At 41.6% G+C, this 72,089-nt stretch overlaps 1 long non-coding RNA gene across 1 annotated transcript; it reads left to right on the forward strand.

Moving 5' to 3' along the window:
- The first annotated feature begins 3,366 nt into the window (after positions 1-3,366).
- Positions 3,367-39,267, forward strand: LOC117355645. Its single transcript, XR_004538420.1, has 3 exons — positions 3,367-3,435; positions 30,486-30,608; positions 38,358-39,267. It is a non-coding gene; the product is annotated as an uncharacterized LOC117355645 (long non-coding RNA).
- The last annotated feature ends 32,822 nt before the right edge of the window (positions 39,268-72,089 follow it).

The following is a 72,089-nucleotide window of genomic DNA, read 5'->3' on the forward strand; positions in this document are numbered from 1 at the left end:
AGCATACTATGCAATATTTTCTTTTGTAATTTGAATATCTTTGCTGTTGTAATTGTCTATTGCTTATGTTTGACTTATTCAAGCTGTACACCACCTTAAGTGAATTCCTTCAAAGAGGTGGTAAATCTAACTTAAAAAAATAAAATAAAATTCTGAATCTATCCCTCTTTCACTTTCATTTTTTTTTTTCAAGTTTTATTAGGTTTTTATATACTGCCTATCAAGGTTATCTAAGTGGTTTTACAATCAGGTACTCAAGCATTTTTCCTATCTGTCCCGGTGGGCTCACAATCTATCTAATGTACCTGGGGCTATGGAGGACTGAGTGACTTGTCCAGGGTCACAAGGAGCAGCGCAGGGTTTGAACCCACAACCCCAGGGTGCTGAGGCTGTAGCTCCAATCACTGTGCCACACACTCCTCCACATCCTGTTAAACTATTTTTCTTTATAGAATAATCTACAATTAGGCATTTACTGCACCTAAGAATTACTCTTCAAATAGGGTTTTTTGCTTATCATGATAGTAATGAACCTCACTGCTAAGCCAGAGTACAAGCTGCTGGGGTGGATGTTCGGTTGCTCCCCAGTAGGTTGAGTTGCATCGGTCATCGCAGAGCTTATAGTGCCGTAGGCAGGGAGCACCTTTAGCTGTCTTCTTCAGGTCATCAGCAGCACATTTCAGTCAGCGAAACCCACCTGAGTGTTATGCAACCAAGCGGTGCTAGAACTGGGGGACTCTCCTTGACCTGCCTCTTTTTCCAAGACCTATTGCCATTGGCTCTTGGCTCTTTGATCTCACTTCAGGCTTTGGCTCTCTCCTGCCTCTGCTTCTTTCTAGTTTGCTTCCTCCTACTTCGGCCCTCTGGGGAAGGTGCCTCTCTTCAACTGCCTCAAGTCTCAGCTAACAACTCCTTTTCTTCAGGACAGTCTGGACCGGATTAATGACAGGCTACTCCAGAGACCTGCTTACTTTTCTAACAAGACTTCTAGAACATCTGCAGACTGGAATTTATTAAAAATGTTTAACTTATATTTTTCAACTTTAACTTATTTCATTATTTTGCTGGGATTATTTACTCTCTCTTCTATTTTTATCTATTTTATTTTTGTTTCTTTATTTTCTGCTTGATATCAATACATATCTGATCTACTATTCAATGTAGCCATTATTTCACTCCTTGGGTTGGTAATATCCTATTGGGTTTTTTTTTTTCTGGGGTTTCTTCTTCTTTCGTTCCTCTTTGCAATTTATCTTTATATAACTGTTATTTTATTTCCTAGGCACTTGTGAGCGCACTCAGGACAGAGAGGGTAGTTCTATGTGCGTAATGAATTAGTTTGGTAAACCGCTTGATACTCATGTCTAAGACTTACTGTTAATGCTCTATGTAGAACTTGCATTGTGCCAAATAGATCTCTGAAATTCATCAGATGTAACATAAGAAGATAAGAAAAGTCTTACTGGGTCAGACCAATGGTTCATCTAGCCTAGTAGGCCATCCACAAGGGTGGCCAATCCAGGTCAAAAACATATGGCAGAAGCACAAAGAGTAGTAACATTCCATACTACCGATCCAGGGCAAGCAGTGGCTTCCCCCATGTCTGTCTCAATGACAGACTATGGACTTTTCCTCCAGGAAATTATCCAAACCTTTCTTAAAAACAACTGCACCTGGAAGTTTTTCTGATCAAGCCTGTGGCACTCAAAATGATGGGAAATATTTTGGTATCATTTCTGCCACATTTTCTTAGTCTTGGACAACATTTCTTGGTACTTGAGAATCTTCTCTCTCTCCATACAATTCATAGAGTAATTACCTGTTTCTCTCCTGTACGTGTATGGCATTTACGTATTCTGGCTGCTACCAAAAATTCTATTTAAATATAGGATAAAGATTGCTTTTATGGGTATGCATTTAGCATTATAACATAAAATATTCTGTATATACTGCATCTCTCCATATGCTATGTGTCACCCTGCTGAAGATGAAAGCTCATAAGTAATACCTGTACTGTAGTTTTCAAATTTGTGTATCCACTTGCCATGGCCTGATTCACTCATGCTTCAATGTTCTTGCAATTTCATCTGAGGATGTATGCTTTTACCATGCAAAAAAAAAAAAAGAAAATCTAAAATACAATGATTTGTGGCTCAGATTTTTTTTCTCCTCCATGCCCCTTGCTGTTCTGATTTACATTGTCATAATGATTAATGTTTCCTCTAGGACGGGATTGATTGCTTCTTTTGTAAATAAATACACTCTGCCCATGGAATGCAAATATGTAGAATTTATATCTCTCATAGTATGCCTATACAGATACATGAATTTTATGCCTAAGCCCTATTGCTTTTTACTAGTAAATTTTAGTGATCGTGAAAGACACCAGATTGACTGACCTGGAAGTGAAGTTCTCTATATAGCCAACGAATACAGGAGTGCAAATTTCCCCTCATTCCTCTGATATTGCCTCAGCTCTGTTGAGGAGCAAACCACTTTATAGAATTTTTTAAAAATATATATATATTTTTTCTCTATTGAGGTTGATTCATTTCTGCTGGGTTTTTTTTTTAACTTCTGCTTAGTGAACTGAATAGATCAAAGATTGCCGAATAGAATCTGTTGAAAAAAAGTTGTATTTAGTGGATTGGCCCAGTTGCTGATTGATTCTGCTGTACTGGAATAGGGATGCTGAGGTAATAGGGTTCGTAGCCCTGGGGACAGGAGTCATATTGTAATGGTGATGTATTGTGAACAGACTCAAGGCTAGATTAGGAAGAAGGTATGGTCTTTGTGACTGTTACTATAGTAACTGAGTAAATGGAGGATGATTATAAAGGGGCAGATTCTGTATGGCACTGAAAGTTAAGCACCAGAAAGATCCATGTGAAGGCCGTATTCTATAAAGGGGACAGATAGGCATTATCCTATAACATAGCACCTTAACTTTTGGAAATGTCCATAACCCACCCAGACCTTTCCCACACACACATGTTATAGAACACAAGTGGGCAATTAATTTTTTCAAAGGGCCACATGAGAAACTGGGACTGTTTTGGAGGGCCGAACCAATAGGCTGAACTCAATTCAGCTCCAAGTTAATTTTATCTCTTTACAAAAACATTTTGATTAGCTGCTACTGGTAGATGTTACGCTTAGGCTACGAAAATGTGAAACAGACATGGTAAAAGTACCATTACATCACTATTTAATCAACATTCACATCAACAACTTTGAAAGTGTGAATGTTTTTGCAGTCTTTCAAAGAGCAGCGTTAAATTAACTTTATACAAAAATGTAATAAGTGCTATTGCAATTTTTTATAGTCTAATTACCTCATTTGCTGTTTTCCGGTTTTTGTTTTCTAGTCAGTGAGAGAAAACTAAGCTGTCTAGGGCTTGAACAAGTGCACTGAAGTCAAGTTGAATATCTGAGGTGGGTATGCAAAGAACAACTGACAGGTGATTGTCAGTTAGAATGGACCTGTATCTGGATTTATTAAAGTTCATCACTGAGAATGTTTGTTCACATATGTAGGTAGATCCAGAACGAACCAACATCTTTTGAACATGCCTTCTCGTGTGTGGAAAGTTTTCATCTGTTTAGAGAAGAATAAAAATTCAGCAGTGATACTGGCTTAAAATGCTCTTTAAAGTGCACTGCCAGTAGTGTATCAGACTGCAGGTTAATGAGTTTGAGCTGAACATCACTGGGCACATTATCCGCAATGCAAGTGAAGGGAGAAGAAATCATGTGCATTTCACTCTTGGAATGCACCTTCACTATTGTGCATTTTCACGATTGTGTTCAGTCTTGGAGGCCGTATCTGGTGAAGGATATAAAAAGACTTGAAGCAGTGCAAGGTGACAAAAATGATAAGGGGTTTGAACAAAAAGAAGTATGAGAAGAGACTGGAATACCTAAATATGTATACTCGGGAGGCGAGGAGGGACAGGGGAGATATAATACAGACGTTTAAATATTTGAAAGGTATTAATATAGAACCAAATATTTTCCAGAGAAGAGAAAATGGTAAAACTAGAGGGCATAATTTGAGGTTGTGGGGAGGAAGACTCAAGAACAATGTTAGGAAATTATTTTTCATGGAGAGGGTGGTAGATGCCTGAAATGCCCTCCCAAGGGAAGTGGTGGAAAGGAAAACAGTGATGGAATTAAAAAAAAAAAGCGTGGGATAAACATAGAGGATCTCTAATTAGAAAACAAAGATTGTAAATTAAAAAGTTAAGACTGGTACTGGACAGACTTGCATGGTCTGTGTCCAATATGTGGTGATTTGGTGTAGGATGGACTGGGGAGGGCATTAATGGGAACTCCACTAAATTGGAACATGAGGATGTTACTGGCCAGACTTTATGGCAGATATCCTGCAAACAGGATGGTTGGATAGGCTGGAGTGAGCTTGGATGGCAACTTCAGCATTTGGAACCTAGGACAATATTAGGTGGACTTTATAGTCTCTGACCCAGAAATATCAAAGAAGAGACAAGTTAATTTAATCATGAATTTTTAATGGATATATCATGAATGAATGGGTATATCATGAATTTTTAATGGCTATATTAGGTCTTTATCTGCCATCATTTACTAAGTTACTATGACTGTTATGAAGTCTTCAAATCACCTTGTAAACTCACCAGACAGATCGTCTCTCACAGATGATCACCTGTCAGCTGTCGAGCAGAATTGAGTTCAGCCTATTGGTCCGGCTCTCCAAAACAGCCTCAGTTTCTCATGCGGCCCTTTGGGAAAATTAATTGCCCACTCCTGATCTATTCCACAATTCATGATCACATCATCCCTCAACTTCAAGTAGAACACTGACTTCCTGTCTCTTCATACATCAAATTAAAAATTATGACTATTGTTTTTAAAGTCAGTAGAACATTTGCTGTCCGCAGTAAGTACATCTTGGTGTTAATGTGTTTACAACTTCTAGTACTTTAGTGCAACAGGGTTTTACCTTGTGAGATTTTTAATCTTATTTTTGTTTGTTCGGTGAAATGGGTCCCCATTGGGCTAATAAAGATGCTATTGTGAATGCGCAACCAGTCACTTGAAAGATAAGTGCGAGTGTTGTTTGATTTTTTCACATTTATTTTGCACAAAAGAACACTAGTTAAATTCTGACAGAGAGGTTTGAGTTTGATAAAAGAAAAGCTTGACCTGCTTAAAACTGATGGTCTTCATTGACGCAAATCAGTGCAGGTATACTGAGATCTCTTCCTCTCATTAGTAGTGTAGCTATTGAAGTTGCATTTCAAAACCTTCTTTGTTGTTTTTCATATGAAAATTTTTGAGGTTTTCATCCATTGTTGGTGATTTATTGTTTTTAAAGGCCATCTTTGTACCGCATCAGATTACATCAGCCACCTGCTCACACTTTAATCCCCTCTTAGGACCCTCCATTTCACAAACACAACTCTTCTTTCTGTCCCACCTCCCTCGTTAATTTGCCTTGATATCACTCATGCAACCAATCATAGTTACACAGGTCCAAAACTGTGGAACTCCCATCCAGTACAACTACATCTGTAGTCTTCTTACACTCAGTTTGAAGCTGCCCTGAAAACCTATCTTGTTACCTAGACCTTTGCTAATATTCAACCTTCTCTCCCCACCATTCCCCAATCCTTCCTTCAGTGGCGTACCTAGCATATGTGACACCCGGGGCCCATCATTTTTTGACACCCCCCAATCTGTATGAAAAACATGATTTTTAGTAACAATTCACACGTCACACAAGAGTTTACCTAGGAAAAGGCAACATCTTACATACTACAATGAACAGTACATCAGTATACCCATTGTAAAACTAAACAAACCAGACTAGTAGAGACCAATCCTACACAGTCAATCCTAACAGAAAACCATGTCTTTTCAAACACACAGAACACTGAAAACACCTTTGCCTAGTATGGAATATGAAATCACAAACTAACCCATCCCCCTTTTACAAAACTGTAGTGTTGTTTTTAGCCACGGTGATAACAGCTCAAATACCAACGCTAGAAAACTCTCTACAGTTTTGTAAATGGGGAGATAGAATAAAAATACATAGATAAAGGTTAAACTGAAGCACCAAGAAGCTGAACTCTGCATACAATGCAACACCCCTAAAGCAAAAATAAATAAATAAATATAATTTTTTCTACCTCATCTTCTTGTCACTCTCTTCCTTTTATCCACTGTCTACCTTCTTTCTGCCCCTTCTATATGGCATCTTCTCTCCTTCTATTCCCCTTCCAGAAACTTAAATGCCTCCCCCTTCCATCTCTCTCTTCATCACCATTGGTCTGGCATCCATCTTCTTCCCTTCCCTCCTCCAATGGTCTGGCATTTCACTCTCTCCTCTCCCTTCCCCCCATTTCCATCAGCATCTGCCCCCTTTCTCTCCCTCCACCATGCTTCCATACTACCCTGACCCCCTTTCTCACCTCCAAACCCTTCCATACCACCCTGACCCCCTTTCTCTCCCTTCACCACCCTTCCATACCACCCTGACCCCCTTTTTCTCCTTCCACCCCCTGCTATGCTCCTTTCTCTCTCCATCCAAATAGCAAGGTACCGCGATGACTACTTCTGCTGCCTCTCCTCTGGAAGAGGTAAGTGACATCGGAAGGGGTTGGGCTGGCAGACTCAGGGAGTTGCGTCAAGGTCCCACGATGACTGTGGCTGCTGGTCCAACCCTCTCTGATGTCACTTACCTCTTCCAGAGCAGAGGCGGTTGACGCAGTCATCGCGGGACCTTCCTGCACCTCAGTGCGGCTACCGACTCTGCTCTGGAATAAGTATGGCAGCCGCGCTGAGGTGCCATTTAGAGCAGCATGGGAGGTTCTGGACCCGGCCGGCTGTGTACTCTCTTGGAGCGTGCACCCGGGGCGGATCACCCCCCCCTTCCTCCGCCTTTCTCCCCCTTGGGATACCACTGCCTTCCTTTCCTTCTCACTATTTATTCTGAAGTTTTATTCTTTTCATTACTTCTGACCTTTAGTCACTAGTGATGCAATGTTTGATTGTAAACTGCAGAGAAACCAAACTTGGCTCTTGCGGTATGTTACACTCTATGTACAAATTATTTAATTAGAAAAGCAGGCTTTGCATGTGGAAAAAGTATAAAATTATTCCCTTCCCCCCACAGACTGTCTTGGCAGTGCATGAATATAGATGGACATCTGAGGGAACTAGATCAAGATCACCAGTTAATTTCACATTGGCCATTTAATGATTTTTGGAGACATCTAAGCTGAGATAAATTTGAACCAGTGACTTAGAGATGAAAAGCTTCTGGACCTCTAGGTGTCAGAAGTATATCAGAGTTGGAATACAGGTAAATGTAGGTTAGAAGGACATTTCCTGGTAGACTTTTGCTTTTATGATTGGTACAAACCCCACAGACAAAAATGCCTACAATATTTACATCAGTATTTCAGTTTTTCTGTATAGATCACATTATTTTCTTTGCTTTTACATTACACACCACACTTCCTTCACTGCTCTAATACACTGCTTATGGTGATAAAATCTGCTTAGCCTAGAATGCTCAAGATTAAATGTTTATAATGTCCTGCATAATAGCTGACTGAATGAATTCTGGAAAAAAAGCAAATCCTGAAGATAGACATTTTTTGAATCATGCCTAGCTGTGCATTGTATTGTATGTGAAATAGGCCAATGCCAAGTAAATGGTTTTTTTTTCTCACTATTTAAACCAGTCAACTTTCAGAATATTAAAAGGAATGCAAAAGACTTTGCTTTGCAGAGGGAGAGCAGTAGACATCTGGAACAAAGTAAAGTGGAGGTGACAGAAAGTAAACAAGCCTGTGAGAGACCTTAGTGGGAGGGGGAGGAATGAAGAAAGGAGACAAGAGATCAAATAGGATCAATGGCAATATAGTGAAAGGGTGCAAATAGGCAAATTCGGTAGATCATGTGCTCTTTATCTGCTGACAATTTTTTTATTGTTCTCTGTTTTTATGACATCACTAAAATAAGAACTTAATTTGAAAGAATAATTTATAAAAAAAAACAACAAAAAAAAGCATAGGTACTTGGAATTATAGTGTGCTTGTGATATAACACTGATCAATATGTACTTGGTGTCCATTTAGCTAAGTAAATGAAGCCTATCTATATCAGTGTAATGGAAAGTACAAAGAGTGAATGCATGAATGACTTTCTTAATCCTGCTCACCTGAAAATCAATAAAGTAAATGGAGAACAGGAAGAGCTGATCTCAAGCTCAAGTCTGAGAATTTTAGGATAAATTCTATTCCCATCAATTATTATGAACACCATTAAACCAACCTACAGAGAATATAGTGTGTCCAGATAACCTAAACAAGATAAAGAGGATCTAAAGATGTGTGGAGCAATGACGACATGTCCATCTCCATGGCCTCAGCCACTTCTTCTTCTGCTGCTTGATACATTTTGTTCATACGAGTAGGAAAGTTCTCTGAAGCAGAGGAAAGGGTTTCCTATGGCAAGAAGTCCTGGATATATCAAAGGCCCAGAAGGTGGTAGGGAGAATACAGGATCTCCAGAAATGTAATAAAGCAAGCCAGTGGAGTTTCATTCTTTTTTTTATGCTTATGTCATGAAAAGGAGCATGTATCAAACAGAAGGAAGAGCTTTGAAACTCACTGTCATTATATACAAATTAGGGTTTGGGACAATGATTGCTTTATTGGCTCACTTTGTACATGCCAGTTTATTTTTTAATACGTGGTCAAGTAGATCAGTGGTTCCCAACCCTGTTCTGGAGGACAACCAGGCCAGTCGGGTTTTGGGGATAGTCCTAATGAATATGCATGGAGCAGATTTGCATGCCTGTCACCTCCATTATATGCAAATCTCTCTCATACATATTCATTAGGGCTATCCCCAAATCCCGACTGGCCTGGTGGTCCTCCAGGGCAGGGTTGGGAGTCACTGAAGTAGATAACATAGTAATACAGTCGATGATGGCAGATAACGACCTATATGGTACACCCAATCTGCCCAAAAAGATAGTCATAGCATAAGTATATGATACTAAGTAAGCATATATGATCTTGATTTGTCCTTGTCCTGTAGAAGCCTGCCTGATTCTAACCTTGTTTTCCAACTACTGAACCTGTCATCGGGATGGGGATGGGGACTTGCAGGGATGGGGCGGAGACAGGGATGGAGCTCGTGGGGATGGAGACAATATTTTCCCCCACATCATTCTCTAGTATTTATGTTACTAATTGCCCTTGCCTTTTTTGTAGAATTTGATGTTATAAGTCACCCAGAAGGACGCAGGATAGTATAATTTTAATAATCCTGCCCTTGGTGCAGGATAGTATAATTTTAATAAACTTGATAATTTGGATAGCACAAAACTGCAAGGGGGCATTCATAGGGGAGGTTTATGGGTGGGGCAATGGTGAGTCCCACAATTCTGCATGTAACATAGAATATTATAAGCTATGTGCTAAAATGCCACATTTAAATATTGACATTTACACCTTTGCCTTTTTCCATGGCTTAAGTGATAGCGCCTAAATGTTGGCATGAAAATGCCAAGGTACACTCTATTCTATAATGGAATCTGTGTGCCCAGGTAGTGTTATAAAATTAATACTCAGTGCTCAGCATTTTGGCATCCAAATCTGGGTGACCTTTATAAAATTGTCCCCCATCTGTATAGCTCCACAGAAAAGTCTTAGATAGGGCACTTTAGAGGCCAGCCAAAACCAAATCTGTGGCTGAAATTTGTCACTCATTTTTGGATGAAGCTGAAACCAGAACTGATAGGCCGGCCAGCCCCCCTGCATGGAACAAGCCTTCATTCCCTACCACTCCCCCCATGCACATAACGAGCTCCCTCATTCCCCCATCTACACACAGAGCCAGCCTTCCTCACCTACCCCGGGCCTACTGTCCATCCCTGGTGGTCTTAGTAAGTGGTTGGGCAGCAGCAATGTTCATCCACTCCCGCCCATGTCCTCTCAAATGCTGGAATTGTGGCAACCATTTTAAGACTGAAGCCAGCATGGAAATCAAAACCAAAATTGATTTGGGTGACCTCTAAGAGCATTCACTCATATAAGGGCTGGTGTTCATAATAATTGAATATTGGATCAATTGTGTTATTCATTAAAATGTTGCCTGTTAAATATAATTTAATGCATAAAGCTCTGAATGGCATTTAAGGCTTTGTACTCAGGAAAACCCAACTACAGTAGACTCTCAGCTATCTGGTACTAATGAGGATTGGTGGATGCCGGATAACTTGTGTTTTTTTTTTCTGCTTGCTTGAGAGTTAGTGTAAAAAAATTCTGTAGCAGCAGGCAGCCATTCCTGACAATACCCCTCCCTCCCTCCTTCTAGCCTCCGAAGCAGCAGAGCCAGTCCTGACAACTCCCCTCCCTTCCTCCAGGCCTGAGGAAGCAGCAGTAGCTGATCCTGCCAAACACCCTTCCCCTCCCTCGGCCCCGAAGCAGCAGCATCAGCCAATCCTGACAACCCCATCCCTCCTTTACCGAGGCAGTAGCAGAAGCCAGTGAACAGAAGATGCACCATAAACAGAATGCTTCCAGCCAGCTCTAGCAGGGCCTTTCTTCAGCCATGTCAGAAGTAACATGACAGAGGAAAGGCCCTGCTGGGGTTGGCCAGAAGCAGCCTATTTATAGTGCTTCTTCTGTTCACCAGCTGCTGCTGCTGCCTCGGTAAGGGAGGGTTGTCAAGAACAGCTGACGCTGCTGCATTGGGGACGAGGGAGGGAGGGGGTTTGTCAGGATTGGTTGCGACTGCTGCTTCAGGAGCGGGAGGGAGGGAGACTTGTGGCTGCCTGCTGCTTCGGGGGCTGGAGGGAGGAGATTGTTTTGAGAAGCGTGGAAGACATTTATTTTTATGACCAGCAATTTTTTTGCCGGTTGGTTGAGAGTGTTGATTAATTGAATGCCAGTTAGCAGAGATTCTACTGCACTTAGTTAATCTTTTGGTTCCTTACAGACCTACCACATCATTACATTCATCAACAGATCATCAAATAGCGTTACCTTTGGTTGACATGTCAAAATCCGTATGCACCAGACATTCCGCTTTTGTCCCAACTCTTCTGAAGACCTATCTTTTTGACCAAGCTTTCCCAATGGATACTTAATTTTGTGGGGTTCCCCATCGATTTCATGGCAGCAGGATTGAATGATTGCATGTTTCATATGGGTGTGTCTCGTATGTGGATATACATTTCTCAAGTGAGGTGTGTCTTTGCCACTATGCTTGTCAATTGTGTTGTCTTTTGTCTTCTTTTCCTGCTTTTACTCTTATAAAATTGTTGTTCCTTTCCATATTTTTATTGTGTAAACCACTTGCGGTTTATAAATTCGAATAAACATAAACATATCATTTAGGAAATTCAGATTTATATGTAAACTATTCAAAAGAGAGGGAAGTGCTGCTTGTGAAAGACCATTGCATAGAGACAGATTCTTGGAGCAGTCGTCATACCAGAAAAGTTTCAAGAACAGAGCAGATTGCATTAAGCAGCATTAATATTGCTAAATCATGAATCAATCAAAACTGGGACTGGATAGAGTTTGTTTTCTAATAAATATGCCATTGGTTTACATTTTTCTAAATTACAAAACAAACTTGGAAGTTTAAAAGTGAATGGAGAAGCTTCCCTCGTAGAAAAAAATATTGATACAGCTTGCCATTTATTTATTTAAATGTACCTGCCTCATATATTGTTGTTACACTTAACAGGCACAATTAAAACAGATACTCCATTTATAAAAATCTTCAGGCATAATGCAATTTACACTAATTACCGTATAGCATTGTTATCTTCTATTAGCTGCTTCTGTTCCCCTCTTACTTTGCTGAACCGTTGGGCCATAGCTTGTAAGCATGTTATAAATCTTTGTTAAATCATGACAATGATATACAGTAAGAAGATTACCTCTAAGGAAATGAGACTGCCATACAGCTTCTGCTGATGCTTCTACCCTAGCTACTGGAGCACATCTTAATGTTTTTATCAATGTGAAGACACTGATTCAAGATCTTTTATGTGACTGCAAATGGGATGATATCCACATGGATCAGGATCAGAATTTTCCAGCAAACACTCTAAATACAGAACTGCTAAGAGCTGGAATCAGTTCCTGTGTGTCTATGAGGGGCTGCTGAAAAGTTCTCAGCCCAACCAAGAAGAGAATGATATGGAGTTATGAATCGTACATGTTATACCACACTTTTCATTTCATTTATATCATATCATTGAAACGAAAAGTGTCAAGAAAAGGGTGGAATAACCTGTAAATTTCATGGCTTCACATCATTCTCATCCTGGCTGGGCTGAGAACTTTTTAGTGGCCCCTCATAATATTAGAGAGAACTTCATCTTGCAGTATTAAGGAGTGTCAGTATTGGAGATGTCATCATTTTAAAAAGCCCAAGTGAAAAATATGGTATAATTTCAAGTGGAAAATCAACAACTAGCTTTAAATTTTTTATGTTATTTACCCATCTTGAATTTCTAGGAAATTATGCAAAAATATACAAATTACTGAAATATGTTTATATGCTCTGTTAGTTTTTATATGTTTTTATTGCATATTTTGTGTCTCAATTTAAAAGGGATGGGGCTACTTCCCTATGAGGAAAGGCTACAGTGGCTAGAGCTCCAGCTTGGAGAAGAGATGGCTCAGGAGAGATATGATAGAGGTCTATAAAATATTGAGTGGAGTGGGTAGATGTGAATTGCTTGTTTACTGTTTCCAAATATACTAGGAATAGGGGGCATTCAATAAAGCTACTACCGTATTTTCTCGCATATAACGCGCGCGTTATACGTGGTTTTTACGTACCGCGCATAACCTTGCGCGTTATACGCGTGAGCGCGTTGTACAAAATATTTTTTACATAGTTCCCCCCCGACGTCCGATTCACCCCCCCCAGGACCGCTCGCACCCCCACCCCGAAGGACCGCTCGCACGCACCCACACCCCCATCCCCACCCCGAAGGACCGCTCGCACGCACTCCCACTCGCACCCGCACCCCCACCCTGAAGGACCGCTCGCACCCCCACAGCCTCCCGACCCCCCCCATCATGTAGAAGCTCCTACCGGTGTCCTGCTGCTTCCTCTTAGCGGTCCCGACACCCGACATGATTGGGGCAAGAGGGATCTCAAGCCCTCTTGCCCCGCCGACTCCCCAACTCCCCGACAATATCGGGCCAGGAGGGAGCCCAAATCCTCCTGGCCCTGGCAACCCCCCCCCCCCGCTAGTTGTTCGGGCCAGTTGTTCGGAGCCCAAACCCTCCTGGCCACGGTGACCCCCTACCCCCACCCCGCACTACATTACGGGCAGGAGGGAACCCAGGCCCTCCTGCCCTCGACGCAAACCCCCCTCCCCCCAACGACCGCCACCCCAAGAACCTCCGACCGCCCCCCCAGCCGACCCGTGCCGACCCCCACGACACCCCCCACCCCCCTTCCCCGTACCTTTGTGTAGTTTGCCGGACAGACGGGAGTCAAACTTGCCTGTCCGGCAGGCAGCCAACAACGGAATGAGGCTGGATTGGCCCATCCGTCCCAAAGCTCTGCCTACTGGTGGGGCCTAAAACGCCTGGGCCAATCAGAATAGGCCCGGGAGTCTTAGGTCCCAACTGGGGGCGGGGCCTGAGGCACATGGGCCCAACCCAACCATGTGCCCAAGGCCTCGCCCCCAGGAGGGACCTAAGGCTCCCGGGCCTATTCTGATTGGCCCAGGCGCCTTAGGCCCCACCAGTAGGCGGAACTTTGGGACGGATGGGCCAATCCTGCCTCATTCCGTTGTTGGCTGCCTGCCGGACAGGCGGGTTTGGCTCCCGTCTGTCCTGCCAACTACACAAAGGTATGGGGAAGGGGGGTGGGGTTTCGTGGGGGTCGGCCAGGGGGGTCGCGGGTCAGCTGGGGGGGCTGTCGGAGGTTCTTGGGGGGGCGGTCATTGGGGGGAGGGGGGTTTGCGTCGAGGGCAGGAGGGCCTGGGATCCCTCCTGCCCGTAATGTAGTGCGGAGTGGGGGTAGGGGGTCACCGTGGCCAGGAGGGTTTGGGCTCGCTCCTGGCCCGAACAACTAGTGGGGGGGGGTCGCCAGGGCCAGGAGGACTTGGGCTCTCTCCTGGCCCGATATTGTCGGGGAGTTGGGGAGTCGGCGGGGCAAGAGGGCTTGAGCTCCCTCTTGCCCCAATCGTGTCGGGGGTGCCGCGGTTGGCTGGGGCAAGAGGGCTTGAGCTCCCTCTTGCCCCGATCATGTCGGGGAGTCGGGACCGCCAAGAGGAAGCAGCAGGACACTGGTAGGAGCTTCTACATGGTGGGGGGGGGTCGAGAGGCTGTGGGGGTGCGAGCGGTCCTTCAGGGTGTGGTGCGGGTGCGGGTGGGAGTGCATGCGAGCGGTCCTTCGGGGTGGGGGTGCGCATGTGTGCGAGCGGTCTTTCGGGGTGGGGGTGCGAGCGGTCCTGCGGGGGGGGGTGAATCGGACGTCGGGGGGGCATCAGGCTTTCAGGGTGGGGACAGGACTTCAAGGGGGAGAGGAGAGTCGGGGCGGGTGAAAGGAGAGTCGGGGTGGCCAGAGGAGAGTTGGGGCGGGCGAAAGGAGAGTCGGGCGGTGACGGGAGAGTTGGGCAGCATGCGCGGTATACGGGTGTGCGCGGTATATAAAAATTTCTGTACATAAATTTGTGTTTTTTGCACGCTATACCCGTGTGCGCGTTTTACACGGGTGCGCATTATCTACGTGAAAATACGGTAAGTGGTAGATTTAAAATAAGCCAGCTTTACTCATTGCTGGAATTCATTGCTGGAGAAAATGGTGAAATCATTTAGCTTAGCAGGGTTTTAAAAATATTTGGATAATTTCCTAAAAGAGAAGTCCATATGCCATTATTGAGATAGATTGGGGTAATCCACTGCTTAATCCTAGGATAAACAGAATAAAATCTGTTTTACTACTTGGGATTTAACTAGGTACTTGGGACCTGGGTTGGTTACTGGAGTAGAGTGTGGAGAATGGAGCAGTGGTTAGAGCTACAGCCTCAGCACTCTGAGGTTGTGGGTTCAAACCCCACACTGTTTCTTGTGACCCTGGGCAAGTCATTTAATCCTCCACTGCCCCAGGTACATTAGACAGATTGTGAGCTCACCAGGACAGATAGAAAATATGCATGAAGTATCTGTATGTAAGCCACTTTGAGTATGGTTGTAATACTACAAAAAGGCAGTATACAAGTCCCAATCCCTTTCCCTTCTGTTGGAAACAGGATACTGGACTTGATGGACTTTCTAATCTAAGACTTAGGGCTCCTTTTACTAAGCTGCGTGAGGGCATTAATGCGCAGAATAGCACACACTACAATGCCACATGTGCTAGATGCATTGAGCTGGTGTTAGTTCTAGCCACGTAGCACGGGGTTAGCACGCGCTAATCTGCAGTGTGCGCTAAAAATGCTAGCACATCTTAGTAAAAGGAACCCTTAGATTTATATACCACATCATCTCCTAAAAAGGAGCTCAATTTGGTTAACAAAATAAACATCAGAAAAGACAGATTTTTAAAATTTGAATAAACTAAAATTATTAGTCAAAGATTTCCTGTTATCTACTAGATAAGATTCCCTACTGACTGATGAACAAAATTATTTGTTTTCCTTGAGACAGTTGTCTAAATACTGTTGAAATAATAATGCTTTCATAGATTTACAAAAGGACTGAAGGGAAACAAGAGTTCTAATAGTAGATAGAATTTCATTCCAGATCTCTGTGAATATATATATAAGATTGAACGATCTTACCAGTTGACTTTATTCCCTTAATCGATGGAAAAGAAAGTTTGTATTTGTGAATGTTTCTTGAGTCAACAGATCGTTGTACATTCAGATTTAGAGGTAATAGGGATGTAAATATACCATGCAGTTCTTATATCGGCCCTTTATAAATCCTGTTTGATAATGTCATGGGTACAATTTTCAATAGGAACATATGATAGTTTTGTGAAAATCTTATAATTAGAATGTAATAAGGAGATTGGTCTATAATTTGCACATACTTAGGGATCTTTCCCTTCTTTGGGTATGACAATAATCAAAACTTCATAGGAGAAATCAGGAAGTTTCCCCATTTCACGTTAGGAATCTATATTGGTACTGAAATAATACAAATATTGATATTTTTAAGGCATATATAAGTGCCAACTGTAAGGGAAAGCTGTAAATGCTGATGTTTGAGTAAGAGAATGGCACGGGGACAAATTTGTCCTGGTCCCCGAGGGAAATCATTTTCCTGTCCTGTCCCCACAAGTTCTTTTCCTGTCCCTGCCCCATTCCTGCCTCATCTGCACAAGCCTCAAACACTTTAAAATCATAAGTGTTTGAGGCTTCTGCAGTTAAGGCAGAACTTACAAGAATGGGGCAGGGACAGGGACAGCGACAAAACTCACAGGGGCGGGACGGGGAAATTGAGCTTCTGCGGGGACGGGGACAAATTTGTCCCTTTGTAATTTTCTAGTTTGAGTCCCCTCAATCATCTCTATGTTCACCTCCCCCATCATCCCCTGCATCAGGAGTATAAAATCAACTTTGCACACGGAAAGGAGCTAACATCCTAGGTGAATAAGCTTAAAAGTAAACAATCAACAGTGTAGTCAGCAGTTACACAGAATGCCATGTCAGGTCTGTTTTGGGCCAATAAATGCTGTTGTGGTATATTAGCTTTCCACTGTTTTGTGGGGCCCATGTGCCTAAGGCCCCACCCACAGGAAGAGCCTAAGGCTCCCGGGCCTATTCTGGTTGGCCCAGGCACCTCAAGCCCCACCTGTGGGTGGGGTTTAAGCCACCTGGGCCAATCTGGCCCCATTCCGGAGCAGGCTGGCCTGGCGGACGGGTGGGCTTGGCACCCGTCTGTCCGGCCAACATTGACAAGGTATGGAGGGTGGGATTGTGGGTAGGGGGGTCGTGGGGTCGGCAGGGGGGTCGTGGGTCAGCGGGGGGGGGGGCGATTGGGGGTTCGGAGGGGTGCGGTCGTGGGGGGGCGATTCGAGGGCAGGAGGGCCTGGGATCCTTCCTGCCCGTATTTTAGTGGGGGTGGGGGGTCCACCTTGGCAGGAGGGGTTGGGCTCCCTCCTGCCTGATCTTGTAGGGGGTGGGGGTCGCGTGGCCAGGAGGGCTTGGGCTCCCTCCTGGCCCCATCGGACTTGGGGGCGGGGATTAGAGATCGCGGGGCAGGAGGGCTTGGGCTCCCTCCTGTCCTGATAGTGTATGTGTATGGGGGGGGGGTGATGTATCGCGGCAGGAGAGATTGGCCATCTCCCCTGTCGCAATGCGATCACTCCTCTACCTGAACTGCCACAACCCGCGGCAGGAGAGATTGGGCATCTCTCCTGCCATGGGTTGCGGCAGTTCGGGTAAAGGGGTGATCGCATTGCGGTATGTGAGATGAGGCATCTCTTCTACCGCAATGGTTGCGGTGTGTGTGTGTGTGGGGGGGGGTAGGTTGCCGGGACACTGAACTGATCGCACCAGCCACGATCAGCTCAGCGGCTCCTTTTCGGCACTTATACCTGTTTTGACTTATCATGCTACTGGGTTACATGATAAGCATGATAAGCTAAGTATATAACTTATTTGGAGAAACATGAAGAACATGAGCATGTAACCCAGTAGCATGATAAGCTAAGTATATAACTTATTTTGAACATTTTTAAATAGAATAATCTCAAGGAAACTTCTAAAAAGAGCACGGTGGATAAAAAAGTTTAAAAGTTTACTTAAATAATTGCAAAAAAAGATTGTGAGCCTATGAGGAATGAAAACACCGGTATTCCTACCGATATTGAACACTACTAAGGGTGGAGGAGGTGTACCTGAGGCCACATTTTGTTACATTTCAAATATATGAGAGTATGTTTAACAATTTGTAATTCTACGGAGGGGAACGCTGGATATTTTGGAGGTTGGGTAAAGTATTGGAGAGTTGTGTTATATGATTCCCAACCATAAATGAAACAGATTTAAATAGTGCCATCTTTAATGTGAGTGTATAAAAAAATTTAAAGCATGATTTTTATTTGCATTCATGATCTACATATCAGTTGGTGGGGGTGGGGGATAATTTTGAATCTTTTCTTTCTTTGTTCTTTATTTAAATGCACTTTAGGCTATTCAACTTTTACCACACCTCTCTCTACTGGGATGTTCTAAAGTTGGCATTTTGCCAGTATCTTTCACTCTGAGCCATGTGTTCCTGGCTGAATGTCATCTTTCTTCCAAGATCTAGCTTTCTTTCCTTTTTAAACCCTACTGGCAGAGGCCCAGTTCTAATTTGATTAAAGTTAACCCTTTCTTTTGGAATAGGCTCACCCTATCCAAAATGTTATCTAGCTTCTAACAAGTTTAAAACCCCCTACACCAATGTCTCATCTAGAGAATGAGAAGTTGAAGCATATCCTATTTCTGGAGTCTTGTGCCTTGAATATTAAATGTTCCTGAGAATGAAAATGAAAATGTAATAATATAAATGCCATAGATCACATAGAGCAGGACTTGCCCAAAAAATGAGCTAAAGGGGTGTGACGCTGGACCATATGTTTTGCTTCTGTCTGGGAGTGCTGATTTTCTGGCAAGATCTAATTGACTTTGTTGTTCGTCTGTGGAAGGAGACCTTTATAGTGTACTCTGGAACTTTTTATGTAGCAAGTATGATATAACCAAACTGATTCCTAAAGGTGTGAGACTTTTTGGAATGTGCTATTGTATTGGCCCATAAAGCAATGCTTTGATTTGGCTTTCAACTGCTCCACCTAAGGTGCAGCTGTGGAGGCAGATGACGATGCTTTTACTAATGCAGCGTCTAGATGTCCCCGACTTCAACTTGCCAATGGGCATACCATTTCAGAGCATGTGGGACCAATACTAGCATACTCTTTCTCCAAGAGCACGTGCTAGAGTCCTGAATTTAGCCGTACAGCGAAAGATTAGAGAAACTGGGCCTCTTCTCCCTTGAACAGAGGAGATTGAGAGGGGATCAAAACATTCAAGGTACTGAAGGGGATAGACTTAGTAGATAAGGACAGGTTGTTCACCCTCTCCAAGGTGGGGAGAACGAGAGGGCACTCTTTAAAGTTGAAAGGGGATAGATTCCGTACAAACGTAAGGAAGTTCTTCTTCACCCAGAGAGTGGTGGAAAACTGGAATGCTCTCCCAGAGGCTGTCATAGGGGAAAACACCCTCCAGGGATTCAAGACAAAGTTAGACAAGTTCCTGCTGAACAAGAGCATGCACTGGTAGGGCTAGTCTCAGTTAGGGCGCTGGTCTTTGACCAAAAAGGTCGCCGTGTGAGCAGACTGCTGGGCATGATGGACCACTGGTCTGACCCAGCAGCAGCATTTCTTATGTTCTTATTATGATGAGTGTCTATGATGCCTCATATATGGTATGGGGTGGGGGTTATTTTACTATTAAACAAACTAAATGGACAGCTTTGGGTTACATGTTCCCTGGAACTGGTTGGTCCTGTTTATTCATTTATAGTATGTTCCTGGAGTGCTAATGCATTGTTTGTCCTTTAAGAATTTAGAATAATTAATTTACCCCCTCTTTTACTAAGGCTAGCCAATTTAATGTGTGTTAAATGCTAATGCGTCCATAGAATATAATGGACGCATTAGCATTTAGCGTGCGCTAAATCAGCTAGTGCGCCTTAGTAAAAGGACCCCTTTAGAATAATTAATCAAGATGCTCCTTTTCTATTGCTCAACCAACTACCATATATACTCAAATATAAGTCAATCTGAATATAAGTCAAGACTCCCATTTTTCCCCCCAAAAAGGAGGAAAATGGTTGACTCGAATATAAGATGGGGACTTAATATTCAAATGTCATGCCCTATATCCAGTGTCCTCTCCCTCACGCCCTCCCCTGCCAAGCTCTGCACTCAGCCCCCCTCCCTGCCAGGCTCTGCACCCAGCCACCTTCCCTCCCTGCCCCGCCAGGCTATACAGCCTGCCCCCCTCCATGCCACGCTATGCAGCCAGCCCACAACACTACTTGCCAGGCTCTGCACTGCACCCTGTTCCCTCTCCCTGCTAGTCACTGCACCATGTCCCCTCTCCCTGCTAGGCTCTGCACCCTGTCCCACCTTCTCTTCCACCTCTGGTGATCTAGTGGTAGGCCAGGCAGGGACAGGCGAGATCCCTCCCATCTCCTGTCCTGGCCTGGCTGATGTAAATAATTTTTTTACCCCCTCCCCTAACGTACCTTTTCTGCTAAACACCTCCTCCCCCCCGCCCTGTACCTTTTTAGTCATCCCTGGTGGTCCAGCGGTATATGGGCAGGATTGCACTCCTGACCTGCGTACCTCCTTCAAATCGCCAATCGGGGCTCGGGGCTCAGGGTGCACAGGCACGCAGGAGTGAGCTTCTTGAGTTCCCGCGCAGCCCTGCACCACTTGCAGAATGGTTGCTGCCAGGACCTGTGAGTCTCACGAGAACTGGCGGCAGCCATTCTGCTAGCGATGCAGGGCTGCGCGGGAACTCAAGAAGCTCACTCCTGCGTGCCTGTGCACCCTGAGCCCCGATTGTTGAGTCAAAGGAGGTGTGCAGGGCAGGAACGTGGTCCTGCCCATACACCGCTGGACCATCAGAGATAACTAAAAAGGTACCAGAGGGGGGTGTTTAGCATAAAAGGTATGCAGGGGGGGGAGGGGGAGAATTATTTGCATCGGCCAGGCCAGGACAGGAGACGGAAGGGATCTCTCCTGTCCCGGCCTATTAAAGGCCTGCATCAAGTCGGGGAGGGGGTGCAAGACCCCCATTTTTGGGCCATTTTTTTGGGCCCCAAAATCTCATCCTATATTCGGTATTCCTTTTATCCTTTACCCTCTTTGTTTTCACATTAATTGTTCTCCTATTCTATTATGAAATGTATTTCTCCCTCTTTTCCTTTTGCTCCTGATGCTTGTTTATTTTTTTTGTCCTTTTTGTACTTATCTGTCTAATTGTTTGTTTGAAATTTACTTTTACCCTATTTTATCATTTGTATATCGCTTAGGAAATAGATAAGCAATTTAATCAAATTGTAATAAAAACTTGAAACTTGAAGAAAAATGATTTAAAAAGCAACCCTGGAAGTTCTGGCTTCACTTTTCTGCCTGAAATCCAATATTCAATTTCTAGAATCTGGTTACCAACCTACCTAACTTGTGAGTACCCTTATGTACCAGTCCATCTGGCTTTGTCCCTGTGCCATTTAATATTCTATGCGGGTAATGCACAGGTAATGGTCCACCCAAAATTTTTTCTCTTCTGTCTTCTTAATTGGGATAAGAGAATATAAATTGAGGAATGTACTTTGGGTGGGTATAAAATAAAATACTGAAATAGCCTAATTCATTTTCATTTAAGGCAATTAAACATTGAAGAAACCCAGTTCTATTTATTTTAATGCAATTAAACTGTGAAATAACCCAGCTTGTTTTGGAAGGCAATTAAACATAGAAATAACAAACTCTATTTTAAGGAAATTGAACACTGAAATCTGGCAATTAAATCCAGAAATAACCTAAGGCAATTAAAGTCTTGAGCAATTTATCCCATAATCTGTTTCTCTCCTCCAAGATTTAAGTTACAAAATTTCCCAGCAAAACAATGCTCACAAATTCTTTTCACTCACCAGCAGAGAGAGCTTTTGATTTCAGTGCTCCTTATTGTTGTTCAAAATACTAGGTTAATGTACTTGAGTAAAAGCAAAAATAAATGTGTATTTTAATACTTAAGTAAAAAAAAAGTATTGAAGAACACATTAAAATATTTACTTAAGTGAGAGTATAATAGTTATTGCGTAATATAATACCTTTTGTGTAAAAGTACCATAACTACAATGAATGGAACTTTTGTTAACGTTTTAATCCCAATAATTTTATTGCTCTTTAATTCAATCCACTTTTGCTTTTAGTAAAACTAAATTTTGAAAATGACTGTCACTCATGCGAGTGTGCTTGTGAGTCATTAAACCTGCACAGCTGAACAAGGTGTTCAACAACTGCACTGGCAGAAAGTGGATTACTCAGTCTGATAAAAAGTTCCTTCTAATCAGGCCAGGCTGCAATATTACTGATGTCTTCTGACTGGGTCTGCAGGTATTGATCAATGGAATCTCTGCCTGAAGCACTTGACTTTCGTAAAGCAAAGAATGCTTTTATTATCATTATTGTCATTATCATCTGCATTAGAAGTACCGTATTTTTCATTCTATAAAACGCACCCGTCCATAAGACGCACCCCCCTGAAGAGGAGGAAAAACCAAGGAAAAACAATTTCCTCCTCTACAGGGGGGTGCATCTGGTGCTGGGAAGCCCAAAGCAGCCTGCCTGCAGCTGAAGGAGCCTGCCCGCAGCCCACAGCCCGAAGCTGCCTGCAGTTCCCTGGTACCTTTTTAAAGTTGCGATGGTCCTGCACACTCTCCTGCTGGATGGCTGGCTTTGGTAGCAGAGCAGCACAACACAGGAGCGTGACCTTCCGTAAAGCCAAGAATGCTTTTATTATCATTATTGTCATTATCATCTTCATTGATGCAAGAACATTAAATGTGTGGGAGCCTTTCAGTCTTAAGGCCAGACAAGCAGACATCCTCTTTAAAGACTATCAATCCAGTGGACAGTCAACTTAATGTACATTTTTCCACGAGATGACAAACATTTTTTGTGGTAGAGACATACAGTACGAGGGGGGTGTTGAAAAGTTTTCAGCCCAACCAACCAACTTCCTAAATTCTGAGCGTCATTTTGCCACTGTAGCTGAAAAGAGGGTTGTCTTATTTTGTTAAGTGCCAATTGCAGAAACAGAATTCTTTGTTCTGACATTGTTTCAGTTCACTGATTCAACCATATTCATATCATTCTCGTCTTGGTTGGGCTGAGAACTTTTCAGCACCCCTTCGTATGTCTGTTCACCAAGAACTGCAACCAGTTTATCTCCACTTCAAAGTGACCCAACTCATCACTGTTCAACAAACACAGACATAGGTTCTATTCCCTGAACAGCAAAAATTAAGATAAATTGATCCACTGTTTGCAATAGGAAAATCCTGTTCCAAGTTTTGCTGTTTCATTTGATTTACCAAGAAATCATCATTTAAGTCTCTTACTTCCGCTTTTACTTTGTACCTTTTTTTTTTTAAGTTCCAATCTTTTTATTGATGTACCTTTTTTTAAATTCTTTATTCATTTTTAAAACTTTCAATAAGTGCAACATAAGATACAATCACTTTACACTTTAACATTACTTAATATTCCATCAAAAATTAATACACATCAAATATTCCTTCCCCTTATACTATCAATTGTATTTAAACATAAGAAAACATAACATATTCCTTTCCCCTCCCCACCCTGAACATGTATAAATAAAGGAAAAAACAATACTCATTCTGTACAGTATTTTGTTAATGGCTCCCAAACATCCCTAAATTTCCTACAATGCCCCTGTTGTATGGCAATTATTCATTTCATTTTAAAGATGTGGCACAACAAACTCCACCGAAAATGATAACTCAACCTATCCCAGTTTTTCCAATTTTTCATAATTTGTTGTATGGTAACCCCTGTCATAATAAGAAAAAGTGTATTATTATTAGAAGATATTTGGCTCTTATTGATATACCAAATAATACAGTATCATATGATAGTGCCACCAGATTTTCTAATAAATTATTTACTTGACCCCAAATGGATTTCCAAAGACTAAGTACCATTGGACAATAGAATAGCAAATGATCTAATGTCCCTGCTTCAAGATGGTAATGCCAGCATCTATTAGACTTAGAGCTATCTAATTTTTGTAAATGAACTGAGGTCCAAAATGCTCTATGTAATAAGAAAAACTATGTTTGTCTCACAGATGCAGACACCGTACATCTCATCCTCCAAGTCCATATTCGTGGCCATTGAGTCACAGAAATATACTGCTTAATCTCAATGCTCCAAATGTCCCTAAGACTATTTTTCGTTTTTTTAGACAAGAATTCAGAAATTTATTTATACCACCTGGTGGCCTGATGCCCTAAAAAATCTGTACCTTTAATTGGAAACACCAGGTGTCAATGAGTAAAAGTAGTAGAAATTGGTGAAATTATTACTTCAGTAAAAGTGCAAGTAACCAATACTTCCAATACTGTTTTACAAGTAAAAATGATAACACTTTTACTGAAGTACAGTAACCAATTATCTCTACCCTCCTTTTACTAAACAACGGCTTAGTAAAAGAAGGCCTATATCTACTTAGTTACTATACAACACTGATTCTCCCTCAGATAATATGATTTCAAATGCCAATGAGGCAAGGAAGAAAACAAAGTTGAGGACTGGAAGACTACACAGTCATGTCCTTTCATACCAACATCATCTTGCTTCCCTATCCAACTCCACCTCCCCCGCCTTTTATTGCATCTTTAGACAAATTATGTTTCATAATATGACAGCAGTATTCTCTTCAACGTGAAGGTCAAATAGATGCCTTTATGAAGCCTATTATATGTTAAATCATTTTTATTGGGTATCCGATATCTGAATAGTGTTGGTTTCATACAGATATCATACCCAGTAATTTACAATCATAAGAATATAATACAGATATCAGTACTTAGGGCACTGCCCTGTTGTTATTAATCTTGTCAAGAGGGTCTTTCATGGAGATATACCATACCATATTGTTTCTTATACCATACAATTGTCTACTGGGAATCATTGCAGCTTACATGAGATTAATAAGGTTTTAAACATGAACATTATGGATCATTGTGGTTTACATAAGATTTAAACAACAGCATCATGGATCATGCAGTATAGAGCTTCAGTCCTGGACTATAATGAGAATAGATGTGTTTTTAGTGCCTTCCTGAATGGAAGGTAGAAGGGTATCTGACATAAGCAGGTCGTGAGGAAGTTCCAAATTTTAGGACCTTGGAACTCAAAGGTGGACTCAAAGAGTGATTTCCTCTGGACTTGGCATGGGGAAGGAAGTGGAAGTTTGAAGAGCTGGGTTGTTCTTGACTTGTAGAAGGAGTGAGTGACCTGGATGGAGAACAAACATATACTGTAATTCCCAACAATGAACTTTGTCCACAAATTTCTGCACTCCCAACAAGCATGCCTAAGGCTTATTGGGGATGGACCGGAAAGGGGCAGGCCCGCCTCATTTCGACAAGGCAGGCCTGCCGGACAGTAGCAAGGTTATTGGGAAGTGGGGAAGATGGGGAGGTCGGCAGGGGAAGGTGTTAACACGGAGGGGTCCAGAGGGGGGACATCATCTAGCAGGAGGGGTTGGGCACCCTCCTGCCAGCGATCGTCAGGGGGATACAGGCGGCCGAGGCCGCTATATCTATCATGGCAGGGAGATCCATTGCTGTGATAAGTGTAGTGGCCACGTCTACTCTAACCCAGTTCTGTAACCAGCGTCTGTAACATGAGAAAAAATGACCATATTACAGAAGCATACATCAACTCACATTGGCTACCAATCCAAGAAAAAATACTATTTAAATTCTACTGTATGTTATTTAAAGCCTTAAACAGAGACAGCCCAACCTACCCGATCCAAACCACTTCAATCAGACATAGAAAAACAAACACCCCATTCACACACCCCTCGATCAAAAAAGTAAAACGGAAAAAACTATACGATGGCCTCCTGGTGACTCAAGCAGCTAAACTAGATAACCAAATCTCCAATCTACTGATAACGACACCAGACTACAAGACATTCAGAAAAGAAATAAAGAAAAATATTCCTCAAGAAATTCCTGAACAGGCCTAACTTCAGAAAAGAAATAAAACCTACATTCTTCAAGAAATTCCTGAAACAGCCCTAACTTCAAACTTACCGTCCTTCCCCCCTCCCTCTTCCCGCCACACAGAAACTACATAACCTATTCTTTACCTCTCTAGAAAGGACAAATGTTCTTCCATTGTAACCCTTCGTTTTTTATCTCTTTTGTAATCCGCCTTGAACCGCAAGGTAATGGCGGAATAGAAATCTCTAATGTAATGTAATGTAACATGGACATCAGTTACAGAATCGGTGTTAGAGAAGGCATGATTCTGTATAGGACACCCTTCCCGGGCGTCCTATACAGAATCCGGGCCAAAATATCCATAAAGTCATTTCTTGTTCTTTCTTTAAGACAATTTGGGAACAATTTATAACTTTGGCATTTTGATTCTACATGCTAAGAGCTGTAACAACTGCTTGGCACTGAGATTCAGTTAAAGAATACTAGCTGTTCTGTCTCCATATTCATGAAAGCAGAGTGCTTGTTTTTAGCTATGTAAGCAGAGTGTATTTCTTTAATATAAGCTCCCAGATTGTCAGGGATCCTCTGGGATAAGTCTCAGAACAGTAAAATCAGAAGACGCTTGACAACCCTCAGGGTTGAGAATTGAAGGTCAGGACAGTAAAAATCAGATAACAGAGCAGTACTTGCAGATAGCTGGATGCTTTCCTACCCATCCTCAGTAAAATTTGTAAGCATGACTTATATCAGGGGTCTCAAAGTCCCTCCTTGAGGGCCGCAATCCAGTCGGGTTTTCAGGATTTCCCCAATGAATATGCATGAGATCTATTTGTTTTCAATGCATATTCATTGGGGAAATCCTGAAAACCCGACTGGATTGCGGCCCTCAAGGAGGGACTTTGAGACCCCTGACTTATATGAACTGATTGAACTATAGAACCTCTGTGTAATTCTCAAGTAAAAGTTCCTCACACTAGAATAGCTATTGAAGCTGCAAGAATAATTCATAAGGCACATCTAGTGCAGGGTATATGTGAGCCCTAACCTCACAGTAAACATTGTTGCATTTTGAGCACAACATACAAGGAAGCATCTGTAAGAACTGTTTGTAAGAAGAAAAAAATGGGGTTATTTTTAATTCAGTGCATTGTAGAGAAGGTTGCTGATCCCAGTTTGTCACAGATGCATCCTGGCAGTGAGATGGATATGGGCTCAGTAACAAACATTTATACTCTTAAAATTCCAATGAAAACTATGAATTAGAAATTCAGAGATATTTCCTATTAAGAACATAAGAATAGCCTACTGGGTCAGATCAATTGTCCATCAAGCCCAGTAGCCCGTTCCCACAGTGGCCAATCCAGGTTGCTAGTACCTGGCCAAAACCCAAGGAGTAGCAATATTCCATGCTACCGATTCAGGACAAGCAGTGGCTTTTCCCATGTCTTTCTCAATAACAGACTATGGACTTTTCCTCCAGGAAATTGTCCAAACCTTTCTTAAAACCAGCTACACTATCCGCTCTTACCCAGTGGTATACCTAGCATATGTGACACCCGGGGCCCATCATTTTTTGACACCCCCCCCCCCATCTATATCAAAAATATGATTTTTAGTAACAATCCACATATCGCACAACAAGAGTGTACCTAGAAAAAGGCAGCATCTTAAACACTGCAGTGAGCACTAGAACACCAACACATACATTGTAAAACTAAACAAACCAGATCCCGCACAGTCAATTGATCCTGCAATCAATGCCAACTGAAAACTATGTCCTTTTCATACACACAGAACAGAGATACACCCTCGCCCAATATGGAATAATCACAAACTAAAAATAGAAATATGTAAACAAAAGTTAAACTGAACCGCCAAGAAACCAGACTCTGCATACAATACAACACCACAACACCACAAAAACAGTGACACATGTCCCCTAATACTATGCAAAATATAAAGACAGTAGATGTAAATTTGAAAAAACTAATACATAACAATCACCACTTTACAAATTAACAAAAAATAAAACAAATAATGAGAATTAAGAAAATACTATTTTATTGGACTAATCCATTTTTCAATTAGCTTTCAGAGGCCAAATCTTTCTTCAGAACAGTAAAGTATACTGCTGTTATGGTATCCTGTCCTGAGGAAATGGATTTAGTCCAAAAAAATGCCTTATTTCCATTTCCTATTTATAAACTTTTATCAATACAGTTACAATACTACTTGATTCTAAGTAAAGCAACAAAAAAATATTTCTACCTTTTGTCGTTTCTGCTTTAATCATCTTCTCTTTGCTCTCTTCTTTCTAGACAGCATTTGTCCTCTTTCCCTTCCATGCAACATCTGCCCTCTCTTTGTCCCTTCCACCCAGCTTCTGCCCTCTCTCTCTACCACTTCCATCTACTTTCCACCCTTTCTCTCTTCCATATGGCATCTTCCCTCTTTCTATTTTCCTCCAATAAACTGTATATCTGGGGTCCCTTCTCTCCTTTGCACATGATTCATTTCAGCTTCACCCCCTCTCCATTTTTCTGTCTCCACCCCCTCCCCTATGCTTCGGCATCTCTCTCTTTCTCTTCTCCTTTTCTTCCTTCCTTCCCACTCCACACCATGGTGTGGTATCTCTATCTCCTTCCCTTCCCTCATGCCATGGCATCTCTTCCTCCCCCTCCATGGTCTGGTATCTCCTTTCATTTTTTTCCTTTCCCTCCCTCCCATGGACTTGGCATCTCTGGTTCCTCTCCCTTGTCTTCCTTCTCCCTCCTTCCCTCTCTCTCCCCAATTGGGTGCTGCAGCAGCAGCATTTCTATCCCCCCTTCCCTCTGCAGCAGCAGCATTTCTTCTCCTTGCCTTTGCAGCATTTCTACCCTCCCCCCTTTCCTTTGCAGCAGCAGCAGCAGCATGTCTCCCCCCTTGCCATTGCAGCATTTCTACCCTCCCCCTTCCCTGTGCAATATTTCTACCCTCCCCCTTCCCTGTGCAGCAGCAGCATGTCTCCCCCCTTGCCTGTGCAGTATTTCTACCCTCCCCCCTTCCCTGTGCAGCATTTTTACCCTCCCCCCTTGCCTGTGCAGTATTTCTACCCTCCCCCCTTCCCTGTGCAGCATTTTTACCCTCCCCCCTTCCCTGCCCAGCATGTCTGGCCGGCTCCGCTGCTGAAAGCTGCGGGCGTTCGCTCCTCGCGTGATCTGTGGCTGTGTTGGAAGCCTTCTCTCTGATGTTGTGACAATATGAAAAAAGAAAAAATAGCTTATTTTAAAATACCGTCATCTTGTGTTCACTTTGCATAGGAATGTTCTGACCTCTGCTGTTTTAAAACAATTCTGAACCCAAATAAGCTTGACAGTCACTTATCTGAATATTTCCAGCGTAGATGCAAGAACTACCCATAGCAGAGCATAGTTCTTTTAATATATCATTGTTCTCCTAATTGAACAAATATACACAATTTTCTATTGAAAAAGGACTATTCTTATATTATACAAACATAAAATGTATTATTTATATATGAGGGTCAATCCAAAAGTAAAGGCAAAATACATTTAATGGCTTTAATAGAAGTAACTGCGAGCAATTGAAGATATTGCTTTTCCACATAGTCCCCGTACAAGATGACGCATTTGTTGTATCATTCATTTAGCTTCTGCATTCCTGCAGAGAAGTTTTGGGGCTGCTCCTGAAGCCAAGCGAGCAGTGTTTCCTTTACTCCATCGTCAGAGATAAATCTGCGACCTTGCAGTGTCTGCTTCAGTGGACCAAAGATGTGCCACTAGCTCTGTTCCAGTTATTGTGTTAATTTAACAATTACCTTTAATTTTTTATTCACCTTCGTATATTATGGCTGTTAATTAAGAGTTATATGATGAAACTCTCTTTTGAACTCAGCTCATATTTATTATAGTAAAGGAACAATTTTTTTAGTTAAGGTGAACTTTCACAATCAAAGAAAAATGGTCATCTATGGACATGCAATATAAGGAAGACAGTCAAGGGAAGTTCCCTCCATTTACAGTTTTCACGGAGTTCATCAGAAAACTGGTGAAAAGAAGAACTGATCCTAGTCTCCATAATGATGCACCTGAAGTAGGGAAAGCAGGTCACTTCCATAAGAAACCAGTTAAAAATTATGGCAGCCCTGCCAGGAAGTCCATAGCTCTGCACAGAGCAGACGTATTACCCACAGCAACCCAACCAATTGACCGTCATCCTATTATACAGAAAGTGGAGGATCCAGAGCGACATTGACAAATACATAAAAAGTGTGACATAGTGGTTAGAGCTACAGCCTCAGCACCCTGAGGTTGTGGGTTCAAATCCCTCACTGCTCCTTGTGACCCTGGGCAAGTCACTTAATTTCCCACTGCCCTAAATATATTAGTTAGATTGTGAACCCACTGGGACAGATAGGGAAAATGCTTGAAGTACCTGTATGTAACCACTTTGAGTATGGTTGTATAACTACAAAAAGGCGTTATACAAGTATCAATTCCTTTCCCTCTCCAGAAGTGTCAAGGGTTCAGGGAGAAACCTTTAAAAGAACCACAGAGAAAATACAGGATTGGCTATAAATATTGCTCTTCATCCAAGCACATGGCCAAGAACTGTAAAACAACCATTAAATGTACAGTATGTGACAGTGACCAATGCCTTACATTTTGACAGATGCATGCTGACCTCTCCGAGAATCCCAGATGCAGAGTCAAGCCACAGTGGGGAGAAGAAGATGGAACAAATGTCACTACAGGCTGCACATACCACTTATGGCATAAGTGGTTTTATATTCAGGTACTCAAGCATTTTTGCCCATCCATCCCGGTGGGGTGGGCTTACATTCTATCTAATGTACCTGGGGCAATGGGGGATGTACACTGAGGGGTGGCATCTTGGCCCTCCCGCCTAGGGCCCACTGAGTCTCAGCTGTACAACTGCATGGAAGTATCACCAGATGCTATAATGAGGCTATAACAGTGAGCAGAAACTTAACTTCTAATCACAGCTAATGAGGTGAACTTAGGATTCCCCTTTCAAAGAGTATAAATGCCTTCAGACTTAGAAGACAAGGAGGAAATTCTGACCTGTAACCTGCTGGTATGTCAGATGGGAACTATATAAATATTGTGTTTGCTCCTAAAATCCAATACATTTATTAAAGTTATCATTTGCCAACAATTACATCATTGTCTTGATTCATGTATGCAATGTATACCGCTCAGCATTTTAAAAGGCATTAGAAATTTTATTGGATTTCTTATTCTGACAGGAGTCATCTTGCTGAATTACGTACATTCTGGCAAATAGATTCGATGGCTCTTGTGGAAATCCAGAATGCGGGAAAAATGCCCTATAAATCAGTCCCCAAATGTTCACTTTGCCCCTTTGCTTTTCACCACATCTCTAGCTATGCTAAGTTCTCTAGTCTCTCTCTGAATAGGATAGTGCACTATGTCACGATCCATCATCCCCATCTCATCAACTAAAGCACTATACTGCTCCTTCAAATTGCCTTGGACTGCATCCACAATCAGAATGAATCAGCAATCCATTCTCACCTTCTGAGCGCCCAGATTATTACGTCATCACGTCAAGCTCCTTCTCTAGCAGTATTCAAATCCAAACTGAAGGCCCATTTTTTCGAGACTCCTTTCAACTACTAATTCCCACTCACCATAAAATTACCTATCCATCCTATCATTTTCTCTGCAAGAAACTCCCCATCCCCTATAAGTCCTGTCTGCCCAAATTAGATTGTAAGCTCTTCTGAGCAGGGTCCATCTATTGCTTGTTAAATGTACTCACCTGGGGCTTTGATTACCCTACCTAAATAATTCTAATTTAAAGGACTTCAAGTACATGCCTGTACCTTAGGCTTGCCACTTCTCAGCCCCTACAACTTTCTGTTTTTGAGGAGCAGATATGTGCTCAAGGCAAGGTCCAGCCTGGCTAAGTCTTCCTTAATGACCAGACTGCTACACCAGCCCCATAATTATGCCCCCCCTCCCCCCCAAATGTATATGTTTAGTACAGGGATGTCAAAGTCCCTTCTCGAGGGCCGCAATCCAGTCGGGTTTTCAGGATTTCCTCAATGAATATGCATGAGCTCAATTAGTATACAATGAAAGCAGTGCATGCAACTAGATCTCATGCATATTCATTGGGGAAATCCTGAAATTCCGACAGGATTGCAGCCCTCGAGGAGGGACTTTGACACCCCTGGTCTAGTGGTAAGGCTGGGCTATACAACATAAGCTTCAACACAAAAAGTACAAGCTTGTACAATTTTAAATTAGATATTTAACAGTTACCAAACAAGTTCAGTATTTCAGCTTAGAATAACTCACTCTTTATTCCAGGTGTCCTATAATTGACCAAACTAGTAAAAGGTTAGGAGGAAGCCATTTTCTCTACCGCCATGAACAGTTAATATTGTTAGAATGATTAGCTAGGGGACCCATCCTTTTTTTTTTTATGCTGATGATAAAATGAAAATGTACAGAATACTAAAATCTTCACTCCTAAGTGAACACTTACCTATGTAGATGCCAGAAGAATACCTAATTGGTATTTTACTAGTATACGCTTAAATAGCATAATGTGTGGCACTGACATTTAGGTGGGAAACTTAGAGAATGCAGCTAGTTGCCTACGTGTCTGCTACATTCATGCTAGCTCTATAGCAGGTGTAAATAGGGCTAGGCAATTGTAGATATGCCTAGGATTGCCAGATTTCCCAGTCGGAAAATCTGGACCCCCCCCCCTAGACCCACCCTCAGGCCCGCCCAGTTCCACCCATCATCGCCCTGTAATGTCCTAATCCCACCCCCAGTCCCGTCCTAGCCCTGCCCCAGCCCCCCTCCCCCCCCACCCACTGCCTGCTCTTGTCGGGCACGGAGGAAATCTGTACTTACGCGGATTTTCTGCCTGCCAGATGCGATTTGAGGAGGCTTTTCAAAACCCGGACAAAGTGCCAGGCTTTGAAAAGCCATCCGGACCTCCGGACATGTCCTCTAAATGAGGACATGTTTGGGGAAATCTGGACATCTGATAACCCTAGATATGTCAATATTGGAATTGTGCTAGTTTTCTATTAACATATTAAGTGTCCACTCTCACCCCTTATTATTGGGCCATCTAAACAATTGTGTTCTGTGGAAGAACTGCCCCCTTAGGCCTTTTACATCATTGAATTGAACTCTGACCTATGCTTTTGTTTCAATTTTCCATGGCTTATAGTCTTAGTTCTTTCACCTACATGAATTCTCACTTTGGCCTCGATATACAAAAGGGTTCCTTGCAAGCAATACTGGCTCATGAGGAGGGGTTTTAGGTGCCTGAGCCAATCAGGGCCTTAGGCTCCTTCCAGCAATGCATTTGAAGGGGCCTAAGGCTCAGGCACCTAAGGCCCTCCTCATGGGAGGCAGGCACAGTTCCTCCATCCTTATAGCAGTGATTCTCTGCCCAAATAGCATGCACATAATTTGTATGCTATTGTGCCGAGCATCGCCAGTAAAAGAAAAATCGCTCCCACCATGGTATTTTTTTTTACCACGGTGTCTGAGCTTTGTGCATTTGGGTGTTGATGTCCACGTGCAAGTTGTTCAGAAAAATGTATGTGCATGCTGTATATTGGGCATACGGTAACAGACATAAAAAGCATATTAGTGTGAATCTGGAACTTTGTGAGCTGTAGTGTCAATCATCAGGGCTGATAGCAAGAGCACTCATGGAAGGCACTGGGCCAATTTAAGAGTAGGTACTGTTTATATCTTATGTCAAGTTGTGAATGCCTACATCTGCCAACAAGTTGAAAAAAGTTAGACATAGAGTAAAAGAAGAAAAAAAAAATCAATGCTGGTGATTAAAAAGAATTGAAGAAAGGAAACTTATCTCATGAGTGTACAAGTTGAAGGTTTTCTTTAGTTCTAAAAAAAATTGTTATAAAAAGCTGGTTGCATTTAACTCTGCTGAACAGCTGCTGTTCTCAGAGGCCTTGATAATGAAAATTTCCAGTAACTGAAAAGAAAATTTGACTATTTGTCTGAAAACAGCATAACCATTGCAAAAATGCAGGCTAGTCCAACAACTGCTATTCTTTCTCTCAGTACAGACTTGTAAATAAGCTGTGGTAAAATGTTTCATTATATTCAGGCTTAATGGACCACTGGAGTTATTAACTCCCTTGATAAAATAAATCACATAGCTTTAGATTAACATTTCAAACTGCATTATTTTTCTTTCTGGACTACTGGGTGGCTAATACGCCAACCAATACTCCATATAGCATTTACAAAGTAGCCATTGTAAAGGTTTATTGTGTAGGTGCATAGACCAGCCCCTCCCCATCCCCAAAACATTACACCTCTCAGTTAAGTATACCACCCCCACTCTCTCAAAGATGTCACTCACCTTCTTAGGCAAGAAAAATATCCTCCACCCTAAAGGCTTATATTCCAATTACCATTGGTATAAATACCTGCTTATACCCATTCCATCTCCCAAAGACATCACTTAGCTCTTAGTCAAGCTCCCCCAACCTAGGGTTACCATATGGCTCCAGAAAAAGGAGTATGGATTGAGACATCCGGGTTTTACTTCCATTGAAAGCAATGGAATTAAAACCCAGATGTCTCATCAGGCCTCCTTACTTCCATTGCTTTCAGTGGAAATAAAACCCGGATGTCCCAATCCATCCTCTTTTTTCTAGAACCATATGAAAACCCTACCCCCAAATGCATCATTTACCTGCCATTCAACCCCCCTCCCCCTTCTCTACCCCTGAAATGATCTCTTACCCCCAAGCCACCTATTTTCCAAAGGCATCACTCAACCCCCACCCCAACTCCCTTACTCTCCTGCCTGCTACAGTGCTAACTACTGGGTCCAAAATAGTTCCTAATAGCAGTGTTGTAGTACTACCACTAGAGGTCAAGCTGCCAAATAAAGGGCATGATTCACTAAAGTCAGCGATCGTCGATAACAGGTTTAGCGATGATCGCTGCTAATCAACCCAATTCTTTAAATGATCCACCACGTGTTTTGCCCCTTTATTGCCCATTTTCTGATCCCATCCGGCCATGCAAATTAGTAAAATCCCATGCAAAATAGCCAAGCGATTGATTCACTTACATTGCTGTAGATTCATATACATTGCTGTAGACCTATCGGTAACTGTGTTATCGATAGGTCTGCCGGGGGTTTTTTTTTTCATTTTTTTTAATGGCACAAATATTTTGCATGTATTACACACACAAAATATCTGTCCCATATAAAAAAATGTAAAAACCCACCCCCGCCAGCCCTCCCCCAATGATCCCTGACAAACGTGTGCCCCCCTGACAAATGCGTGCCCTTCAACAAATGCAGTGACCCACAAATGGCAGGAAGGATGCCCACTCCCTCCTGCCATGAAGAACTTACCCTTCTCCCCCCCTGAAAAAAACCAGCAGGAGGGATGCCTACTCCCTCCTGCCACCAGAAGCCTCCCTCTCCATCCCGCCCCCGTGCCCTGTAACTCATACCTTAAAATTGGGAGCAGGAGGTACTCAAAACATCACCTGTTCCTCCTTTCTTCCGACAACTCTGGGCCTTAGGCTCCTCCCCGGTGCATCATGACACCTTGGGTTCCTCCCTTGAGAGGGGCTTGAGGCATCTGAGCCAATCAGGGACTTCCTTAGGAAGGAGCCTAAGGAAGTCCCTGATTGGCCAAAAAAAAAATGTTCTCTCAAAATTGGCATGATTTTGCTTAGAATAATAAAGCTTGTGATTTCAGTGCAACTTTATTTGATTTGCATACTTTGTATTTCTTTATTATATAGTCCACATTACCTTATATAGTAAAATAATATACTATATTGCTGTTTAATGCATGTCAGGTGTCAAATATTGTGTGATATTCCCTTAACATAGGTTACTAACTACCCACTCATAATATTCCTGTATTTGCATTTTTTGAAAGAAAATCTCATTGTTAGTTTTCTTGCTCTTGATAATTTTCCCCACTATAAAGGCTGCAATGAAGCAACAGGTTGGTGTTAAGACCTGAGGATGATTACAAATTCAGGATGACTGAATACTGAAATCAGTCTTATGGGATACAAAATATGTCAGTGTGCAAATATTTCATCTTACGTGTGCTAAACTAAACCTTAAGCTTATATACCACATCTCCTCTATAGAGATAGAGCTCGGCACGGTTTACAGGAGTTTTAAAGAAAGGAAAATATAATAAGAATTAGTGATTATATAGAGAGCAGCGGAATTTATATTTTTGAAAATAGCCATGTTTTCAGATGTTTTCAAAATAATTGGAAAGAGCCCAAGTTACGCAGCTGGACAGGAAAATTATTCCAAAGCTAAGTGATTTAAAAGTAAAGAGATTTCCCTAATTTTCCAATATAGATAATGCCTTTTAACGAGGGGAAAGATAATCTAAGCTTTTGCATAGATCTGGTAATATCAGGTCTCGCAGAATTCCAAGATAGAGGAATTAAAGGAGGAAGAATGCCATGCAAGATCTTAAATGTTAGGCAGGCACATTTAAAGTAAACCCTAGAGATTACTGGGAGCCAGTGAGCATACTATGAGCATAGTTTAAATATTAAAGAACTTCGGTGGATGTATAATCTCAACACTATGTATCCTTATGGATTGAACCTATCCACTGATTGGTTAACAGCGAGCATATGATTACCTCTTCAGGACAGTCTGGTTTTAGTTGTTAAAGATCAATTTCGGTTGATTTCATAGGTTAAAGTTGGGTCATGTGACCGGGGTTTTTTCAGTTTATTAGCCCCTTCAAACCGTAATGGCTACACTTCCGGCTCTTTAACTATGGATCTAGCGTTTAGCTAGGAAAAGATTCTGCTCTGGTATGCTTAATAGTTTTTACTATAATTTGTTTTCTAAATGACTGGGTCTTTTCTACTTTAAAAGCTCTTTTTTAATGTATCCGATGTCGTTGTTTTTTTCAGCGTTCTCCTTCCCCGACCCTGATGAAAGTGTGAAACGCGTCGGTGGGGATCGAGCTAGACCCAGAGCTAGACTAAAGCTAAGTGACTGTTATTATCACCACTTTTGCTAAAAATGATAACATACTAGGCATAAGTATCTCAGAGTTATAAATTATTGAATATACTAAAGTAAAAAAGGAAAAGAAAAGTACAAAAATAATGAAAACTATACACGCTATAAAGTTCCTATGAGGACAGCTACCATACTCTATCATTGTGTGGCAAACTGAGGAACCAGTGATTAGTTTTCTACATATCTTTATTTGGTGGCTAATTCACTTTATTGATTAGTTGAGTCTATAATGACACCCAAAACTTTACTTGAGAATTCAATCTGCAGTGAAGATCCAGAAGGCATTTAAATGGACGAAGGTAGTTGATCTAATTTTGGGCCAAGCCAAAGTAGTTTTCTTTTGGACTCATTCAGCTTCATTTGCACAGTGAGGGCCAAGATTGAAGTTTCATTATGCATGCTATTATATTCTCAGTGAGGTTTGTGAGATTCAAATCTATCTCAAGAAGGACAAAGATGTCATCTGCATAGGCATATAATATTTCAAAGGGAGATAGATGCAAAAGTTTTAAAGTAGACATATAGATGTTGAAAAGAATAGGTACTACAAAAGTAAACCAAAACAAAACACAACACATTGTGCTATACAGAGTTAAACAGAGATTTAGTGACTAATGAAAAGACTATGTGAAGATGAAAACTAGTAATTCCAGACAAATAGAGAAGATTTGATTTTGTCAGATGTGAAGGTTTGAGTGAAATGAGTACAGCATAAACTAGTGCTTGTCCAAGGACTGAGCACTAGGGAGTCACAAATCACCAGATGGCCTATCCGCAAAGCAAGGCTTATTTGAAGAATTATAAAAGCCTTCCTTACACTTTAGTGCAATTATGTTTAAGTGTTTTTCAAGGAAGACATTTGTACTTTGATTTTGCAACCTCACTGGGTACCATTGGGAACAATTTTGTTACCTTTGCTATTTTCCTTTCCTTCTTTATAGAGTTGAAATCTTTTCTACATTTCGGTCTTTGCTATAGCCATTAGCACCAATCTCTCCACTGAGGGTTATCTAACTTGGTTTTTGATGTATTTTGAAGCCTTATATCAATTCAGCAAAGAGAAAATAAAACCTGTTGTGCACTAATGGTGTGAAAACTCAATATTTTAGCATGCACTCACCAGAAAAATATGGATAAAACATTACTGGACAGAGAATTGTAGGGCACCATGAATGGTGGTGCCCAAATGCAATGTATTTTCAAAATGAGGCCTACCAGTCGATTGTAAGTATTTTAGAATAATACTGAGATCAGAAAAGTTTGTGAAGGACAAACTGAGTGTGGCTAATGAAAAGCTCTGTCTCTAGCAGTATTCAAATCTAGGCTAAAAGCCCACTTTTTCGAGGCTGCTTTAAACTCCTAACTCCATTCCAAAGTACTCATGCCTGTTTTATCATTCCCTCAGTGAGAACTTCCCTAACCATTATTTGTCCTGTTTGTCTGTTTAATTTGCAGCATTGCGTACATCTAGTAGTACTACAGAAATGATAAGCGACCCTGATGCAGTACTATTGAAACCCGTTGAAGAGTTGGGAAACATAGGGACAGAATAACATCGTCTATAGGGCTGGATCAAGGAACTGTGGCACCCTAAAACAACTTTTGCATTGGTGCCTCCTCTCACTGCCTGCAATCTAGTTCTCTCTCTCTCCTCCACCTGTGATTCCTCCACTTCCTCCCCCCAGTGATTCAATATTTTCCCCCATCTCTCTCAAGCCCCTTTCTCTGCGGATAATAAAGCATACCAAAATCCTGGACCATCATCTCCCTCTCTCTTTCTTACATTCTCTGCCCATGGTCCAGCATCTTCTCTCTCTCTTTCTCAAGCCCCCTGGTCTTTCTTCATGCTCCAGAAGTGGCAGCAATCTGCACACAATGCCTGAGGATGCCTGGAGCCTTCCCTATGCTGTATCCTGACCTACCAGAAAAAGGAAATTACATCAGAAGGAGGGGGATGTATGAGAGGAGTGATAGATTATGAGTGGAAGAGATATTAGCTTGGGTTGTGGTGCCTTTTATCACAGGCATCCTGGCCTATAGGCTTATGATAAGGTGGGGTTTTCTTTTTTTCTTATTAATTTTCAGTTATAGATTTAAACAATTACAATAAAAAAAACCACACATTCTTGATATGAGAAATAAGAATATATTGCAGAGTAAACCTATAATAAATCAGAAAATAGCTTAGTCCACAATAATTTGGAACCAAGGAGGAAATGAATTAACACTAAACTATGGTATCTTTCTGAGGATTCTTTGCATGTTTATTTTATTATATGTCTATTTTATTATGTATTTGTTTTATCATGTATCTATTTTAAATACTATGGGGCTCATAATCAAAAACAAAAAAACACATCCAAAAAGGGGCCTAAATCGGCACTTAGACGATTAAAAGCCAGGTCATCCAAATACCGATAATCAAAGCTGGTTTTAGACATATCTAAAACCAGCTAAGGCCTTTCCCCTGCCTCTAAATGCCTAGAGAGAAAAGAGGTGTTTTTAGATAAGGGGAAAGGGCGGGAGGTGGGCGGGAGGTAGGCCAACCTAGACCTAGTCATACAGCAAGTATAATCAAAACCTTGAACAGGTTACCTAGTCGGAACTTATGCGTTTTGTCTTAGACCAAGTCAAAACAGTTCCGGAAAGGGGCTGCTGAGCTGATCGCGGCTACCGTGATCAGCTCAGCAGCCCTGGTATTCTGCCCACCCCCCACTGTAATGATCGTGGCAGGAAAAATGCCTCATCTTCCCTGCCGTGATAGCGATCCTCGAACTGCTGCGAACTGAGGCACTTCAGGGTGAGGATCGTGGCAGGAGAGATGCCTCATCTCCCTGCCGCGATCCTCACCCTGAAGTATCGCGGTTCGTGGCACTTTGGGGGATCGCTATCAAGGCAGGAGAGTTAGGCAATCTCTCCTGCCGCGATCCACCCCCCAAACCAATATGGGCAGGAAGGAGCCCGACCCCTCCTGCTCATAATTCACCCCCCCCATGTCTGCCCCGCCGACCCCCCTCATCGGCCCCCCAAACCTGCGACCCTGCGACACACCCCTCCCTTACTTACTCCCTCCTAAGTCTGTCTGCCCGGGAAGGCTTGCATCGCCCGAATGGTGGGCCTTAGGGCCTGATTGGGCCAGGCGCCTAAGTCCCCACCCACAGGAGGGGCTATAGGTGCCTGGGCCAACCGGAATTGGCCCAGTTGCCTTAGGCCCCTCCTGTGGGCAGAGCCTTAGTCACATGATCTGGGTTGGGTGGGTGAATGGGGAAGCTGGATCGCTGCGGGGGCAGGGTGGGGCGATGTGAGCAGGGGGATGATGGATCGCAGGGGGATGCCATATTGCGGGAGGGGGGCCCACACCAAAGGGCCACACTGAAAGGGCCACACCAAAGGGTCATTTCTGATGCCCTTTGTGTGGACCAAGTAGGACCAAGGTAAAACCTCTGCCCAACTTCACCCATAAGTAGCAACAGTCCAAAAAGCTGTTTAATTGAGGACCGATGTATCAGAGGAAATAATTATTCAAATATCCACCTTCGAGTTTCAAGGCCCCAAAATTTGGAACTGCCTCCTGACCTGCTTACATCAGACCTCCTCCTATCTTCAATTTAGGAAGGTGCTAAAAATGCATCTGTTTTCATTATATTCTTGCTATGATTCATAATGTCTATGTTGCTAACCTTATGAATCTTATGTAAGCCACAATGATTCCCATTTGGGGCCTAAGACTACTGGGCCTATTTCAGTAGGCCCAAGCGCCTCAGGCCCCATCTGTGGGCGTGGTTTGAGCCACCTGGGCCAATCAGGCCCTAAGACCAGCCATTCAATTGATGGCTGGCCTGCCGGATGGACGGGCTTGGTACCCGTCCGGCCAATGAATTTAAGGTACAGGGAGTGGGATTGGGGTGGGGGAGTTTGAGGGGTCAGCGGAATCTCAAGGGTCGGCGGGAGGGGGGCCTATCGGGGGTTCAGGGGGGAATTCATGGGAGGGGGGTGCGTCGAGAGCGTTTAGAGGTAGGAGAAAGGCCTAAGCTGGTTTTAGATATGTCTAAAACCAGCTTTGATTATGGGTACTTGGACGATCAGGCTTTTTGATCAACCAAGTACCCATTTAGGCCACTTTTAGATGTTGTTTTTTTTTTTTTTTATTATGAGCCCCATACTGTATATATAAAAAAGGAATATCAGCCATTTTACAGCTGTGGCAAATGTGGCCACTGCTTTGCTCAGGACATGTAACATTAGGGTGGTCCATGGTAGTATGCAAAAAAAAAATCAACCTTGTCCACTTGATATGGCTTATTCATGTGTCAAATTTCATCTTGATTAGACAATATTTAGAGGTCACCCCAGCAGGCACTGTTTGCTTGTATGTTGTGTAAGCAGATGACTGTGCATAATTAGTTTGTATGGTGTCATCTAGCTTGCAATCTGCACCCAAAAACTGGCTCCTTGGGAAGTCAGTCTGTCAGCTGTCAACTGTTAGGCTGCCATGTGGACTAGATGTTCTTCGACTGATCAGTTTTCATCCGGTAACCTTTACTAGAAACTTTTACCAGTAACCTTTACCGGAAAACTATAAGTTGGCGATGGAGGTAAGAGATCGAACCAAGATACTGACACAATGCATAGACTTTTGCAAACAAGGCACTCAAAGCCATTTACAGACATCTTTGGTTTCCGTACAAGCACCTAGCAGCACTTGCTTTTTATAGTGACAGAATTACACAAGAAACAAAGCTATGAATGGTGTAAAATTTGCCAGACATTCCACAACATCTCATGCGTACAGATGAAACAGGACCTATGACCTTTGAAAGTCTTGCAACACAGAGAACACAGTCATTTTTTGATCTCTTGATTGAAGGAGGATCAACAAAAGTGAAAATATTCCTGAAGAAACATCCCACAGAATGGACTGACGATCCAGTTTTCAATGAACTTTGGAATCGGGCATCCAAACAGATTGTTGTTAATGATGCAGCAGAAATAGGGATAAGCTTCATTGAAAAATGCAACTATACATTGACAAAAGATGAAGAGCAGAAGCAATTTGTTCTGTGGCTAGTGGCCAGCCACCATAAGAGGTTTCCTTCTGCATCAAAGGCAGCTCTTATGTTATAGACCACTGGTTCCCAACCTTGTCCTGGAGGACCACCAGGCCAATCGGGTTTTCAGGCTATCCCTAATGAATATGCATGAGAGAGATTTGCATATAATGGAACTGAGAGGCATGCAAATCTGCTCCATGCATATTCATTAGGGCTATCCTGAAAACCTGATTGGCCTGGTGGTCCTCCAGGACAGGGTTGGGAACCACTGTTATAGATCATTGATTAATTTGTTGAGTGCACAAGAATTAAAATATACTTAGTTGTAGTTAACCCCCCCCCCCAAAAAAAAAAACAAGCGAGGTGGGGTGACCCCTAAACTTTGTTTTAAGTAAAATTTTGTGTGTTTTTCATTTTCAAATAAATGAATATATTTAGCTTTGTGGAAACGAAATGTGTTAATTTTTTGGACCACCTTAATGCAACATGTTATACCATAGCTGGATTAGGCCATCTTTACATTTTCCGAGAATAGGGTGTGCCTTTCTATAAGTCCTGCAAGAAGTGATAACAAGTTCAGCATAGCTGGGGAAAATTAGAAAAATGTACAATCCTCTCAACAATTCTGAGACACTGACATCTTAATGTCTGACTAGGCTCAAACATACAAAAGGAATGACGTGTCTGGACAGAAGTGAAAATCAAGAAGATTTATCTATCAAACTAATGTCTCTTGTAGAAAAAAAAAAAAGAAAATTCAATTCTATTCAGCATATTAAACTGTTGAAAAGTGTGCAGGCTTGACAAAGACACTGTACAGCCTTCATGTTGCTGAGATAATTTTGATGGGGTGGAGGGGGTTGAAAAGCTATCATGTTACATAGGGAGACTGAAGATGCATTGTGTTTTAGTCATGACTACCCTTGATTTGCCTAATAATGAAGAATACAGCATTCTGTGCTTATGACAAACAGCACAGCCAAGTCTATTCCAGTTCTATTGCTCTGCTTCAGAAACACTGACGTTTTCTTAAACAGTCATAATTTACCATTTTAAGTTAACATAACAAGTGCCTTGGTGTGCATGTGCCAGCTACCAAAACAAAAGCCCTTTCAGAGTGGTTCAGAAAACCTCGTGCTCAGTGAGATCACCACAGCTCAAGGCAGAAAGACTGCTGGCCTGTGACACGCTGGGGTCGTGACCAAGAGGTCAGATCACACTGAGTGCTACATACAGCAGTACCATGAAGGGAAAATAAGCAGTGGACAGAAAAATGTTTATGTTCACTCACAATTACACTAAAGTCTTTCACTAACTTTAAGACAGTGTGTCATAAACCTATGTGACACGTTGCATTTGCTATGTCATGCAGAAGGCTTACTTAATTAGACAGGTCATTGCTAATAAGGGAAAACATATGGCGGTTTCAATTGACCAAATGAGTTTTAAAGTTATCCTGTCAAAGTCTTGATTTGTTTTTGTTTTCTTTAGTATCTTATACCCTGACTATGTCACCAGGCTGTCTGTTGTTAATATCTACCCTTTTCTATTATTACGTTCTGTGTGGATATTCCAAATGGAAGCATCCTTGGAAACCCCTTCAATGCCTCAAGCAACTTCTGAATTATTCATTCTTCTCTTGGCTCTAAAGGGTGAAGTCCAGTAAGTTTTGGCCTGCAGGAAGCAACTAGCAGCTGAGTATTGGGTTTCCTAACATCTACTGTCATAGAAAGGGATATTCAGCCACTAACTAAAGGGCTTACAAATTCCCCCCAAAAAAAGTTATTTGCAGAGAGACCTGAATAAAAATATTCAAAATGGGTAGGAGACAGAGCACTCCTCTGCTTTCCATTAACAGGATCCTCCTGCCTCTGCTCCTGTTTCCAAGGACTTATCCAGGCATTTATATACTCAGTTTGAATATATTTATCCTAACTTAGTGTAAGTGTGTGGTTGGCCGGCCTGCCTTTTGCCTACAAAGCTTCAATTATTTCCTAAAGTAGAAAGTGTATTTTTACATATTAATTTACTCTCCCAGAAAGTAATGGAAGCCAGGTCATCCAGTGCTATTTCTTTTATTTAGTTCAATTCCATCCTAATCAAATCATTAAAAAACAAGGTGTCAGGGAAAAGTTAGCAACAAATCTAATTTTAGAGTCATTCTTTGCTGCTTGTAAAGAGACAATAACCAACTTACCATAGCACATATTGGTCTGAGATGATGATAAACAGGATGAAGGAAGTATGGATAGCAGAGCAGAAAAACTCTTTCAAATATATACAATATGTCTACACATGGTATTTCCAAACCTGTCTTGGAACACCCCCAGCCAGTTAAGTTTTCAGGATATCCACAAAGAATATGCATGAGAAAAAAGTAAATTAAATAGAGGCAGTGCAGGCAAATCTACTTCGTGAATATTAATTGTGGGTGTTCTAAAAACTTTATGGCTAGTGATCCACCGGGACAGTCTTGGGAACTACTGGTCTAGAAAAATGGTGAGACCAGACTCACAGCAAAGAAGGGGAAATGAAAACTAAACTATAATACAGGCTGTTCTCGTTATTTGCAGTAGTACGGTTCCTAAAAATATTTGCAAACCGCAAAATTGTGAATAACGAAATGTTGAGTCCATGGGAAAATAGAGGCTAGGTTCCAGCAGTACATACTGCGCCTCAACATCGCGGAAAGTGAACAGTGGATCCTATTGAGAAAATAGGGTTAGGTTACTTCATGGGACAGCACTGTAGATGCTTGTAATTCACTCTATGGACACTTGGAGGCCATATGTGGAAGTGATCGCTAGATGCAAAGTGAAAATGAAATACAGTGGTGCCTCACACAACGAACTTAATTCGTTCCAGGAGCAAGTTTGTTATGCGAAAAGTTCGTTATGTGAAACGCGTTTTCCCATAACAATACATGTTAAAAAAAAAATTCGTTCTGTAGCATAAAATATGCTAAGATGACATAAAAAAAGATAAATTTTTTGTTATTATTTTTATTTAGATACATCTAAAAACATAATTGTTTTTTAAAACAACACACATTTTTTAAATTTAAAGACAGACTAAGTAGAGTCTAATTTTACAGTGAGAGAGGGCAGAGTCTCAGCGGCAAAAACTGGGACTTAACTGTTCATTTTTTAAATGTTGTCCATTTCCTTGGGCAGATCATTCTGTCTATAATACTAGTTTATACTTATTACAAAATGGTCTTAATGGATAAGCTTTTTTTTTCCTGTTTCTTTCAATATGTAAACAGAATGCCAATGGTGAGAGAGAACAAAGCTGTTATTTTTCTAGCATCGGGGAAGCGGCGAGAGTAGCTCCGCCCCCCCCCAACGCATCAGCAGTAGGCGCCGGGCCCCTGCGAGACGACGGTCCGCCACTGCACAGGGAGCCAGGCGGAGAGAGGGCAGTTAAGCGCAGTGCCTGCGCGGAAGGATGCAGCTCGGGCGACTTCGTTGTGTGAAACGAAGTTCGTTGTAGGAAGCAAGACCTGAAGTTCGTTGTGCGCAGCGTTCGCTGTGCGAGGCGTTCGTTATGCGAGGCACCACTGTACAGGGAAAATACTTTTAAAACCAATAGGAGGAAAAAATGTTCTCTCAGAGAATAGTTAAGCTCCGGAACGCGCTGCCAGAGGTTGTAATAAGAGCGGAAAGCGTAGCGGGTTTTAAAAAAGGTTTGGACAATTTCCTGAAGTTAAAGTCCATAGTTTGTTATTGAGAAAGACATGGGGAAACCACTGCTTGTCCTGGTTCGGTAGCATGGAATGTTGCTACTCCTTGGGTTTTGGCCAGGTACTAGGGACTTGGATTGGCCACCATGAGAAGGGGCTACTGGGCGTGATGGACCATTGGTCTGACCAGTAAGGCTATTCTTATGTTATGTTCAAAGAAAGCAGGGGGGGGGGGGGGTTAGAGCAGATCTGCGAAGATGCAAACACAGTTGCATGAATGGGGAATATTGGTCACAATGGATGCAACTCCAGATACGCAAAATTGCACATTGGGAGTGTATGAATAACGAGAATGGACTGTATCTATTCCCAAGAAGATGAAAATCTCTTTGTAATAAAACTCCTGCATTTATATACAAATTATTAATTCCATACTCTCTAAATAGAGTTTTGAGATCCAATGAACAGAATTTATTGACTATTCCTTCGCTGAAGGTTATTAATACAAGACGGCAATTTATTTTCTCGGTTACCGCACCACAGACTTGGAATGTCCTTCCAATGTTTTTAAGGGAAGAACAGGAACTTGGAAAATTTAAAAGTAATTTAAAAACATTTCTTTTCAAGGATGCCTTTGAAAATTAATTTTAGTACCCCATAACCCTAATAAATTTTTATCTTATAATATTTTATTGTTATTTTTTTTACCTTCTGTATCTTTCCCTTTTTGTTTCTACTTTACTTTATTGATTTGTATTTCACTCCCCCTTTACCCAATGTTATGAGTATGTTAAGTTAAATTTCAATCCCTTGTCATTATTTAAATTCTGTTTTTTTTATTTTATTGTCTCCCATCAAATGTAATTTTTAAACTGTTCATCGCTTAGAAGTATGATTAAGCGATTAATCAAAAAAACTATTAAACTTGGAACTTGAAAATCTAATGCTTGTCCCCTGGTCCTCCCAATCAAATAACACTCAGAGTAACAGTTCTAAACTTACTCTTTGCTTCGTGTGTAGCATCTGGTGGAAATCCCTTTCAGAGAGAGAAAGAGATACTGGTTACTGCGGATGGACCATTTGGCCTTTATCTGCCATCATGTTTCTATGTTTCTAATAGAAGCAGGTAAAATTGGTAGCTTATTTTAGCAAATGTTCCTAATTTGGTTCCAGTTGTGGTAGGAGCCTCTTGAGAGGCATTGCTGACACATTTATCACCCATGGCATTGCATTTGAGATAGCACAAAGAGAAATCTCCTTTTAGAAACAGCAAATTAATAACAGGCTTGACCTTTTCTGTCGTACACCTTTGGAGACCTATAAATATAGAAAATGCTGGCAGATGTGAAAGAAGCCCCTCTCAGAACAAAGACCCAGCAGAGTGAAAAGGACAAAAGGAAACCAAAGGGCTCTGCTCTATAAGCCAAATCCCACCACACACAGCCAAAATAAAACTAATAAGAAACATTTTTCTAAAAAATTATTAAATTACTTCAGAGATATGAATCAAAATTCAACTTAACAGCTGTTTTCGTGACACTTGGTCAACTCAGTCTGAAAATATGAGTTGGCCTACTGTGTTGCTGCTGGTTCTATTCAATGTATGATCTTGATCGTTATCTAGATATCTTTCCATCACTAAGATCCTTTTATGTTTTTCCTTGCATTCTTGAAGTAAGCCATTGTTTTGACTACTACCTTGTCTGTTAGTACTTCGTTCTGTACAATATGTCATTTCAGTCAAAAAAGTATTTTCCTACCTCTTTTGATCTACACTCCCTTTCACTTCATACAATGACTTCTTGACTTTGAGATTTTCATTCCACAGAAAATGCTACCTTATAGCTCTTTATTGAAGCCTGCAACATATTTTAATGTTTGTATCATTTCTCCACTTTCCCTTCCTTCTTCTGGTTAATATTCAGCTGCCACAATCAGCCCTTCCCAGATATTCATTGAGACTTAGCTGACTGGGAATGGCTCCTGGCTGGTTAACTACTGTATGGCCAAGTAAACTCTGATATTCAGCAGAAGACAGCAGGCCCCGGGTGTCACATATGCTAGGTACACCACTGATCCTGATAATCTTATCCAGATAACTCAGGACAAGCTTTTGCTGTCCTCATTTATACAAATAACTGGATAACAAATTAACTATTGCCACTGTCCTGATAATTCCCTGAAGCACCTACACTGTGTCCCAGCACTGTCATTGAAAATCACTGGATAGACAATGTTAGTGACACTTTTCCAAATAGCAGGGCTGCTATCTGGAAGTGTATTCAATACTGGATCCGATAACTTTAATTTAAACTCCCCCCCACTTGCTTTTACTAAACTGTGATAGCGGTTATTAGCGCAGGGAGCCGCGCTGAATGCTCCAGGCTGCTCCCAACGCTCATAGGGACTCTATGGGTGTCGGGAGCAGCGTGGAGCATTCAGCGCGGCTCCCTGCACTAATAACTGCTATCACGGTTTAATAAAAAGAGGGGGAGGGGGTTAGGTTCGCGATGTATATAGACATAGTGCAAGCCATTGAGGATCTGATTCGAGTAATGGTATCTACATCTGCCGGTACGTCTAAAAATTGTGCCGGCCATGTGTCAATCACGTGTAGGCACTGTTAAGAGAATTACGGCTTACATCTAACATAGGTGCCAGTAATGTAGGACAGGGTTTTGCACGCCCATATTGCTGGCATCTATGTTTGACGAGAATCACATCTACAGAGGTGCCTAGCAGTGTCTATAGTCAATGCTGATTATGACCTAAGGCACCATTAGGTGCTTCTGTAGATGTGACTAAGGAATCCTTTTATTGTAGGCTCCTGTGGGCGCCAGCATTTTTTTTAATAACAACTTTTTAATTGGTTTTTAAACCAATTACCGCACCGATTAACACCAATTACAAAAATTAAGTTCAGTAGTAGGGCGCCTGCCACTGCTTAACTTATGGTGCCATCACTAGAATCAGGCCCTGACTGTTTTCGTGCCCTCCCCTGTTTTTGAATGGACTTATCAATGTGTCTTAGCAAGCAAAGAAATACAATTTGATTAGGGAGAACTTGCAAAAATTGTGTATATTGAGCAGGGTCCAATGTACAGCGTGTTTAATGTACAGTGCTGCATGCATCTGGCAGTGCTATAGAAATAATAAATAGTAGTATTAGCATATGAGTGATGTTTGTGTGTTACATGTTACCTGCAGATATTGGCTTGGGAAAATTATGCAAAAATCTATAATTACTATTTATGTGGATGCATTAAGGCCATGGTTCTGGAAATTGAAAGTGCACATTCCACCCCAACCCCATGAGCTTAGGCACGTGGAGAGTACAGAACAGGTCACCTGCAATGTATGACAGCCAGGTAACTGCTTATTTCAAGTCTCTGGCAGTGTTCAAGGCCCATTTAAAAGCCCACCTCTTTGACAGTGCTTTCAATTCCTAACTCCTCTCACTTGGGTTCTGCATCCCCTATCCTCTATGTCATGTCTGTCTGTCCAAGTTAGAGTATAAGCTCTTCCAAGCAGGGACCATATATAAATGTCAAAATGTACAGCGCAGCGTACACATTTCAGTGCTATTTAAGTGAGGAGGAGGAGGAGCTCTTTTAAGGTTGTAATAATGTATTTTTTGTGCAATTGTATTTTCACTGATTGTCAAGTTCTTTTTTTGTAAACCGCCTAGAACTGCTGATGATGGTGGTTTAAAAGAATAAAGTTATTATTATTACTAAATGCCTATGGTGCTCACTTTCAAAGCAGATGGATGTCTCGAAATGCCCTCCAAAAGTCTATCTGCCAAAAACATCCAAACCTTAATTATTGAAAGGCACAATTTGGATGTCCTGAACAGCAAGAGGGTGTGTTATGGCATGTTTAGGGCAGTCCAATTCAATAAATAGTATATATACTCAAAAACCTAAATAAAGGCCAACTGTAGAAAGAAAGGAACAGCTTGCTCACTCTTAGAGACGAAGACTATTTATCTCAAGTGCCCAAAGTCTACAACCAGAACATATCGTAGTTGTTCAACTTATAACTGGGCTATCATCGATGTTTGTCTTATTTTCTCTGTGAGCTGTGATTTAAATTATCTTATCTTATTTAACAGTGAACTATCATTTAAAAATATGACTTAATCACACAATATTGCTGCTACTGTTTGCTGAATGTTACTTAGCTTGGGTTAAGTATTATGCCCGGCTTTCATCCCGACGGAAGATCTCCGTTTCGCTCTACTTCAATTATGGAGAGCTTCTTCAGGACAGCAATCAGTTCGGTATTTGATTGTTAATCGCATGTCTCCTCATCGCATTTTGATATTTAGAAGGGCTAGGGAGGAGCCAAATTGTGAATATCCAACAGCAATCATTGATCAGGAAAAAATGTCCACATTAAAAAAAGAAGGGCATCTTAATTTAGACTTGTTTCATTCCCTTCCGGGGTATAAAAAGGTGCCCTGACTATCTGGCTACTGGTAGGATTAAGGTATGACCCTTTTTATCCCCCAGTGGTTATTATCCCTCTTCCTGTTCCCTGAAAGTAACACTAGAAAGGAAAACATCAAGTACTTTAGGCAAGGCTGAAGGGTAGCCAAAAACCTTATCCATACTCTCATCACCTCTCACCTAGACTACTGCAACCTGTTTCTCATAGGTCTTCCCCTGAGCCATCTCTCTCCCATTCAATCTGTTCAGAATTCTGTGGCACAGTTTATATTCCACCTCTATCATTAGATTCACATAACACCACTCCTCAAGGCGCTCCATTGGCTCTCTATCCACCTCCATATACAGTTCAAATCCTCTTGTTGACTTGCAAGTGTATTCACACTGCAGTTCCTCTGTATCTCTCTTTTCTCCTTTCCCCCTATACTGCCCCTCCCCCAAGAACTCCACTTGTCAGATAGTCCAGTAAGTTTCCAGTTTTTTTCATATCATAGAAAAAATAAATTATGAAAAATCCGATGGAGACTACGTTGTTTAACTTGTTTTTTTTTTTTTTTTTACCAAACTTTTCAAACCACCCTCGTAGCTTTCAAAAGCCCAATTTCTGCTTATCTAACCTTGATTTACAAGAAAAAATGGCTTTGGAAAACTGCTTTCATAATAAACTCGCTAGGCTTTGTTATTTTTCTGAAATTGTTTTTTTTTTTCTCTCTCTCTCTCGCTTTGTTCTTTATCTTCATCTGAGGATTCTGTAGGTGACAAAACAAAGCAGCAATAGCAGTAAATTGAATGAGACCCTTTGACCCTGGCCAGAATAGATATGGTATGACTGATAGCAAGGATACAACACAACTAGCAATGACCTAGAATAAAACATTCTTATAAAAAAGAAGAACTCAGGAAGCTGAAAGGTAAAAGAGCCATACCAGCATTACAGTGTTAATAGTAGAATGAAAATACTTCAGAGCGATGAAGCTCAGGAAACCGCAAAACAGCCTCCTTCAGTTGAAGTATATAGCAGTTCTCCTATTCATAAAAGGATTTACTGGGAGACTTGGAGTGGCTCAAAAATATGATTTTTGAGAGTGGAGAAGGATTTATCATATATACACATTTTGATGCATTGTGGGAGATCTATAAACCTGGAAAAACACTGAGATCAAGGGGGAGAGGGGATGAGACTAACAGCAATTAAGGAAATGGGAGTGTGATATCTGACTTCAAAACCGAAAATGTTCTGTATCGCTGGTGTACATCTGTGGAACAATCTGCCTGGACATCTGAGATTGTGCACAGAATGTGCCACTTTCAAGAAACTACTAAAGACACAACTGTTTGTTGATGCCTATATGTAAGATGTAGGAATGATTCCTATGTTGTTCTGAGCATATTGCAACTACAGCAGGGGTGTCAAAGTCCCTCCTCGAGGGCCGCAATCCAGTCGGGTTTTCAGGATGTCCCCAATGAATATGCATGAGATCTATTAGCATACAATGAAAGCAGTGCATGCAAAGAGATCTCATGCATATTCATTGGGGAAATCCTGAAAACCCAACTGGATTGCGGCCCTCGAGGAGGGACTTTGACACCCCTGCACTAAAGTATATGCATGCAGATAGTGAGTGTTGTTCATATGTATAATGACAATTCTCTCTGTTTGTGGACTTTATGGAATTTTATGGAAACTTTTATTGGAAACTTCTTTAGCAACTTGCACACTTCCCACAAGGCAGTGTGCCAATCCTTATTATTATTATTATTTTTAATATCATTTTTATTAAGGAGTGTCTTTGTGAAATCTGCGGCTTAGCAGGAGACCCAGTTTAAAATCCTCCATAGGACTTATATTACTAAAGAGAGGGGTGCCCGCATGGGTTTGTGGGGGGAGACCCTGTGTACCAAAGGCAGAGGGGCTACCGGGATGCTACTGCATTCCTTCTTGGAGTGCCCTGAACTCTCTTTATGGAACTCCTCCTTTACGCAGTGCCAAGCCTTATTCACGTACACATACCATTTTTATTTTCCTCCCACAGTTCTTTGATCTGCATATACGTATAATTAATTATTCCCAAGCAGTCCAGGGCTATTTTGCCAGTCCTGCACAGCTTCCATTCAGTTCTGTGAAAGAAATTGTGTCACTTTCTTCCCTTGCATCTTATGACCAAATGAACCAACTTAGGGGGGAAAAAACAAACAAACTACAAAGGATTACGTTAAATGCTGCTTTTAATGATCATTAGTGGTATTATAGGAATCAATTTATAAACTTAATGATGTATTACAATGTTGTATTAATAGACTGGTGTGATGGTTTTGATTGCTGCAGTCTGATGCAATTTTAGAACAGGGCACCTAGATTAAGCAAGCAGGAAGACACCTGTTTTAGTTCAATGTTATAAAGACCCATAGGCAAGGAAGTGGGGCTTGATATATGCTATCATTTTGTGGTTACAATCAAAGTGGTTTGCATATTATAAACAAGTGCAGATTTTGAACCTGGTGCAATGGAGGATTAAGTGACTTGGCCAGAATCACAAGGAACTGTAGTGGGAATTAAACACTGTTTTCTAAGATCGTAGGTTGTTTTATGGTGATGTTTGTTGTTGATGTGACTTGTATGTTAAATCTAATGCTATATTTTGTATGTGAGTGTGTAACTCGCCCTGGATAAGGGCGGGAGATAAATAAACAAAGAAACCATTAGGCTACTTCACCACTCCTGTACATATCCTGCAGCGACAGTATCTGCATTGAAGGTGTAAACCAGTGTCCAACAAACATTTTGCAGCCATGGCACATTAAACTTGGGGTCGTGGTTGGAGGGCATGGACGTCAATGTGATGATATCACATGCATGCATGACATCATCACATTGATGTCTGCACACGTGCAGAGGCTCCCCAGATGCGGCTCTGAGCCTGAAATTGCAACGCCGGTGTGAGTGTGTGTGTGTGGGGGGGGAGGGGGGTGCTGCTGGAGGAGAGGTTCTGGCAAGGAGCAGAGGCACCAGTGCAAGTTGACTGCCTACAGGACGTGCCTCTCACTGTGAGAGGTATGTCCTGTAAGCAGTCAGCCAGCGCCAGCACCTCTTCTCTTCGCTGGCGTCTTGCGGCACACCCGGAATCTCATCAAGGCACACTAGTGTGCCACAGCACACAGTTTGTGATACACTGGTATAAACATTATTCCCTCGATTCTCTATGTAGCACCCAGGTTTCAGCAACAAAATTTGTGTGCAGATTTAATAAGCTTATGATCTAACTAATTACAATTAGATAATTGTTATCAATCAATTATTGCAGTTAATTGGCAATAATTGAATTTTATGTATGCAAGCCCCATGCCCTATCTATAACTCCGCACTCCTAAATCCCCTAGTGTGCAACTCAAAAGGGTGCCTGGCCAGGAGAGTAGAAGAGATGTTTCTAAAAGTTATGTGTGGAGTTATAGAATAACCCCATTAAAGTGCCAAAATGCATGGAATTGGGTGCTGGCATTTACATCAGGTTTCAGCTGGTATAAATACCGGTGCCCAAATTTTTGGGTGGAAATGAGCTATTCTCTAAACAGTGCTCAACCTGAAGCACTGTTTATAGAATAGTGCTCTGAAATGATTTTTTTCCAGCATGAAAATGTTGCCACTACTTACAGAATTCCCTTCTGTGCCTGTGTGAGAACAAGTATAAATGTTAGCACATATGCAGGTATTTTATGCAGGTATTTTGTTGTTTATTGGAAACTTCTATACCACTACTAATGACTGGGGATTCAATTCAGAGTGGTTTATATGAGCTTTGTAATGGTGTTACAATATAGAATTAGTGTTTTCTGAGATGGTTTTCAATACAGACGTTTATACCATAATCAATCATCCAACTTATATACACATATACTAGTGTTGTGTACTATGTTCATACTAAATCCTACTTATTTGCATACATAATACCGGTATCATGTTCTATGTTAATCTTAGATTTATATACATCCTGATAATTCTAGTTATCTGTGCTTTGTTTATCATACCCTCAGCAATTCTGTGTATCTCTACTGTGTTTATCCTATCATGTTCTATCCTATCGTCCTAGTGGGACTAGCCAGCTATCTCCTCTATGTTGCGTTATTAGTTAAAGTAGTCTGTGAAGAGGATGGTCTTCATCTCCTTTTTGAACTTTCCAGTGTCCTTTTCTATTTTTTAATTTCTTTAGAAGGGAGTTCCACCACCTTGGAGCCATCACTGAGAACATTCTTGTCCTTTTGTATCTGATGTCTTTGAAGGAGGGCATTTCCAACAGGTGTTCTTGGCTCGAGCGTAAACAGTGTAAACATTACAACTCCACCCTGAACACAGCTATTGTGTCAGTACATGCCAGCTTGCACTGCTCATGCTTTTAGGGGTGACCTAATTATATAAGAGTTTCAAGTTTATTAAAATCTTATTATACCGCCAAATCAGACTTCAAGGCAGTGTACATACCAAATTAAAAGTACATGTATTTAAAAATACAGGGTACAACAAAGGAATATCATATAAAGACTTAACAGTACAAGACTGACGGACAAACTGGTACAGAAGGGAAGCGGTAGAACTACAATATTTATAGAGAAAGAACAAGTGGAATAGACATTAGGAAGGGAGCAGATACCACATGAATCAATCAGGTTCAAGGAGAGAAAGTATCGTTAAATAGATATGTTTTGAGTTTAGACTTAAAGTCTGAAATAGTCATGTCTTCTCTTAAGTACTTTGGAGCAGCGTTCCACATAGTGGGAGCGGTAATTGAAAAAAAATGTATGGGCGCATTGTATTAATATATCTCAGTGAAGATACAGCAAGGAGGTTTTGGGGAAATAGAGCAGAGGGTTCTTTGGGGATCATGAGGAATAAGTATTCTACTCAAGAAATCAGGGGTATTGGAAGAACAGATTTTAAATGTTAACATAAGAATTTTGTAAGCTATTCTATGTTCTATTGGAAGCCAGTGGGCCTTAATAAATAATGGTGTGACGTGGTCATATTTTTTGGCCTTAAATATAACCTTAATATAACCTTTGGCCTTAAATATAACCATATTTTGCACGATCTGCAGGCACCTAAGTTCTTTTTGTGTTATTCCTTTGTAGAGGGAATTACAGTAGTCTAGGTTAAAAAATGTTTTTTCACCTTATGGAAACTTCGTACCATTAAACACTATTTTGACTTCCTTTCTTTACGACTGCTGGTTCAGTCTCTGATCTTAAGCATCTTAGATTACTGCAATATTTTATACTTGGGATCCTTTGAGAAAACCATCAAACGATGGAGAGTCATTCAGAATGCTGCCATCCGTCACATTTATGGTCTCAAAAAATCGGATCATGTAAGCCCGTATTACATAAAAGCCACACTGGCTGCTGGTGGAAGCAAGGTTCATCCCCAATCTACCTGTCGCACCATTTTGAATTTCCAGGCACCACTTGCACACGTAGTGCCTACCTGTTTGCTTTTTTATCAAGAGATTCCTTGATAGATCATTATCATTCCAAGCAAGTAAATAAATGTTTAACCAACTTTATTTCAAATGCACCCTCCTACCAAACCTTCAGGAAATCAATTAAAACTTATCTCTTTGATAAATTTCTCTGACTCTTTTCCTGTCTTGTTGTATCTTTGAAATGCTTCGGATAAATCTTGACTACTCTTGGCATACTAATGTAAACTGAAAGTCTTTTTTTGTAACATTGCTGTCTGTATATAGTCTCTTCCTCTGTAAACCGCTCTGAACTGCTTTTGGTATTGTGGTATACAAAAATAAAGTTATTATTATTATTATTTATTAGGTGAGAAATTATCAATGAATGGATTAGGATATTAATAGATTGAGAATTAAGTAACTTAGAAAGAGAGCAGATCATTCGAAATCTTTGAAAACAGCTATAAATTACTGTACTAATTTGGTTATGATATGTTAGTTTTGTATCAAACGTGACACCTAGATGTTTGAGGGTGGAGACTATTTGCAGAGCAGTAGTTGAAATTGACATTGGGTTTGTAAGGGACTGGCCTTCTTTTACTGGGAAGATCATAACCTTTGTTTTGCTGACATTTAGGGCTAATATATTAGCAACGAGCCATTCGTGAATTTTTAAGAGTTTTTGATTGATAACGGGTACTTCTTTAGGATCATTAAGATCTATTGGATGAACCAATTGAATATCATCAGCATATACAAATATGGTAAGCCCTATAGATTAGGCAAGTGTCAAGAGAGGAGCCAAAAAAAAATGTTAAACAGTAGGGGTGACAGGATGGTACCCTGGGGGATACCAAACTTTGTAGAAGTGGAGTTAGAAGTAGTCCCATCAAAAATCAGTGTGGAGGTCCTGTCAGAAAAATAAGATGTAAACCATTCCAAGATTTGGTCTCTGATTCCTAGGTTATACAGTTGTTGAAGAAGAAGTTTATGATCTATTGTGTCAAATGCCGCAGAAAGATCTAAAGAGATAAGGGCCACAGATTTGTGGTGGTCAAGGTGGTACAAAATATTTGTAGTTAGTCCAATCAGTGATAGTTCCGTGGAGTGGTGTTGCCTAAATCCAGTCTGGTTGGAGTGAAGAGCTTGTGTTTTTTCAATGAAATCTGATATTTGAAAGAAAACAATATTTTCTGTTAGTTTGGCCAAAAAAGGCCGGTAGTTGGACTAACGGGCCGGTAGTTGGACTAACGGGCTTACTTTGAAGTCTTTGACGATCTGTGTTATTATGGCATGCTTCCATAGACTTGGCATAATTCCCGAGGACAAACTTGTTTTTACCTTGTCTAATATGTAGACCAAATACTGAAAAAATAGTTTCAAGATAAATGGCAGAATTGTCTAGGCTTGGGTCCCTCTGATGTTTAATGTGTTTATGATTCTCTGAATTTCGGGGAGGGTAGGAAGGACAAAACTGGTGTATTTAGATACAGATAAATTGGTATGGTTGACTGAGTCAGGTCAAGCAGTAGCAAGGTTTCTCTGGGATTTGAGCAAGAGTTTATCTCAAATTAGTTGGATCTTATCAGCAAAATAAGAAGCACGTTTTTGAGCTGAAGGTAGCAGAGTGGAAGTTGATTGATTATTTTGACTTGAAGTTAACAATTTGATGAGTGAAAATAAGGCTGTGGAGTTTTTTGCCTTTGAAATGCAGTTGAAATAGTGTTTAGTTTTTGCTTGATTGATTTTTGATTTGTAGAACGGTGCATGTTCTTTGTATTTGTGAAGATTAATTAGGATTTGTCTTGTCGCCATCTCCTTTCCAGGCTGCACATTTGTTTTTTAAGCAGCAAGAGTTCATCAGTGAACCATGGGTTTTTTACCTTTCGTGCAGGAATGGTGATAGTTTGTATTGGAATTAGTTTGTTTAGGAGCGCAGTTATTGTTATGTTCCATAAATGAATTTTATCGTCAATAGATCTGCCGGATTTTTCTTCAGTATCAATCTGTAGTTCAGATTTTAAGGTTGTAATGTCTAACTTATCCATTCCATTACCGTCCCATAACCATCACCCCCTGCTGGCCACGGGCCACTACTCCTCACCACCTCCCGCCCTTTCCCCTCCTCTAAAAACGCCTCTTTTCGCTCTATGCGTTTAGAGGCAGGGGAAAGGCCTAAGCTGGTTTTAGATACGTTTAAAACCAGCTTTGGTTATGGGTACTTGGACGATCAGGTTTTTTGATCATCCAAGTACCCATTTAGGCCACTTTTTAGACTTTTTGTATTATTATTATGAGCCCCATAGTATCCCGCTTTTGCATCCATAATTGACCACTGAGAAACAAGTGCATGGACAAGACTGATCTTCGTTTGGAGTGTTACTTACTTGCCTCTGAATAGTTTATTGAGATCCTTCATTGACTAAGCGACTAAGTGCTATTCTGTGGAGTATTTCTTCCCTGCTAGTTGCTTCTTTGTTTACAAAAGAGCAGATGATCTACAATTTTTGTTCAAATTTCTGGCTGATTGTGGATGTCAGTGAACCATCTTAGCCTAAATGTCTCAAAGACAAAGATTCTATGGCTTTCTTCCTCTGGTTATGAAAGGACTCCATTGAAGTTCGTATACATGGGTGTTACAGTTTTAATTCAACAAGAAATTAAGGGCTCTTTTTATGAAGCCGCGTTAGCAGTTTTAGCGCATGCAGCTTTTTAGCATGCGCTAAGCCCATGCTAAGCAGCTAGAACTAACGCCAGCTCAATGCTGGTGTTAGCATCTAGCACAGCCGGAAGTTTAGCGCGTTGTGGTACGCAGCCTATGCCTTCTAGGCGTGTCCCCAGAACAGAGCCTAGTTTAAATGCAAACCCTTCCAATAGTGATTTATGTAAACTTCTTTTTGGATTCACCTGGTGCTGTTTCTTCCTTGAACTCTTGAGGGAGTCAGAGAGCACAGATTCAGGGCGCCCATCCCCCTCTCATCTCTAGGGTTGCTGACAGGAAATCCTTCTCACCTGAGGGTTGGTGGCGGGGCTGTAAACTGTGCTCAGAGAACAAAGCTCCTGAAGAGTCAGTTAAAAGGAGGAGAGGCACAGAACAGGGAGCAGTGCCCAGGGTTGGGAGATCCTGATAGCGGTCAACCACCGGAATGTATGGAGCTGGTGGAAGCTGGAGAGGAAGCACCTTTCAGTGTGAATGAGGAACCTCAGGCTATAGAACTTGACCTGGAGCCAACTACTGCACCATTGAATGAGATTCTTCCCATGGAAGTTTGCTGCATGGAAGGCAAGCCGCTTGTGATATCTAAGTGAGTAGCTGTGTCCTTGCTGTGTGAATGACTTTTAAGTTTATGCTAAGCCCTGTGGGAGCTATGGAAGCCAGAAGCTCCAGAAGATTGGAAGGACTTATTTGAGTTTGTTTTTTTCTGTTTCTCTTTTTGAGAGAAAAGGACTGTAGCCAGCTCAGGCAGTGGGGGTTTGCCTCACATAATTCAGTGGTGGGATAGAGGGCCTTGTCAGCAGTTTGTCACCACGTAAAGCACCCTGCCTGACCAGTACTCAAGCTGCTGGAAAAGTCACAGCCGTAGCTCTGACTAAAAGCTGTAATGGTCAACCTTAAAGACTGTTCGTATTTGGAATTTTTTTTTTGTTCTCATTGCAAGGATTAAGTATGGGCTGGAGCCAACAGCCTAAGTTTTGAGAAAGACTTGTACCTTGGGACAATTTGCTGTTTTGATTTTTCTTTTGATTATTGGTTTGGGACTATTTGCTAACGCAGAGAGACATCTTTGAGGGGGTGGTTCGGAGGCTCGTGCCTTGGCAAGAGGGATTGGGCTCCCTCCTGCTGATATTGTCAGGGTTCATGGGGGAGGTGTTTTGTGATCGAGGCAGGAGAGATTGGGCATCTCTTCTTCCGCGGTTCGCAGCAATTAAGGGGGATCACGAGCGTGGCAGGGGAGATGAGGCATATCTCCTGCCGTGATCATTGCAGTGGGGGGTCGGAAGGTTGTCAGAGCTGCTGAGTTTCGATAGGGCAACCTGTTAAAATGTTTGGTTATACTTGCTGTACGACTAAGTCTAGGTCAGCCCACCTCCCGCCCTTTCCCCTCCTCTAAAAACACCTCTTTTCGCTCTAGGCATTTAGAGGCAGCTTTGATTATCAGTACTTGAACGATCTGGCTTTTTGAATGTCCAAGTACTGATTTAGGCCACTTTTTGAATTTTTTAAAAAATTATTATGAGCCCCTTAGATTATTGTAATTCTATTCTGTGTGGCTTACCGAAGACATCACTTAGAGCATTTCAAGTAGCTCAGAATGCTGCAGCTAGGGTGATAACAAGATTACCTCACTATTCCCATGTTAAACCTGTACTAGCTGAACTTCATTGGTTGCCGGTCACTTTGAAAATACAATTCAAGATATTAACGTTAGTATTTAAATCTATACGTAGCTTATTGCCTAAGGTGATCACTTCTTTTTTGCAGCTACATGTTCCTTCTTGTTCTTTAAGATCACAAGGCACAGACTGTTTGGTTATTCCTTCAGTCCACTATATGACCAAAATTGCAAATCGTGCTCGCTTTGTTTCAAGTAGCTGGACCATCGCTGTGGAACTCAGTCCTAGATTGTATTCATTTGATCACTGACTTTTTGGCCTTTCAAAAATGTTTGAAAGCCCACATTTTCTGACTGATATTTTCAGATTTGGGTATTTTTTAGTTTTGTTATTCTGTAGTTATTTATTTGTAGTTGTTTTTGAATTGTATATTGTATGGTGAAATTTTATTTTGATCTATCTAAGTCTGTCTAGTTTTATTATGCATGTAATGGTGTTATCTGCATAGATGTTCGATTTGCGGGCTACAAATGTTTTAAATAAATAAATGATGCCCCAGGCAGCAGGAGGTAGTAATCAAATGTGTAACTACAGGTCCCAGCATGCACTGGGCTATAAATCCCATGTTAAATCACAGGGATGGGATTCACAGGATAAAGGTATTTCTACTCAGGCTGGGTTTATTCTAGAAAGGTCCCCGAGGGAGAAAAAGGAACTCTCAAGTTTTCCCTACAGATAGGCAGAGGCAGGCCTTGGGAAAACAGACTGATGCATATAGCAGCTGGCTGAGGTAAGCTATGGTTATATTCTTTGATTGGTGTGAGGCAAACAATAAAGCACAGTGTTTTTGGTTCTGTGAAAAGTGTTTGTGTGCTAATTGCTCCTAGCAAGCCAGGTTAGCTTGCTAAACTAGGCTAGTCTACCACACGGCAATTTGCAGAAACAAAATTCTATATTTTGACATAATTTCAGAACATTGATCAAACCATATCCATATCATTCTCTTCTTGGTTGGGCTGATAACTTTTCAGCACTCCCTTGTATGCATATTTTTGAATAATTTCCTAGAATTTCCAGGTAGGTAAATACATATTACACAAAATTTAAAACTAGTTGTTGATTTTCCACATGAAATTGTACCATTTTTTCAGTAGTGCTTTTTTAAATTATGACATCTCCAAAATTGATACACCCTTGGGCAGGAGTGCCATATCATGTACATAACTTATAGAATATTATACATCATGTATGTCTCAGTTTTGGCACAAGCATTTAACCATCTCTATGGTTATCAAGTCCTCATGTCTAAATGCATAGGCTTATTTAGAATATACCTGTTATACTAATATGAAAGAAATGAAAGAAAGATCTTACATTCCCTTACAGAATAAGCTACAAATGGGTGACTTTTAGACATCTACATCCTGAATACTGTAGATCCTCTTTATAGAATTGTCTTATAGGTCTTCACACATAGAGGACATGCTAGAAAATTACCCTCAACATGTTATTCTACATGCTCAATTTGCTTATAAAATTACCCATAAAATGTTTTTTTTTTTTAGAAATATGATGGCAGTATTTTAGAAGGCATTCACACTAAAGATGGCACTATTTAACTCTGTTTCATTAATGGTTGGGAGTTATACAACACAAGTCTCCAATACTTCACCCAACCTCCACAGTATCCAACATCCCTTTCCACAAAATTACAAGTTGTTCCACATGCTCTCATATATTTCAGATCTGGCAAAATGTGGCCTCAGGTACACCTCCTCCACCCTTAGTAATGTTCAATAGCGGTAGGAATACCGGTGTTTTTATTCCTCATTGGCCCCCATTCTTTTATTGCAGTTATTTAGGTAAACTTTTTTAAAAACCTTTTTTTATCCACCATAATCTTTTTAGAAGTTTTAGAAGTTTCCTTGAGATTATTCTATTTAAACATATTCAAATAAATTGTATACTTAGCTTAGTATGCTACTGGTTTACATGATCCGACATGTTTCACAACAATTTGCTTTATCAAGGATCCCCCAGAGCCATTATGCCCACCATCTTACTCAGGCCAATCCAGATCACTAGTATCTGGCCAAAAACCCAAGGAGTAGCAATATTCCATGCTACTGATTCAGGACAAGCAGTGGCTTCCCCCATGTCTTTCTCAATAACAGACTATGGACTTTTCCTCCAGGAACTTGTCCAAACCTTCTTTAAAACCAGCTATGCTATCACCTCTTACCATATCCTCTGGCAACGCATTCCAGAGCTTAACTATTCTCTGAGTGAAAAAAAAATTCCTCCTATTCTACCTGTTTGCCCCCTTAAGATCATCAGATATGATCACCTTCCCCCACCCCCACACCTGCAACAACAAACTGGCCACAGCCATAAACTTCAGTGCATTTGCATGGCATGCTGGAGTTTACTTGTGGTTTGGTGCTTACATCTATAAATAGAACTAGTATCTCTGTGCCCTCTGTCCTTCCTTAGAAGGATACTGTGACACTTCAACAAAATCACTTACTTCTGTGAACCCACCCAGCATTCCAGAAGTGTGACTCAAACACACACACATACAAACAGAATCAGTGTACACATTCCAGTACTCATATATTCTGCCCTGCCTAGATAGGATGCTGTAACACTGCAACACATGCTGGAACCAACCACATTAATGACGCTTTGATTCACAAACAGAATCAGTTTCTGTCTCATTGAGCCACAGTCACATGCCAGACTTTATTGCCAGAATGGCACTGACCCACAAATACAGTGTGTGTGTACTTTACACCCTTTCTTCCACTTTACCTTATTTTCCAGTCCTCTGCTCTTTCAGATTCCCCTCCTCCTCCCCCCCCCACACACACAATGAGTCTTTCTGCCCTAGGATCTGCACCCTGTACTCTGTAGCAAACACAGCCTCAGTTGTCTTTCTCTGACAGGCTGAATCAATCCAAATCTCCTCTCACTTTGCATGAATGCTGAGTGTACTATTTGCCTACTTTTTATCTAAGCCTGACAGTATTCATCTCTGTTTTAATTATCCTAGCCTGCATCTAATAGGTCATTCTGTCCCTATGAAACCCAGGAAAGAAATGAAGAGAAAATGGTACTGCTTTCTGTTTCTACTTTTCTGCTGACATTAGCAGCAGCTATGAGATTTGTAAGATGTGAGGCTGGGCTAAGTTTATTTGGCTGGTGGTTTAAAAGTACCAACATGATAGGACAATTAACTCCTGTATTTTTGTTCTTCTTCCTCAAGTTGCCTTCACCGTGTCTGTGTTTTCCTGGACTCACAGACTATCATAAAACCAAAAAGGAGTGGCCTAGTGGTTAGAGCTAAAAGGACCAGTTGCAAAGGTTAGGACTGTAAACAAAGCGTGGATGATATTTAAAAATACCATCGTGGAAGCCCAGACCAGATGTATTCCACGTATCAGCAAAGGTGGAAAAAAGAGGAAATGAGAGCCAGAGTGGTTAAAAAGTGAAGTGAAAGAAGCTATTAGACCCCCCCAAAAAAATCCTTTAAAGAATGGGAAAATGATCCGAATGAAGAAAATAAGAAGAAACACAAGCACTGGCAAGTTAAATGCAAAGCAGTGATAAACACAGCTAAGTAAGAATATGAAGAGAAACTTGCAAAAGAGGCAAAAATTCATAACAATTTTTTTAGGTACATCAGAAGCAGAAAACCTGTGAGGGAATCTGTGGGACCTTTGGATGATCAAGGAGCAAAAGGGGTGTTCAGGGAGGATAAGGCCATAGCGGAGAGACTGAATGAATTCTTTGCTTTGGTCTTTCTAGAAGTAGGTGTAAGAGATCTACCTGAACCGGAAATGGTTTTCAAGGGTGATGATGTGGAGAAACTGAAAGAAATCTTGGTGAATCTGAGCCAAATCGTACTAAGACAAATCAACAAGTTAAAAAGTGATAAATTACCTGGACCGGATGGTATACATCCCAGGGTACTAAAAGAACTCAAACTTGAAATTGCTGACCTGCTGTTAGTGATTTTTAACCTGTCACTAAAATCGTCTGTAGTACCTGAAGATTGGAGGGTGACCAATGTTACGCCAATTTTTTTAAAGGGCTCCAGGGGAGATCTGGGAAATTACAGACCGGTAAGCCTCACTTCAGTGCTGGGCAAAATAGTGGAAACAATTATGAAAAAAAAAAATTGTGGAACATGTAGACAAACATGATTTAATGAGACCAAGTCAGCATGGGTTCAGCCGAGGGATATCTTGCCTCACCAATTTGCTTGTCTTCTTTGAAGGTGTGAATAAACAGGTGAATAAAGGTGAGCTGGTTGATATAGTGTATCTAGATTTTCAGAAAGCTTTTCTCAAAGTTCCTCATGAGAGGCTCCTGAGAAAATTAAAGAGTCATGGGATAGGTGGCAAAGTTCAGTTGTGGATTAGGAAATAGTTATTGGATAGGATAGTTATTGGATAAAAAACAGAGGGTAGGGTTAGGATAGTTATTGAATAGTCATTGGATAGAAAACAGAGGGTAGGGTTAAATGGCCATTTTTCTCAGTGGAGGGGATTAAACAGTGGAGTGCTACAGGGGTCTGTCCTGGGACTGGTGCTATTTACATTATTTATAAATGATCTGGAAATTGAAACGACGAGTGAAGTGATTAAATTTGCAGGGAGAGGGGGGACATGATTGAGACATTTAAATACATCACGGGACGTGTCGAGATGGAAGAAGACATCTTCTTTCTCAAAGGACCCTCGGTCACAAGGGGGCATCCGCTCAAACTCAGAGGAGGGAAATTCGATAGTGACGTAAGGAAGTATTTCTTCACAGACAGGGTTGTAGATCACTGGATGACTTTAAGAATAAATGGGATGTCCTAGTGGGATCCCTACGAGGGTCGAGTTAAGGAACTAGGTCATTAGTACTCAAACTTAATGGGGTGGGTCAATAGAGTGGGCAGACTTGATGGGCTAGAGCCCTTTTCTGTCGTCATCTTTCTATGTTTCTAAACTGTTCAAAGTTGTTAAAACGCATGCGTATTGTGAAAAATTGCAGGCAGACCTTAAGAAATTGAAAGACTGGGTATCCAAGTGGCAGATGAAAGTTAATGTGAATAAATGCAAAGTGATGCACATTGGTAAGAATAACCCGAATCACAATGACTAGATGCTGGGGTCCACCTTGGGGGTTAGCGCCCAAGAAAAGGATCTGGGTATCATCGTAGACAATACGATTAAAAATTTCCACCCAATGTGCGGCTGCGGCCAAAAAAGCAAACAGGATGCTAGGAATAATTAAAAAAGGGATGGTTAACAAGACTAAGAATGTTATTATGCCTCTAGTTTAATCACCGCCCAGAAAAAAAAATCTAAGGACTCATTTTACAAAGCTGCGCTAGCGGTTTTATCGCACGCACGCTAGCCAGAAATCTACCGCCTGCTCAAAAGGAGGCAGTCTCTAGTCAAATATAGAAATGGGGACAAGTTACACACTATGTAACAAGAGTGAAAAGGTGCATGTATTAGATAGAAAAAATCACTCTATGGACCTGTTCAAAGGGTAAAGTTGATTGAATGATGTAACACAGTTCACCAAAAACTTGCTCAGAATCAAGGAGGGGAAAACTGGGGCGAGCCCCAGAAAAACCACCTCACAGCCCAATCATCGCATGAAGGGTAAACGGTATCATTATATCATTCCATGTATGCTTGTAAGTTGAAAAAATAAGCACTATAATGATAGAATAGATTTTAAAGTCCAAGAACTAAGCAAACTTAACTTGTAGCTTGCGGGTTCCGACGTGCACGTTTCGATCCTGCCTCAGGGAACGCACAGGAATTGTTGAAAAAAACATGCGATGGGTATAGAGTTTCTGAGAAAAACAAAGTTAAAACGTCAATACTTTATTCAAAAATTAAATAAAAGACTTTTTTCACATAGAAGTTAAAACAATTTAAAAGGAGGCAGTAGCAGCTAGTGTGAGCGGCAAGTTAGCGCGTGCTATTCCGCGCGTTGAGGCCCTAGTGCGGCTTTGTAAAAGGAGCCCTAAGTGTCGTTGTTGATGATATGTTCAAACCTGCAGCTCAGTGTGCAGCGGCAGCTAAGAAAGCAAATAGAATGTTAGGAATTATCAGGAAAGGAATGGAAAACTGAAATGAGAATGTCATAATGCCCTTGTATCACCCCATAGTGTGACTGCACCTCGAATACTGTGTGCAGTTCTGATTGCTGCATCTCAAAAAAGATATAGTGAAGTTAGAAAAGGTGCAGAGAAGGGCAATAAAATTGGTAAAAAGAATGGGATGACTTTTATATGTGGAAAGGCTAAAATGACTAGGGCTTTTCAGCCTGGAGATGAGGCGGCTCAAGGAGGTCTATAAAATACTGAGTGGAGTGGAACAGTTGGATGTGAATCGCTTGATTACACTTTTCAAAAATACTAGGATGAGGCGACATGCAATGAAGCTATTAAGGGCCTCTTCTATCAAGCTGCGCTAGCAGTTTTTAGTGCAGATAGCCGCGCCGAATGCCCCGCGCTGCTCCCGACGCTCATAGGAACTCTATGAGCGTCGGGAGCAGTGCGGGCCATTCAGTGCGGCTCTCTGCGATAAAAACTGTTAGCGCAGTTTGATAGAAGTGGCCCTAAGTTTACAATAAACTGGAAAAAATATTTCTTCACTCAATGTATAATTAAACTCTGGAATTTGTTGCCAAAGAATGTTGTAAAACAGTTCTCTCCCATCTACCCACTTTTCGTAAAGTACTGAAGACATATTTATTTCAGAAATTTACTAATGATCCTTCTTTTTCAAATAATTAATCATAAAAGATAAAATTCTGGCCTAAAAGATATACGGCCTCTTTTACAAAGCCGCGCAGCAACAGCCCTGAAGCCCTTTAAATCTCTATGGGCTTCGGGGCCGTTAGCGCGGCTTTGTAAGAGTCCGATAGTTTCTGTTCTAATCTCCTGTATAGTTTTATTAATATTTTGTTAACTGAGTCGAGCCCTCCTGTTGGGATGAATTGGTATAAAAAAAATCAAAGATTAGATTAGAGTTTAAAAGAGATTTGGATAACTTTGTTAAAGAAAAGTCCATAAGCTATTATTAAGATGGAGAAATCCATTACTTATATCTAAGATAAGCAGCCTAAAATCTGTTTTAGTCTTTGGGATCTTGCCAGGTACTTATGACCCGGGTTGGCCACTGTTGGAAACAGGATACTGGGCTTGATGGACCTTTGGTCTGTCCCAAATAGGGCAACTCTTATATTCTAACTCCTCCCCCCCGGGCACATACAATTGATCTCTCTATCTAAAACTCCTCCACTAGAATCCACTAGCTTTCTCCCTCCTTCATCTATCAGCCCACAACCTTAATTTGTCCTATTCCCCTTCCCTCCCTATCACCCAATGCTGATCAGCACATGGGGAGGATGAGAGCAGATCTGCATCAGATTGCATTCTCATCCTCTGATGTTTTGACTGCATGCCGAATGCAATTGCATGGGAATCTCTACACACGCGCAGTTCAAATCCAGCCCTTCGACGTGGGCAACACATCAGTGAGCTGCTTGTGTATTCTTTTCCCCGTGTGGAAATTGGTGCATGGGGTGGGTGTGTGAGGGCGAGAAGGCAAGTTCAAGGTGTGTGCCAGAAGAAAGAGGAAGGAATCATATGAATATCTTCTGCCTATCAGAATTCGGCTAAGGAAGGGAAATCTATGCACATTCTACATTTGTGACAAGGCTCATAATTCCCCTAAGAGTATATCTTGGATGTGCATATGTATGTGTATGTTTTGTAAGGAAGCTTTTTTTTTTTTTTAAGTGTATTTTTAAATTTGTGTAGTACGGTACCTCTCAAACTTTCTCGAGCTGGGGCACACTAAAGGTAGTGGCCATGGCTTGAGGCACCCAGAAGTGCGCGGACGTCGCCGTGATGACATCAAACGTATGCATGTCATCATCACATCGACATCCGCACAAGTGCAGAGGCGCTCCAAATGGGCCCTGAGACGCCAGTAAGGGGTGCCAGCAGGGAAGAGGGCCGGAGAGAAGGAGAGGCACTGGCGCCAGCTGATTGCCTACAGCAGTGTTTCTCAACTACTTCAAGCTAAGTACCCCCTAAGTCTAGCAAATATCAACTAAGTACCCCAACCACAGATCTCCCTCAAGGCCTTCTGGCTCCCTCTCTGGAGATGCTCAAGGCCCAGCCCAGTGGCAAGAGGCAGGATCTTCAGGCACTGGCACCTGTGGGTTAGTGCCGCGTGCCCACCCAGATCATGGTAAGGGTTTGGGTTTGGGCGGGCGGGCGATGTCAGTTCTCAGTGGGGGGGTTGCTCGCGGGCAGGGGGGGTGATGCCAGTTCTTGGGGGGTGGGGCGTTCATGAGCAGGGGGGGCCATGCCGATTCTTGGGGGGTTGCTCGCAAATCGAGTCAATGCTTGGTTTGCGAGACACGATTTGCTTGAGTGTTTTGCTCATCTTGCAAAATGCTCGCAAACTGCGTTACTTGCAAATGGAGGTTTGACTGTACTTTCTTTATGAGATGAAGTTTCACATTTTTTTCTTTCTTATTCAATGTGGAATCTTTTTTTTTTTTTACAGCTTTAGAGATCAATGTTCAGCCACTATGCAGTACTAATAGACCCACAAGAAAATGTGCCTGCAGATCAATTTGTAACAGGAAACTTCCCATTGAGCTTCCCTTAAGAAAAAGATGTTTCCCTGGAAGGAATCCAAGGTTTCAAAGTAGCCACAGAGTTAGCACATCTGGAGAAGTAAAATGAATCTTTCTGTGTCCATCATGCATGACTAGCCCCCGTCCTCCTTTACTCTGCTCACAGCACGGCCTTTTTTTTTTTTTTTTTTTCCAAAGAAAGATACCTATACGACCAGAAACTCGGGTATGTTTATCTTCCCTACCCCAAGGGCCTGTCATTATAGGACTTTTTTTAGACAGAACCTTGGAATATCAGGCGGGGAAGATGAATTCCTGGATAAGCCCGTTGATTGCCCAAGCTTATTCTTACCCTACATTTAGGAAATTATTAAAAACTCAGTTATTTGATAAACAAGAAAGTTAATTTTTACTAAGTTTTTGTTTATAATGGAGTTTTTTTTATCAGGTTAGTTTTTTAACTTTCTTTTTTAATCACTGTTGTATTTAACTAAGGTATTAATAGTTGTGTATTATAAACTGTATTTTAACTATGATGTGTTAATTGTTACATTAGATACAGCGTGCATAAGATTGTATTTTTTAATTGAAATGTTTCAATTTTTCACTGTTGTGAACCGCATAGAACTACTGGTAGGGCGGTATACAAGAAAATAAATCATTATTATTACTATTATTATCAACTATGGGCTCCTTTTATCAAGCTGCGCTAGCAGTTTAACTGATGTAATAGCGCGCATTAAACTGCCGGCTGCGCTAGCCGCTAATGCCTGCCTTGAGCAGGCGGTAGTTTTTTGGCCAGCGCGGGGGTTAGCACGTGATTAAAAGTCGCACGTGCTAACCCCGCTAGCGCGGCTTGATGAAAGGAGCCCTATATGTGTTTTTTCTCACAGTGATGGAAGGGCCAAAATGAAGTCTGGCACAGTCAGACTTCACAAGCTCAAATCAGATGGAGCTTCATAAGCTTCATTTGAATATGTGAAATTTTGCAGTCTCACCAGTGGCGTAGAAAGGGGGATGCCAACACCCATCTTCCTCTCTGTCCCCCTACTCCTTCGCCCCTTGTACCTCTTTAATTTTCCCGACATGAGCAGCATCACGAACTTGCTGCCCACATCGGTGTCGGCTCTCTCTGATGTCACTTCCAGGTCCCGCAGTGGAAGACCACAACGCAGGCAGCAAGTTTGTGATGCTGCTCACGCCAGGAAAACTGCAGAGCTTCGGGGGAAGGTGGTTTGAGTGGCAGGGGAGGTCGTGAAAGAGCGGGGGTGGAGAAGAGGGCAGGGGAAGGAGTGCCACTGCCCCGGGTGCCACTCACCCTCGCTACAACACTGACGGCCTCTTTTACAAAGCCACCCAGCAGCAGCCCCAAAGCCCTTTAAATCTCTATGGGCTTCGGGGCTGTTAGCGCAACACAGCTGCTAGCGTGGCTTTTTAAAAGAGGCCGTGAGTCTCACTATAGATAAATGTAAAGAAAAGTTGCAGACTTACCCACCAAACTCTGCATCTGCAAAACCCCATCCATGGTTTTAGCAAATGAAGGTACACTATGCAGTCTCTGCTAGTGGAGTTAGTGAATGGCACAGAGAGCCTGATGTGGAAGGTTCTACTCTCAGAATGCTTGAAATCTTATTGAGCCCCATGCAATGTGAGACTCATTCTTGACCTGGAGGACTAGAGACTGCTGAGAACCCTCAGAGCATCATGAATGTAGATAAAGGAGCCAACTTTTCAAAACGATTGTGTGTGGGGGGGGGGGGGTATGGGGGGGAGGTGCTTAATGTGCTACAAATGACCAAGTCCATATAAAGAAAATTAAAGTATGGTGGGTTGTCAACACAATTGGTCAGGCTGTGCTTAAATGAAAAGCTTCCCTTCCCTACTTTACTCCCTCATTCTATAATTCTCTGCTCTCTATTTACTTCTGACCTGACTTGCCTTATCCCCCTACTAATTCCCCACATTAGGTTCCTACTCACTCTACCTTGGTCAATGCCTCTCCCCTGCAGGCACCTCTCATATCACCTAAACAGATTTATTGTACATTTCAAAATTTTTAGCCCCCACCTTTCCTGGCAAGAATCATTTCCCTACTCCTCCTTCCCAGAGCCCCAGACACCATTCATATCTAGAACTCACAGACTGAAATACAGCTCCCACGCTCTGGAATGCCATGCCAGCAGATTTACAAGAACCATTCTTGGAAGGACTGAAAATAAAACTGACAACATTTGTATTTAAAGACGCTTTTGAGCTTTAATGTAGCACCTTTCCTCTTAGCTTCTCTCCTCTTATGATTAATACTTACAGAAGGGTCCCATCCTATTGTTCTTCCCATTATTGTCTCTCTTTTCTGTAAGATATGTAGTTCTACCCCTCTACCTTAATGAACTAGCATGTCAGTATGTCTTATAGTCTATGTCCACAAGATTTTACTTTTTATTGTAGACTCATTTGTACTCGGTTATGAAATCCGATAGGCGGAATATCCAATTTTTAATAAAACTCGAAAACTTGAATAGCAGTTCCACATCTAAAAAGGCCCTGTGAGCTGTTCCACCATCTGCATGCAAAACTTTTGGAAGCTCAGAAATCAGTTCATAGCCCCTAAAGCCACATTTGCATGTGGTGCTTCATGCCCTCATACTGAAAATCCCAAAGATCACATGCTGGACAGGAAATCAGTGAACCCAAAAGCGTGCATTAGTATAAATCTACTGTGTGCCAGCCCACCTGCTAAAGCTCTAGTAGTCACAGAGTAAGTTGTTGACTTGAAGAGCTGAGTTAGCACTGACTCTAGAGCCTTCTGCAAGAATGGAAATTGGAATCTCATTTGATAGTAAGACCTTTGGCACAATGCACCCTCTTTTATTAGTACCAGCATAGCATCCCTCTGTTTTTACCCAACATTCCCTTCTTTCTCTTCCATGCTCTGCCCAGAACTATTATCCTTCCCACTCCCTGGCCCATATTATGTGGAAGGATATGGGGTAGCACCCCACTGTAATGTGTGTATGCCTTTGATTCAACCACCAACTCATGGCTGTATTCACAGGGAGGAATCTTCCCTTTGATGTTTCAAGGCAGAATACAGAAATGGTTTGTCACTGCCTTCTCCTGTGCAGTGTGTGGCTCCACTATGTTGCTGTTGCCCTACATAGGGCCCTGAAACACCTGGCATCCCCCAGTGGTCCCCCATCCAAGTACTAGCCAGGCCTGACCCTGCTTAGCTTCCAAAATAGGCTGACCCAGGACAACCAGACCATAGGCATACACCATGATAGCAGTACTCCCTTACTCATGGTGTCCTGCACAGCCACACAGATCACAGACCCTAAAGGCTAGCTTGTAGTAGAGCTGTGCTGGGAATGAGAATGGAAGGTCAAGGCTTAGTAGCTGAGCCAAGAAGAAAACCAAACCAAGAACCCTTCCATACTCCACCCATCTCTCCTGTAACCTCTTCCCGCTGCTGCCAATCCTGCCATGCTATTTATTTGAGAGATACAGCATAATGAGCTGGTCAAACACTACTGTCTTCTATAAGATGTAAC

This window comes from Geotrypetes seraphini, chromosome 2, assembly GCF_902459505.1.
Source record: "Geotrypetes seraphini chromosome 2, aGeoSer1.1, whole genome shotgun sequence".
Lineage (NCBI taxonomy): Eukaryota > Metazoa > Chordata > Amphibia > Gymnophiona > Dermophiidae > Geotrypetes > Geotrypetes seraphini.